The 72089-nt window shown below is 41.1% G+C and overlaps 4 protein-coding genes across 4 annotated transcripts; all 4 read right to left on the minus strand.

Moving 5' to 3' along the window:
* Window positions 1–6363: 6363 nt before the first annotated feature.
* On the minus strand, window positions 6364–7308 carry LOC117368478 (olfactory receptor 1019-like). Its single transcript, XM_033962179.1, has one exon. It carries the CDS (start codon window positions 7306–7308, stop codon window positions 6364–6366), a length of 945 nt encoding a protein of 314 aa, XP_033818070.1.
* A 17834-nt stretch (window positions 7309–25142) lies between these two features.
* Window positions 25143–26087, minus strand: LOC117368484 (olfactory receptor 1019-like). Its single transcript, XM_033962192.1, has one exon. It carries the CDS (start codon window positions 26085–26087, stop codon window positions 25143–25145), a length of 945 nt encoding a protein of 314 aa, XP_033818083.1.
* Window positions 26088–37918: 11831 nt separating this feature from the next.
* LOC117368491 (olfactory receptor 1019-like) lies at window positions 37919–38875 on the minus strand. The gene has a single exon (XM_033962206.1). The coding sequence runs from the start codon at window positions 38873–38875 to the stop codon at window positions 37919–37921; it is 957 nt and encodes a 318-aa protein (XP_033818097.1).
* An 18179-nt stretch (window positions 38876–57054) lies between these two features.
* Window positions 57055–57999, minus strand: LOC117364720 (olfactory receptor 1361-like). The gene has a single exon (XM_033954295.1). It carries the CDS (start codon window positions 57997–57999, stop codon window positions 57055–57057), a length of 945 nt encoding a protein of 314 aa, XP_033810186.1.
* Window positions 58000–72089: the final 14090 nt, after the last annotated feature.

A 72089-nucleotide genomic window follows, 5' to 3' on the forward strand; every position in this document is an offset into this window, starting at 1 on the left:
TTGTGAAGACTGAAGAGAAGAATTTGTTTAACCTGTCGGCTACCTCTTTTTGCTCCTTTATCACTCCCTTTTTGCCTCCATCATCCAACGGTCCTACTTCCTCCCTCGCCGGTTTCTTCCCCTTAACATATCTGAAGAATGATTTGAAGTTTTTTGCCTCCCTGGCCAGCCTCTCTTCATATTCTCTTTTTGCTCTCCTAACCACTTGATGACATTCTCTTTGGCGTTTCCTGTGTTCATTCCAGTTTTCCACAGTTTGGTCCTTTTTCCATTTCCGGAATGATTTTTTCTTGTCTCCTATCGCTTTCTTCACCTCATTGTTTATCCATGTGGGGTCTTTTGTTCAGTTTTTTTTGCACCCTTTTCTAAATCTGGGGATGTACATATGTTGTGCTTCTTGCAATAGAGACCAGGCTTGCTCTACAGTTTCTGTTTTCCTTGAGCTGTTTCTAAGTTTTTTCCTTACCATTGCTCTCATAGCATCATAGTTCCCTTTCTTGAAGTTGAACGTTGTCACTGTGGTTCTCTTCCCTTTTGCTGTACCTACTCCTAATTTGTACTGGATCATGTTGTGATCGCTGTTTCCTAGTGGTCCTATTACTTCCACTTCTTTTGCAGGTCCCCCTATTCCGTTGAGGATTAGGTCAAGAGTGGCATTTCCTCTTGTTGGTTCCTTGACAAGCTGATCCATAAAGCAGTCCCTCATAGCCTCTAAGAATTCTGTTTCCCTCGCACAGTTTGAGTTTCCAATATTCCAGTTTATCCTGGGGTAGTTAAAATCTCCCATTACTGTCACGTTCCTGTTGTTACCTTCCCGCCTCAATTCTGCTGCCAGATCTTTGTCATTTGCTTCCGTTTGTCCAGGTGGACGATAGTATAGAACCAATCTTATGTCAAGGCCACTTTTTCCTGGTAATTTGACCCATAATGACTCCAATCCTTCCGCCTTTGGTTCTATATCCACTCCGGATGAGGGAATGGTATCTTTTATGTATAGTGCTATTCCTCCACCCTTCTTGTGGGTCCTGTCTCTTCTATAGAGTTTGTACCCTGGCAGCACTACTTCCCATTGGTTATCCTCGTTCCACCATGTTTCCGTGATTCCAATGATGTCTAGGTTTTCTTTTTTGGCTATGGCTTCTAATTCTCCCATTTTGGACTTTAGGCTCCTTGCATTTGCGTACAAGCAATTTAAGTCCTGGTCTTTTCTTTTCTCTGCTGGTTTTACATGTGTTTTGCTCCTCTTACCATCCCCTATTTGGGCTGCCAGTCCCTCATTTCTGTTCCTTTCTTCCTCATTTTTTGGTGTATCTTTTTCGTCTGCAACCTGATTTCCTGATCTCTCCTGTTCCTCTAATTTTATCTGTTTGCCCTTTTTGTTGGTCAACAGCTTCTGTTGTTCGTCTCTTGCTTGTTCCCAGCATTTTTCCCGCTCAGTATCTTCTTTGGATACTCTTGTCCGAACCGTCAACGTCAGGTCGACTATCGGCTTTCCCCTTCCCCTTCTTATGTTCTTATGGCAGTACACAACACAAAAAGCAAATAGAGAAAAACCACTCTGCAACAAATCCAAGGAGTTCAAAGAGGAGCAGAGTGAGACTGGTCTTCATAAGAACCACACTTTAATCGCAACCAAAATAATACATACAAAGAATCATTACAGGATAAAAACAAAACTTATCCTTGCAAACTATTCTGATGGGAACCTATTTCACGAACGGCTTCATCAGGGAATCAAAAAGGGCTGGATTCTGTAACTGGCACCTAAAAAAGCTGCCAGAGACTATGTGAAGCATGTAAGCATTATGAAACAAGATTTCCCCATCCTGATGAAGTGATAGCGAAACGTGTCGGCTAAGGGGACAGAAATCATATAAATAAAAGCTAAGTTGGCTTTATATACATAAAGTACAATATAAATTATTTATTTATTGAATACTACATAGAAGAAATAAGTACAAAGAGAAAAAAAAAGTCGTTAAAACATCACAAATGCTAGGCTGGAGTAATGAGGATTCTACCACCATGAGTTATGCTACTTGGGTAGCTGTCTGAAAATCCCTGGATACCTGAGCATTGGCGTATATATAGTTAAGTACATTAAAGGACTGGTTCTTTATCTCCTGTGGAAGTTATATATTACCTAAAAAAGGTAGGCACCTAGAACCTGATTCTGGAAATGGCACCTGCAAAATAGATGTCTATCGTGTGTCAATCACTAGTAGGCGCAGTTTCCAGATTGTGTCTATTTTCATCTACAGATACCTTAAATGTAGTCCAGCATTTTACAAGCCTACATTTAAGGCATCTGACTTGAACCTACAAGAAGCACCTGGGCACAATTACGGATGCCTAAGGCCACTTCCGGCGTAAACCACACCTACACCAGCCTTAGGCATCCATAGGTGTGCCTAGATATCTCTGTGCATGCATAAATAGCGCCTACATTATAGGCATCCTTTGCCCCATCAATTCTTTCATAAAAATGTGTATCCAATTGGTCCATTAGATGGCGGTAGGATGCTTACCACCGTCTATAATCAGGATGCCACTTATAGAATTAGGACCATTTTGCATTTTAATCACACTTAGGCACCCATTACAGAAACATGCTTAGTGGCGCCTAATTTAAAACTTAGACACTTTTAATATAAGCCAGGGTTTTAAAGGCCTATATTATAGGTGCATAAGTCTTTCTAATCATTATAGGTGCAGCTCCAAAGTCTTTCTCTACCCCTAAACATGCCTAATTTGGTGTTATGTGCTGCTAAGCATCATGCAATATACCCTAACTGGCACCCATGTTGGCAGCCGCCTTTAAATTGGTGTCAATCATGCAACAGTACCAGTTAGAGAATCGAGCCTGATTCAAGCAAAGATAGGCAGCTGAAATGTAAGCTGGAAAACCTGACCTACATTTCAGCCATCTATCTTTGCTGGGGGATCCAAAAACTAGACCGCAGCTTGAAATCAGCTGACATCACCCATTCAACTGACATCACCCATTCAACTGAGTCGGCAGGACTCGTCAAAACTACAGCTTTGGGAAGTCCTGCCAGTTCAGCTGATCAGGGGAAATTCCCCTGCCATGATGAGCTTAGCCATCTGTGATAGGCAGAAGACCCCCCCCCCCAATCAGCAGGAGGGTTACCCCCTCCCTTCTGCCTGAAGATAACCCTGACAACCTTTGAAAATTTGTCCCCTATTGCTTTCACAGTTATAGTCATTTTGAAAAAGGGGTGTAACCTGAGCAGAGTTATGATATCACATCATGAAACATCATGAAAAAGGCAGGGGTTGGGATGGGGCTATGATGTCAATTTTGGTGATATCATCAAAATGTATGGGGCTCATAATCAAAACAAAAAAATGTCTAAAAAGTGGCCTAAATCGATACTTGGACGATCAAAAAGCCAGATCGTCCAAGTACCGATAATCAAAACTGGTTTTAGACGTTTCTAAAACCAGCTTAGGCCTTTCCCCTGCCTCTAAACGCATAGAGTGAAAAGAGGCATTTTTAGAGGAGGGGAAAGGGCGGGAGGTGGGCGGGAGGTAGACCGACCTACACTTAGTCGTACAGCAAGTATAACCAAAACTTTTGACAGGTTGCCTAGTCGGCACTTATACTTTTTGACTTATACCAAGTCAAAAAGGGTATAAGTGCCGAAAAGGGGCCGCTGATCTGATCGCGGCTGTCATGATTAGCTCAGCGGCCCCAGCAACCTAACCCCCCTGCAATGATCGCGGCAGGAGAGATGCTTCATCTCCCTTTCTGCGATAGCGATCCCCTGAAGTGCTGCCAACTGCGGCACTTCGGGATGAGGATTGCAGCAGCAGAGATGAGGCATCTCCCATGTTGCGATTCTCACCCCTAAGTGCTGCGGTTCCTGGCACTTCAGCGGATCGCTATTGCTGCAGGAGAGATTGCCAATCTCTCCTGCCACAATCCCCCCCATCGATCCGATTTGGGCAGGAGGGAGCCTAACCACTCCTGCCTCGGCGATCCCCCTACGCCCCTCAGATACAAGCAGGAGGGAACCCAACCCCTCCTGTCCCTGCAATCCCCCACCCCCGATCCAAAACAGGCTGGAAGGAGCCCAACCCCTCCTGCCCCTGTGACCCTTCCACCCCCCAATATGAAACAGATAGGAGGGAGCCCAACCCCTCCTGCCCCGGTGACCCCCCTGCCCCCACCCTCACTAAGATATGGACACCTCCCACAACTGCACCCAAACCCCAATCGGCCCCCCGGCCCCTGCGACACCACCCCAACCAGTGACCCTCTGACACCCCCTTACCTAAATTCAGTTGGCCGGATGGAGGGGTCCCAAGCCCATCCACCTGGCAAGCCTGACATCCGCCAAATGGTGGGCCTTAGGGCCTGATTGAGCCAGGTGCCTAAGGCCTTGCCCACAGGAGGGGCCTTAGGCACCTGGGCCAACCAGAATTGGCCCAGTTTCTTTAGGCCCTAAGGCCCGCTATTCGGCGGATGGTGGGCCTACTGGGTGGACAGGCTTGGGACCTGTCCATCCGGCCAACTGAATTTAGGTAAGGGGGGTGTCAGGGGTGGGGGGTGGGGTGTCGGAGGTCATAGGTTGGGGGTGTCACAGGGTTTGAGGGGGGCCAATCAGGGTTTAGGAGGTGCGGTCGTGGGGGGTACGTTGTGGGCAGGAGGGTCAGGGATCTCTCCTGCCCGTATCTTAGTGGGGGTGGGGGGTAGGGGGTCACCGGGTCAGAAGGAATTTGGCTCCCTCCTATCCATATTGGGTTCAGTGGGGGGTGGGGCAGGTGGATCATAGCAAGAGAGATTGGGCATCTCTCCTGCCATGATGGCGATCACTCCTCCCTCCGAACTGCCATGAAAAGTGGCTGGAGAGATTGGGCATCTCTCCTGTCGCAGCAGTTCAGGGGGAAGGGGGGTTGATTGCAGCAGTTCGGAGGGGGGGTCGATTGCAGCAGGGGAAATGAGTCATCTCTCCTGCCATGATCATTGCGGGGGGGAGGGGGGAGGGTTGGTGGTTGGATTCTTTAACCGGTGTTGTTTTTGACAGACACCGGTTACAGAATCCAGCTTTTAGGTGAAGGACTGGCCCCTCCTTCGCCTAAAAGCTCTTGTTTTAGGCGTTTTGGACTTATGCATTTTTTTGGTTGATTATGTGTTGTAAGTTTAGACGTAGTGGTGGTCTGGGAATTTAAACAGCTGAACGTAGCATGGAGGGTGCTGGGAATGCACCCTGCATTTACCACAAAGCTTTAACACTTACCACATTTAAGTTTTCTATTTAAGAACAATACGAGCAAAAACCTATAGTACTTTAGTAAACAGCTTTTAATGTTATTTATAATGTAATACATGACATGGTTTAATACCACAACCCTTTGTGTCTTTACCAGAGCTTCAGAACGCTCCTCTAATGCTGAGTTTCTTAAAGAATTTTCTGAATTGTTTGAGTAGACTACATTGACACTTTTCTTCCAATATATATGTGATTCTGATTAATATTAAAGTATAAAGTTAGACATCTTGTACTGTTTCCTTTAAAGAGTTAAAGAGAACTTAAATGTTGAGCTGATAAAACAGTATGGATCTCAGGAATTTTCTAACATTCAGCTGGAATGAGAAGGAAGACATTAAAATGTTCTGTGGGTTAAAAGTTTTTATTTGAATGAATATAAAACAAACCATAACAAGTGCTGATGTAGTAAAATCTATTAACAATAACCAAGAAATGAACCAATCCCCCCCCCCAAAAAAATCCAAAAACAAAACAGAGCTTATCTGGATAAATAAATATGCAACAACATGCCGTACCCCCACCCAGTTCTAATATCCCTTTTTAAAACACATCCAGGCATTTTTAAACCTTTCTGTGCTACTTGCTATAACTTTACATTAATAAACATTATAGAACCAGTTTCTATAATTTAACTACCCATTTGTCTTGAAATTGCTATGACTCTTCATTCTAGTAGTATTTGACAGAGAAAATATGGAATTTAAGTACCCTTCATTTCTTTGTTATTCTGAGGAAGGAGGGGCCACTGAAAAGTTCTCAGCTCAACCAGTTTCTGGGAGAACAGGATAGAAATCGAAATAAATAAATAAATAAACCAAGAAGAGACTGATGTGAAACCATGAAACTTACAAGTTGTTCCATACTTTTCTTGACACTTTTCATTTCATTTCATATCATTGAAACATAAAGTGTCAAGTAAAGCATGGAACATCTTGTAAGTTTCATGGCTCCATATCATTGTTTCTTGGCTGGGCTGAGAACTTTTCAGTGGCTCCTCGTAGAAGTTAGTCAAGATGAAAAAAAAAATCTGTTTAGTCCATTTTAGTTTTTCTACCTTAGCTAATGATTACTCTTTGGAGCAAGTTCCTTTTTTCTGTAGAACTCTCCTCAGCGCCATCTTAACATCCCTGTTCCTCAGGCTGTAGATGAACGGATTGAGCATAGGGGAGAGCACATTATACATCACACTGGCAATCTTGTCATTTTGCAATGAATAGCTGGAAGAAGGTCTTAAATACATGAAAAATATTGACCCATAGAAGAGTATTACCACAGTAAGGTGGGAGGAGCAGGTAGAAAAAGTCTTGTGCCTTCTACCAGATGATTGCATTTTCAGGATGGTTTTGATGATATAGATGTAGGAGATCAGGATGATCAGTAAGGGTACCATTAATAGCACTGAGGACTCTGTGAAAAGTAATAGCACATTGATAGAAGTATCTGTACAGGAGAGCTGTAGCAGTGGTGTGAGATCACAGAAAAAGTGCTTGATCTTGTGAGACTTACAGAAGGAGAGATGGTATACTAACAGTATGTGCAGCATAGAATGCATAATGCTAATGATTAAAGAAACAAACAACATACTAAGACATACCTTTTTGTTCATGATTGTGATATAATGCAGAGGATTGCATATGGCAACATAACGATCATATGCCATAATTGAAAGAAGAAAACATTCTTCTGAAGTAAAAGTCATAAAGAAATAGAGTTGGGTAAAACACTGGGAGAAGGAGATGGTCTTCTTGTCAGAGATCAGGTTGTGTAACATTTTTGGGACAGTGACAGAAGTTATACACATATCCACAGAAGACAAGAAACAGAGAAATAAATACATGGGGGTATGGAATTGGGAGTTCCCACTAATAACTGAGATCATGGTTCCGTTTCCCAGCAGGTTGATCAGGTACATTGCCAGGAACACTACAAAGAATACATTGTTTAATTCTTCATGATCTGTGGGTCCCTCAAGAAAAAATTCTATAACTGTTGTCTCATTCTTTTTTTCCATTTCTATCTCCTTAGTTTAGAGCTCTAAGAAAACATTCACCTAAGGGAAATGTGTCACAATATCAGTGATAAGAAGAGACCTCGTTCCAAGCTCACTGTTGATAAAATACTCCACTGGACAAAGAAGAAAATTAGGGGAAAGTATGAAAATATCTGAAAAAGAGGAGAAAGAAAACCAATCTTTTTACTTTTTGTTTTACTTGCTAAAAGGAATACAACTAGGTATACCAATTCAGACTATGGAAAGTTAGCTATGAGATCAAACTGTCTCAAAATTTTCCCATCAGAGCAGCTAAATAATGTACTGTAGAGTGATTTCACTAGACAGATATATTTCAGCCAATCATAAAGTGGACATTTCAGAGAGAAGATTTGGATTGGGGGGAAATTTGAGGTTTCAAATTTATTCAAGTAATTTCTCCCATTTTCTCTTATCCATAGATATAACAAGGGCATAATTAGTAGTCAGTTTTGTACTCATATTAGGGATAATTCTCAAAAGGTTACTTAAAGTTAGGTACAACAAAAAATACCAAATTAGAAACACAAGTGGAATTCAGAAAATCAATAAACGTTAATTAATATCTAGTGTACCCAGAAAGAATATAATAATTTTTCTTTTTTGTCTTATTATCTTTTCCCCCTTGACTATCTGGAGGGAGAAAGACCTCAGACTAATTACTTGTTGTTACAAGCCAGACAAATGGCTGTTCAGCTAGGTTAGACAGTGTTGTAATCATTGGTCTCCTTCCACCCCCATAACTCTTTAAACATGCTTATTATGGATATGCTCTTACAATTTATAAATAATTAACAGCAAATCCTTATGCATCCGATTGTTCAATCAACTTATCTTATGGTTGGAGGATCATTGATTCTAAGTGTTGATTCTAACGGCCCCGTTTCGCCCACTGCTTCATCAGAGAATCAGTCCAAAAAGCAGGGACTGGAAATACTCCAGTATGCCCGCTTGATTTCAATCATCACCATAAGTGCTGTTGTAAAAAAAATGGTCAGTACTTCGACCTCAAGGAACACTTTAACTTAAACAGCTCTTACCAGCAACTGCCACATATAATGATTCTCTGATGAAGCAGTGGGCGAAATGGGAACGGCCTTACAGAAAGGACCAGAATTGAACCTTGCCACATCATCTTCCGAAGAAAACTGAAAACCCATCTGTTTGATACTTAATCTCCTATACCCTCTCCTCTCTCCCTTTCCCCTTCCTCCTCTCTCCCTTCTTTATTCTCTCCCCTTCCTATCCCTCCTACCTATCCACCTCCTCTCTCTCCCTCCTCTTTCTCTCCCCTCTTACCTCTCTTTACAATCACCTTGAGCCTGTATAGGTATGAGCGATGCACAAATGGAAGATTAGATTAGATTTATAGGGGTGGAAGGAGACCAATGATTACTGCACTGTCTAACCTAGCTGAACAGCCATTTGGCTGGCTTGTAACGACAATCAATTAGTCTGAGATCTTTCTCCCTCCAGATAGTGAAGGGGGAAAAGAGAAAATAAGAAAAAAAGGATAATAAGACAAAAAAAGAAAAATTATGATATTCTTTCTGGGTACACTAGAAGATATGAATTAACGTTTATTGATTTTCTGAATTCCACTTCAATTTCTAATTTACTTAAAGTTAGGTGCCAGGATGATACACTGTATTCATAAATTATATAATGGTAGTTCCACATGGAACAGATTACTAGCCTATGTCCACAGCTTTGTGCCTTAATTTTGATGAGAACACTTAAGCTATCTCAAAACCTGGTTTAAGTGGTTGCATCAAACATTAGGTAAATAACTCCTAGGTAGGCACAGGAAATGTAGGTGCCTACCTTTCACAAGAAACATGCATATGGAGGTGCCTTATGATGCCTAATGCCACTTCTGGGGTTAACCAAGCCTACAGTGGTGTTAGGCATTATAAGGCACCTTCATAGGCAGGATAATGGTGGCCTTTTAGGCAACTCAATTTTTTTTATAATGATATTTTAAGTTCAATCATCTTTATTAATATTTTAAATGGAATTTAATTGGCGCAGCCAACTAATGTGCGAATTAAACCTAAAACCAATTAAATTAACCTAACTTTGGGCACCATTTATAGAATTGGGCACTTAGGGGCAAATTCTATAAAGGACACCTAAAATTAGGTGTTCATAATGTAGACATCCACAAACTTAGGCATCAAAATAGATTGAATAATAAGCACAATTAACAACTTTAACAAGCAATAATTAGAAGTTAGACGTCCAAAGGCTGCACATGATTCACAGAATAGGTGTCTACAAATTCATAGACACACATCAGAAAAAGCCGAGCCTAATGGGATAGGCATGGGCGTGGTATTTTTTTTTTTTTTTAATCTTTATTCATTTTATTTCTTTCAACAAGTGTACAATATTATTACAAATGATTCACATAACTCACTTGACATTCTTAAACAACGTTATTATACATATTTTAAATCCATTTACAGTATCGCATGGTGTTCAGCATTCTTAAGCATTCTAAGACATCTATATTTTCATTTAAAATGTAGACATTGCAAAACCAGGTCTACTTTTGGGCGTGTGTTGGGCATGAGTTAGGTGTGAGTTAGGCGTGCGGGAGGAATCCACATATTGGTCTTCTGTTTTTTGGGGTAAAGAGAACTCCTGTTTGATAATAATGGAAAAAGAGGTTTAATAATGCATTACTCAATCAGCGCATAGGAAAAATATATATATATTGCATACTAAACCTCATTCCCAAAGTTTAAGAAAATAAGAAGAGAAACCCTACTCACAGTGACTGTGGCTCAGAGCAAGTGGACATGTTTTACGCACAATCTTGACATCATCACTATGTACCTAGATGGCAAATTTTCACTGAAAAAATAGGAATATGTGCTGAGGTAGCTGACCATCCTGGGGGATTTGAACTCACATCCTTAGGAAGGTAGATAAAGTGCCTTTAATCATTGAGCCACATCTGATATCTGCTCTGTAAGTCTCCTGATGCTACAACATCCCATCTTTAGGCCATCCCAAACCACAACATAAATGTTCAGAAAGAGCCTTGGTGGTTTCAAATCCACTGCAAACCCTCCTGGTACTTTCACACCCTCTTTTTGGTCTCATAAGAGAGGACTTTGGCATTTACATTTGCACTCTGTCACTTCTAGGGTCCAGAGTTGATGTGGCTCAGTGGTTAAAGGCACTTCTTCTAACTTCCCTTGGTGGTGGGTTCAAACCCCTAGGATGGTCAGGTACACCAGCATATGTTCATATTGTTTTTAGTGGCAATCTGCCATCTAGGTGCATATTGATGATGTCACAATGTTGTCAAGATTGTGCATCAAACATTTCCACTTGCTCTGAGCGACAGCTACTTCACCTGCAATTTGTGAGAGTGATCAAGGAGCTAAAAGGCCAAAAGGAAAGGCATTTAGGTCACAGATTGTGTTGGGGTGAGAGGTTTTTGGGGAAAACAGCAGAGGAACTGGATAAATGTTGAAGGCACGTGTTTGATATTTATTCTAGAGAAAAGATTGCTTGTGAATCAAGAGGATATAAGCTTGGCTTTTGAATTGACATGTGGTTTAATGCCTGAGGTGGAGGTGGATCAGCAGCCCAAGGTTCAGGGAAGGCAGGCAGCAGAACACATTTTTCTTTTATGTTTAGGAGAGTTCATTGTAATATGTTCCCATTACAGACCAATTGTTAAGAGATAACTGGCACCTAGCTCCTCACATATTTATATGTTTCATCTACTTTATCAGGAAGAAAGAGGGAGTGAGAGCAAGCAGCTGAGGAATGACTCAGTGTAAGAGCTGGAGGGAAGGAGATATGGCTGTTGTATCTTTGAATTAGTCTCTCTCAAGCCCTCCTGTAATGTAAGTACATTCTTCTCTGGATGAGGAGTGTGTGGTGCAGTGGTTAAAGCAACCATCTCAGCCCCCCTGAGGTTGTGGGTTCAAATCCCTCTCTGCTCCTTATGACCCTGGGCAAGTCACTTAATCCCCTCATTACACTAGGTAGGAGTTAGAGCCCACTGGGACAGATAGGGAAATATGATAAAGTAGCTGAATGTAAAAACCATTTAGGATATAAGTGGTATATAAATAATTACAGAATAAATAAACATATAAAAGTGATGCTGGAGTCCTCCTCTGTAAAATTGGGCTGTCTCATGCATGCCATTTTACTGCATACAATTTTAATGTAAAAAGCAGCATAAAATTGCTGTTCTAATGACATCATAATGCTTAAATGAGATAACTTCATAGACGCTGTCAGGATGTCTATGCAACACCTAAAAGGTGATTCTACAAAGCACCACTCAATTCTATAAAGGACGTCTAACAATATAGAGGCACTTAAGCTCGTTGAGTGCTGCTGAGCGTGATTTTCTATTGTGTGTCTTTACATAATAGAATCGTACTGAGCACTGGAGTGTCGGGCGTCTAAATGACGCCTAACTTTTAGGCATCATTTATGGAATGGGTGCCAGTAAAAGCTCATGCAGTAATATTTTTAATGGCCACATGCTAATTGCGCAATTAGCGTGTGGCCTTTAATTCCAGAAATAGGGAAATTGGCCTATTTATTGGCATATCACAAGTGGCCTTAGCACACAGGAAGCAACCTTGCTACCTTACTTCCTTGGGAGCAATGGCATTACAGAGGGCTCGAGCTACACCACTGCCACTATCTATGAATTCTTCTGTGAGAAAAGAATTAGGATGAAGATTATTTACGAGGGAGTGCTGAAAAGTTCTCAGTTCAACCAAGAAGAGAATGACGTGGATATGGTTCTATCATTTATCTGAAACAATATCAAAACATAGAATTTTGTTTCTGCAGATTGGCACTTAATGAAATAAGATACTATTTTCAACTATAGTAGCAAAATAACACTCAGAATTTAGGAAGTTGGTTGGCTGGGCTGAGAACTTTTCAGCTCCTCCAGTCTTGGACGCAGGGAAGAGTGTGTACTGTAAATTTACATTCACTGCAAACATGAGATCCATGGCTCTCATAGTAGGATTATACTTGTTATGCTGTATAACTTTCTGCTAAGACTAAAATACATCTTCCCTTACTTTGTCTGAAATCTGTTTGATGGATTCCAGAATTTTCTCACTTCCCATCTATAGTTTGAGAAGAAAAAAGAATTGGAAAATGCTCTGACATTCCAGTAGAGATATGGCTGCTTTCCAAAATACAGTGATGCCTTGGAATCTGAACTTAATTTTTTCCAGAACCCCATTCACGTTCCAAAATATTCGAGTTCCAAGACAATTTTTCCCGTTGAAAATAATGGAAACTGGATTAATCCGTTCCTGGGTCCCACAAACTCAAATTTTGATAGTAAATACACTGGATTTTAGGGGCAGAAACACACACATACAATGTGCAGGGTGTTTGGATTCCAAAGTAGAGTTCGGATTCTGGGGCAAAATTTACTACAAAAAAAGGTTCGGATTTCAAAACGATTGAGTTTTGAGGCATTCGGATTCCGAGGTACCACTGTATAACGTATTTAGTTTTTTTTTTTTAAACATTATTCTCACTGAAGATCTAGGGCATCTCCAGATTCACTTAATGAATACCACATATAAATGTATTAATGAATCTGATTTCCATTTCACTAATAATGCATCTTTATCCTGTTCTGCAGTACCTCCTGTTATTCCAATACCAAAGCCTCTTACCTTTCTCTTCAGATTTAAAGGTTAACCAGAATTGATCTTTATCAAAGACCTCTGCTTCCTAACTCCTGAATGATCACTCTGTGTCTCCTGGAAACACTTCCAAAACTGTGATTCAAGATTTTCCTGCATTACCGTACTTAAAATATCCTGTGCCGAATAATACTCGTCCTTTCCTGGATTCTGAGTGCTTAAGAAGCTGCTGGTTGACCTTCAATAGTTCTCTAATCTCCCCTCTAGAGTAAGTAGATCATTCTTGGGAGTCTCTAAAATTCCCACTCAGAGAAGGAAGATAATCCCCGGAGTTTTCTTTACAATCACCGGAGCCTTTCTCAAAGTTAGTTAATTCCTTAGTACTATTACTGTTCCTAGTAATTATCATTTTCATCTGGATGTTGTAGTGTCCTTTGTCTTCTTTATATTTTCTTTGTATATTCATCTCAATCATAATCAGGGTTGGTTTCCGGCAACATAAAGATTTATTTGAAATTATCTGATGTTTCTGCTTGGAGGAATCGCTTAATAGTTAGTGTGGTGGCCTAAGAACCAGGAAAACTGGCTTCAATTCCTACTGTAGCTTCTCGTGACTCTGGGCAAATCACTAAACCCTGCACTGTCTCAGGTACAAAATAAATACCTATATATAATATGTAAACATCCCTGAGTTTAGAGAAGAATCTTTTGTTATTTAAAAGGAAGCTGAAAACATTTCGGTCCCCCAATAATTTGACTTTTGCAGTGTCAGATTGGAGTGGATTGATCATAGTTGGCTGTTTTATTATTTTGTTTTTATTATTGCTTTTCTGTAACTTTTATATTTTATTTCTAGATGTTATTGTTTTATAAGCTACTGAATTGTTTTGAATGATTTATTTTAATCAGAAAAATGATAGATAAGGGTAAATTAAAAATAAATAAATCCCCTTCCCCCTTTTGGCCCTCTTTCATATCTCTCCCAATACACCACATCTGAGCTTGGGAGTCACACATCAGAGTCATTTCCAGGAGCCTGGAATTCTGGGCCCTGAATCTGGCCACTAAGAGGCAAATTCTATAAGAAGTGCCCAAAAGTTAGGCATCGAGATAGGTGCTGCTCAGCGCGATTCACAAAAAAATGAGCACTCTTTAGTGAATCGAGCTGAGTGGCTCTGAGCAGCACTCAGCTAATTGCATAGTGCCTAAGGGAAATAAGCATGCTCAAGCGGCTATATCCAAGGCGCTCTGATTAGGAGCATGCTTTATAGATTTACCTAAATAGGTGCTCTAGGGAGCACCTAGTGACGTCAGTGCGCATGACGTTATGAGGCAGAAGCTGCAACATGATGTTGGGCTGAAGACAACCTAATTTTTCTCTTGCTGATGCCACACTCCTGGTCAGCCTCTTTATTGAGAAAGAGTACCACTATTTTGTGGTCCCAGGCCACATAAGGAGCTATCTCCAATATAGGTAAGAGTCTATAGATGAATGTGAAAGAGGGTGGGGGTAGGGGCAAAACAGGAATTGGAAGTGGGAGAGGAAGGTACTTGGGACCTGGGTTGGGCACAGAGGAGGGAAATGTGCATAGAGTAGGATTACCAGATGTCCCTGAGATGCCTCATGGACTTTGTCTGCATTTTCACATGGGTTATGTCAACAAACATGTGGAACTCTTAACTGCAAACCTATTCCTAAACTACTGAAGGATACGTGTTTGGTACTGTCTGCATCACTTCTATATGGGTGCACAGTAGCCATGTCCTCAGAGTGTAGCCACAGTCTAGCCTCTTGCTGTTTCAACATGCACCTCTTCCATGCAGCAGCATCTTCTCATCTCTCTACTTCCATCTCTCCACTTCCATCCAGCATCTGCCTCCATCTCGCTCCCTTCACTCCAGTACCCTGCCTACTCACCTCCCCACTACTGCTGTATGCTTCTTAAAGCAGCAGCAGTGGCAGCTGTAAACTTACATGAAGCCATCGTGGGACCTTTCTGAACTTCCTTGTGGCTGCCGGCTCTGCTGTGGAACAAGAAAATGACATCAGAGAGGGGTGGATCAGCAGACATAGGGACATGCAGGAAGGTCCACGATGGCTGCTTTGATTTGAGAAAGCAGCAGAGTAGAGTTGTCCTGGATGAAGAGACTCATGTGCATTTATACCATGTAGGTATCACATCTCCCCTCTCCCATCTTTTCTCCAAAGTATACATATTGAGATCTTTTAAATTTTAAATGGTTGCAGCTGAAGCAAGCTATTCAGGTAGGGTTCCCTGAATGGAAAAATCTGAATAATCAATATAGTCTGCAGTTCCTTTGTTTTCAAGCGGATTTCCTGGGACATCAAACCGCTTTGTGGTATAAATTATTATCTGGATATGTGAATAAAAAACCCAAAAATGGTCTTAGAGACATTTGGAGTATTGAGATAAGGCAGCAAATTTCTGCATCTCAATGGCCACGAATTTGGTCTTGGAGAATGAGATGTACAATGTCAGCATCTATGAGGCAAACTTGGTTCTTTTTGTTGCATAGAGCTTTTTGGACCCCAGTTCGTTTGCAAAAGTTAGATAGATCTAAGTCTAATAAATGCTGGCATTGTAATCTGGAAGTAGAGACATTGGATCATTTACTTTTTTACTGTCCCTGTATTAAATTATTTTGGAATTAAATTGGACGCAGGTTAACCGTTTACTTGAAAATCATGTTGCTTTGTCTTATGATACTATTCTGTTCGGTATGGCTATGAGGAAAAAAGTCAACTTTCATCTTATAATAACAAACTTTTATTAATAATGACAGGGGTGGCAATTCAGCACATTACGGCTAATTGGAAAAATTATACAAATCTTAATTATTCTTCTTGGTGGAAGTCACTTTGTCATATTTTTAAAATGGAAAGAGCAATTGCTGTACAGAAAGGTAATTATAACAACTTTATAAAGATCTGGGGGCCATTAGAGAATTATTGTAATGAATGAACATCGTTTTCCTTTCTGATGGATACATGTGTTTTATTGGGGGGAGGGGGGGGAAATTGGATGATTCATATTTTTATTTAATGATTGGATTTCTGTTGAAGAATTGTTGGGTGGGGGAAGGGTTATCATTTCTACTTTAATGGATTATATGTATAAGAATGCCAAGTGCTGTATATTTTATTAGTAATGTAATGTTTTAATATTAATCACTTGTTTGTCAGTTTTAAAATGAATAAAGAATTTAAGAAAAAAAAAAAAGAGATCTTTGAGTATGTCTCCATATGCCTTAGTTTTATAGCATCCTTCTAGCTTTTGCTGTCATCCCACCCTCCCCCCTTGGTACACCAGTGCAGCTTGCACTGCACCTCTCATTGAAGTAGTTGGGCTAGATAAAACCTGTGCAGGGTATTAACCAAACTCAGTGGATATGCAGCCACACTTCTTGCTCCACTGTGCAAAATCAAGAGATGATGTAGTGTTAGGGATTCAAACTTGCACTATTACTCTTTGACTCCTGGCCAGAGGCATGGTTGAAGCAGGGCTGGTTTTAGACATGCTGGGGCCCAGGGCAGAAATTAAGGAGGAGGCCCCTCTCCCAATTTCCATACCCACCATTACTACCATATATGTATAAAACAATTTTAAATGACTTCTTCACACATATGTGATACCCGGGGCCCATCATTTTTGCCCCCCCCCCCCATCTGTATGAAAAACATGATTTTTAGTAACAATCCACACGTCACGCAAGAGTGTACCTAGGAAAAGGCAGCATCTTACATACTGCAGTGAGCAATACAACATCAATACACCCATTGTAAAACTAAACAAGCCAGACTAGTACAGATCAATCCTGCACAGTCAATCCTAACAGAAAACCATGTCTTTCGAACACAGAAAACACCTTTGCCTAGTATGGAATATGTAATCACAAACTAACCCCTTATCCTTTTACAAAATTGTAGTGTGATTTTTAGCCTCGGTGGTAACAGCTCAGATGCTCATAGAATTCTGAGCATCAGAGCTATTACCAACACAGCTGGCGCTAAAAAATGCTCTACAGTTTTGTAAAAGAGGGGGATAAAATAGAAATACGTAGACAAAGGTTAAATTGAACCACCAAGAAGCTGGATTCTGCATATAATGCAACAGCACAGAAACAATGATGCATGTCCCCTAAAGCAAAAAAATAAATAGAAACATTTTTTCTACCTTTGTCTTCTCTGGTTTCTGCTTTCCTCATCTTCTTGCCACTCTCTTCCTTTCATCCACTGTTTACCCTCTCTCTGCCCCTTCTATATGGCATCTTCTCTCCTTCTATGCCCCTTCCAGAAACGGTATGCCTCCCCCTTCCATCTCTCCCTTCACCCCCAATGGGCTGGCATCCATCTTCTTCCCTTCCCTCCTTCAATGGTCTGGCATCTCTCACCTCTCCTCTCCCACACCCCCATGGTCTGGCATTTCACTCTCTCCTCTCCTTTCCCCCCTTCCATCAGCATCTTCCCCCTTTCTTTCCCTCCAACCCAATTCTATCCAATATCCTTCCCCCTTATGTCTCTCTCTCCTTTCCCTGCACACCAATTCCATCAGCATATGCACCCTTTCTCTCCCTCCAGCACCCTTCCATATCACCCTGCCCCCTTTCTCTTCTTCCACCACCATTCTAAGCTCCTTTCTCTCTCCCTCCAAACCAATGCCGTGCAGCAAGGTCTCACGATGACTGCATCTGCTGGCTCTGTTCTGGAAGAAGTAAGTGACATCGGAGGGGGTGGACTGGCAGACGCAGGGAATTGTGGCAAGGTCCCGTGATGACTGCAGCTGCCAGTCCACCTCCTCCGACGTCACTTACTTTTTCCAGATCAGAGCCGGCAGACACTGTTATTGCGGGACCTTCCTGCACTTCAGCGAGGCTGACGACTCTGCTCCCAAATAAGTACATCAGAAGGGGTGGGCCGACAGCCATACTGAGGAGCAGGTCCTTCAAGAGGGAGAATATGCCAGCTCATGGGGGCCTCCTAGAGCTGTGCAGCCTGGGGCAGTTGTCCTATTTGCTCCTCGCTAATGTTGGCCCTGGGTTGAAGCCTGATGGAAGCTGGGTAGGTGAAGCCTAGTAGTCATCTTTGAGGACACATCTAAAATGTATTGGCCAGCCATGTTTCACACCAGCTCAAGCTAGATTACTCAGAATTGTATATCCAAAGACCCGTTATTCCAAAAAGTTATATATATGGTCTCTGTAAATGTATGTTCATAATACTTAAGAGGTTTCACAAACCTCAATAGTGCCTACTGCATGAAAACAGACTTTCTTTCATACAGACCAATGGCACTCAGAGATAAATAGTGTAATTTCTTTATTAACTCATGCAGAATACATATTCACTACTCATTGCATTGGTGCAGCGTGCATGTTTCTTGCCTTGTTAACATTTATTGTACTTAATATACCAAACTCAATAAAATTTCTTGAACTTAAAAAAAAAAAAAATAAAAAAATAAAAAAAATAAAAAAATAATGCTATATTTTATTTCCCCTCCCCTCCCAAAAAATATCTTGTTTAAGGCCAAAAATTTAGTGATTCTCTAATAATTCAAAATTTCTAGATATAGGTATATGTTTTTCACAACTTTTTTCTATAAGGAGTTTTCCATACCTGCAGGTTTTTCTACTGTTCTGTCCCCTAGAGCACATGTTGGATTGTAGATGGAGACTTCAGCTTTGGCTCAAGGTTATAAATACAGCAAATTAAGTGTGAATAATCTATTGCATGATACACTCCATTTCCAACTCTCAGGAAAAGAGTACCCAAGGGAACACTCACGTTTGCTGTTCAGCAGAAAAAATGGCACTGCCCTGACATCATCATGACATCAACAATATGCACCCAGGTGGGACAGGCACAGCAAAAATTGGCTTTGTTAAGCTTATGGTGTATGCAGGAATATTTGACCATATACTTTACATGTTTGATATAGTTTTGAACTCTCTACCAGAGGAGTAGAAGGCAACATCTATAAGTATTGAGCCACAGCAGCTTACGTCTAGATTTGCTTACTGACATGTAGAATGCTGGAGACTATAGCCATCTGTGTTAAAATACGTTCAAAAAGTATCAGAGTTTAATTTTTATTGCGTAAATAAATAAAGCTAGGGAAGCATGGTTTGGTGCATGTAAGTAGACGACCCTAATGCGCATACTTACCAATACAAAAAGTTTCTAGATAGAATGTTATCATTCCAGGCAGCTAGGCTAAACACATGTCTTGGAAAGCCCATACTTGAGGCCACTACATATGCAGACTTTAGAAAATCCCTGTTTAACAAATTCTAAATTCCCATACCCAACTCTTCCTCACCATGACCCTTCCACCTCGCCCCCTAATTCCAAGGCACAAAATTAATTATATTTTCCACCTTGAATCTCATGTACTGACATAATGTATCTTTATTGTAACCCACCTGCACCCCATGTACTGACAAAATGTACTGTAACTCACTTGTATCCCATGTACTGACAAAATGAATCTTTAATGTAAACCACTTGCATCCCATGTACTGAGTAAACGTATCTTTATTGTAAACCGTTTCTATCCCATGTACTGTCAAATGTATCTTTATTGTAAACCGCTTCGAACTTCACGGTATAGCGGTATATAAGAAATAAATTATTATTATTATTATTATACTTGAATTTTTTTCCCGCCTACAGAAGCTGTCAGTTGCCGGCAGGCCACCAATGAGTGAGAAACTGTAAGTGAGCGCCGTCCAGTTTTCATTTTTGACAAAATGAAAGAAAAAAGTTGAACAACGCTACTGCATTAAATTTTGCGTAAAGCTTAGCGATTCCCAAGTGGAAACGATCCACAAGATTCAACAGGCCTTTGGGGATGAAGCAACGGGTACCACATGGATAAAGGAGTGGTCCAACCACTTCAGAGATGGCGGCACATCAGTGGAGAGTGAAGCACGTTCTGGTAGGCCCTTAACATACAGAAATGAGATCGTCATTGACCAAGCGAGGACCCTGGTGATGCAGGATCATCGAATCACGATCAGAGAATCTGCAGACGAGGTGAGCATCATTGTTGTATCTGCTCATTCCATTTTGACTGAGGATTTGGGCTTCAGGAGAATTTCAGCAAAGTTCGTGCCAAAGCTGCTAATGATCGAGCAGAAGCAACTCCATTTGGAGATCGCACAGGACATGCTGGAGACTGTGAACAGTGATTCCAACTTCTTCAGCACGGTGATCACTGGCAAAGAGTCCTGGGTTTATAGGTACGACCCAGAAACCGAGTTGATATCATCATAATGGAAGAATCCAATATCCCCAAGGCCATAAAAAGTAAGGCAAGTCCGCAGCAATGTTAAAGTCATGCTGACCATCTTCTTTGACTCCAGTGGCGTGGTTCATCATGAGTACGCACCACACGGCACAACCATCATCAAGGGGAACTACCATGAGATTCTGTGTCACTTTTGTAACGCTGTGAGATGCAAATGTCCAGACCTGTGGGCAGCGGGCAATTGGCAGCTCCATCACAATAATGCAACTGCCCATTCTTCACATTTGATACAGAGTTTCCTGGCCAAACACAACACACCTGTGATTCCTCAGGCTCCCTACTCTCCCGACATGGCTCCGTGCAACTTCTGGCTTTTCCCTAAGCTGAAAATGCCCCTGAAAGGGACCAGGTTTCAGTCAAAAGAATACATCATGCAGAATGCGACGGACCAATTGCAATCAATCTCAAAAGAGGCGTTTCAGCACTGCTTCCAACAGTGGCAGAACCATTGGAAGAAGTGTATGGCAGCCCAAAGGGACTACTTTGAAGGAGATTAGTATAAGATTGTGTATATGAATAGGAATATTTTTTATGACTAAAGGTTTGATAGTTTTTGAACAGCCCTTGTATAATCTCCAACTTTAGTAAATAGATACAGCTCAGTGCAGATGCAAATGACAAAGTCCTCTTGGCAATTGTTAGATACATTTTTTTTAAAAAATAAGGCTCGCAAGAACTGACGGCAGCCATTCAGGGAGCGGTGCGAGACCAGACAGAAGTGCGAAAAGCCTGCGCTTGTTTTGTGCACCGCTCTGCCACAAGAGGAGGAAGCAGCCATCCGGCAAAGGAGGAGCAGGAGCGCAGAAAGCTCCTGCTCATACAGCGCTGGACCACTGGAATTTTAAAAAAGGGAGGGGGGCTATCTGCCTGCCACTGTCTTGTACCCTATCCCGGCCTACCACTAGACCATAACCAGTGCATAAATGTTAGCTAAATCATTAGAAAGCCTCCTGGTAATTCATATGCATGTGTGTGGGGGGTGGGGATGAGGGGAGTTGTAAAGGGGTTGGTATATGGAGGTAGGGCTTCCCCTTGGAATGGTGAATGTGTGCAGGGAGTGGGGCTGAGCTATAAAGGATTGCAGTGTGAGAGGGATAATCTTTGTGCTTTATTAATGGGGTAGCTTGTTCATGGGGGGTTATATGATAGAAGGCAATTTTTTGAGAGGAGGGTGTTATATGTTCTTGATCATGGAAGATAATGATTAGGGGGTGGGGTTGACAGGAAGTTCAGATCAGGTATACTGTAAAGGGTGATTCTTTGGGGGGTGAGATAGCATTGCCATGGCACCTTCTGTGTTTACATTTGCTCCATGTCTCACATCATTTGCCCAGGGCAGAATGTGCAGGTACACCTATTATCTACTAGGACATACTATATAACTGGGTGTGTGTTATAGGTGCCAGTTCTTGATGGTGCATCTACGTTAGATGCATTTACCATATAACCAGTGGCATAGTAAGGGGGGAAGCAGTCCACCCTGGGCACTGTGTTGGTAGGGGCATGACACTCGTCCTCCAATCTTCCCTGCCCTCCCCCCACACGCACTGCTACGCACGTGCACTGCTGCCCTTCTCCCATACCTCTGTAACATTTCTGACATCAGCAGCAACCTCCAACCTGCTGTTGTGCCTGTATCAGCTCTTCTTCTGACATCACTTCCTGGACCTGCGACTAGGAAGTGACATCAGAGGGAGAGCCCACGCAGGCACGACAGCAGGTTGGGGGTTATTGCTCATGCCAGGAACATTACAGAGGTACAGGAGAAGGGAAGCAGGCAGTTGGAGATGGGGGAGGAGCATGTAGGGGAGAGGGGCCGAGAAGATGGTGGGGGAGGGGCACCACTGCCTCAGGCACCTCTCTCCCTTGCTATGCTACTGCATAGTTTTCTATTTAAGAGCAATAGGAGCAAAATCCTACAGCACTTTAGGAAATAGAACCCAAAGTTACTTATAATGTAATGACAGGACAATACATGGCAGATTTATGGGTTACTATCACAAACCTTTGTCTTTCTCTAGGGCTTCAGAACACTCATCATATGCTGAGTTTTTAATGGATTTCCAGAATTATGTGAATAGATTATATTGACACTTTTCAATCAATATGCGAGACATTTGGTTTCAATTAGCATTAAAATTTGAAGTAGATGTCTTGTATGCTTTCCTTGCAAGAGTCAATGAAATCTAACACTGTGAGTAGAGAATGACACGGTGAAAAAATTGGTCCCCGTCACCGCCCCGTCCCCGTCTCACCATCCCCGTCACCGCCCCGTCCCCATCTCACCATCCCCGTCACCGCCCCGTCCCCGTCTCACCATCCTCTTCACCGCCCCGTCACCGCCACTGCCACCCCATTCACCGCCCCGTCACCGCCACTGCAATCCCATTCACTTTTCTTTATTTACGTATAAAGGAAACATTCTTTAAAACTTTAAAACTTAGTTAAATATTAGTTAATAACTATACAAAAACAAAACACGCAGAGAAAAAATTAATTAATATAAATTCTCAAAACTGACACATTTTGATCACTAAATTTAAAATAGTTATTTTTCATACAGTTTTTCAATCACTAATCTTCCACCACCCCTGGGGCTAGCAATGCAAAAACAAACACGACATGTACTTTAAATGCTTACAATGTTAGCCTATATGGTAATTAGACGCGGCCGCTGTACCTAATCGCGGCAAAGATCTCCCTGCCGTGATTAGCATAGTGATCGCGGCTACGGCTGCAAGTCTCCCCTCCCCCCAGCGATCACGGCAGGAGGGCACCCAACCCCTCCTGTAGACCCCCCCAACGGCCCTCCCGACAATCGCAGCAGAAGGGTACCCAACCCCTCCTGCCGGTCCTCCCAATGGCCTCCCCTAAGATCGCCGGCAGGAGGGTACCCAACCCCTCCTGCTGGACCCCCCCCCCAACGAACCCTCCCACCCCGGAACCCCCTTAGTCTTACTTTCCAAGTTGGACCGGACGGCTCCTCACACGTATGGCCAGCAGGCTTGCCTCCGTCCAAATGAGGCGGGCCCGCCCCTACCCTGCCCAACCCACAGGATCCTAGGGCCTGATTGGTCTAGGCACCTAAAGCCACTCCCGCTATAGGAGGGGCCTTAGGTGCTTGGGCCAATCAGGCCCTAGGATCCTGTGGGTTAGGCAGGGGAGGGGAGGGGCGGGCCCGCCTCATTTGGACGGAGGCAGGCCTGCTGGCCAGACGAGCGAGGAGCTGTCCGGTCCAACTTGGAAAGTAAGACTAAGGGGGTTCCGGGGTGGGAGGGTTCGTTGGGGGGGGGTCCAGCAGGAGGGATTGGGTACCCTCCTGCCGGCGATCTTAGGGGAGGCCATTGGGAGGACCGGCAGGAGGGGTTGGGTACCCTTCTGCTGCGATTGTCGGGAGGGCCGTTGGGGGGGTCTACAGGAGGGGTTGGGTGCCCTCCTGCCGTGATCGCTGGGGGGAGGGGAGACTTGCAGCCGTAGCCGCGGTCACTATGCTAATCACGGCAGGGAGATCTTTGCCGCGATTAGGTACAGCGGCCGCGTCTAATTACCATATAGGCTAACATTGTAAGCATTTAAAGTACATGTCGTGTTTGTTTTTGCATCTGACAAATGAGGAGCACGGTGAAACACAGGTAAATAGCGGTTCCTAGAAGGGGGTACATTGGCCCGCGGGGACAAACCTGTTCACCGTTTCCGCGGTCGGTGAATGGCCTTGTCCCCGTCACCGCAGCGACTGCTAGTTTTCTTCCCCGTTTTCGGCGGTGACCCGCGGCTTAAATGCGGTGGCCGCGGGTAAACCGTCACCGTGTCATTCTCTAACTGTGAGCTAAGATAAAGATAGAGGGTGGAAATGAAGAGCCTTCCAACATTCAGCTGGAATGAGAAGGAAGATGTTAAAAGGTTTTAATGTTTACATATATAAATGTGTGAATCCAACCAGAAAAATATGCAAAAGTAGAAAAAGGTACAGCAGATTCTCAGTTAACCGGTACCCATGGGGTTTGATAACTGCCGGATGCTGGTTGCTTGAGAGTTACATTTAAAAATAGGCCTAACTAACTCCCTTTTACAAAACTATAGTGTGGTTTTTAGTGCTGGTTGCGGCGGTATCAGCTCCGATGTTCATAGAATTCCTATACCCCATTTTATTCCATACCATAAACTGTTCCAGACAAATTACCAGACATGAGGTAGACAAAGCATGGGCGTATTCAGGGATGGTGTGCCGAGTTTACATTTAAATTTCCACCAGAAATTGATTTTATTTTCATTTTTATTTAAAATATTATAGTATTTCTTAGATTTTTTTTTTTTTTTTTTTTTTGCTGGTTGCTTGAGAGTTCTGGTTACTTGAGTTCCAGTTAACAGAGAGTCTACTGTATTAACAATGACCAAAAAGTAAGCCAAATATGTCTGTACATATGAGAGACCTAAGCCAGAGATCATCTATGTACTCTTACCCCCCTTCTACGAAACTGTGCTAGCAGTTTCTAGCGCGGGGAGCCACAATGAATGTCCTGTGCTGCTCCCAACGCTCATAGGAACTCTATGAGTGTCGGGAGCAGCGCAGGACATTCAGCGCAGTTCTCTGCGCTTAGCATTTTATTATAGTAGATAACCAGATTCACAATTTAACTATCCATTTGTCTTACCATTGTGTGACCCTTTATTATAGTATTTTTGAGAGGAAAAAGATGGAATTTAATTGCTCTCCATTTTTCTATTATTCTTTTTTTATAACATTATTTTTATTCCATTCTGAAGTAGAAGCTCATCAAGATGAAAAAATCTTTCATTTAATACATTTCAATTTTTCTTTGGTGAATGTTTACTCTTTGGAACAAGTTACCTTGCTCTGTAGAGCTTTCCTCAGAGAAATCTTAACATCCCTGTTCCTCAGGCTGTAGATGAATGGGTTGAGCATGGGGGACAGGACATTGTACACCACACTGGCAATCTTGTCCTTTTCCATGGAATAGCTGGAAGAAGGCCTGAAATACATGAACAATATTGACCCATAGAAGAGTGTTACCACAGTGAAGTGGGAAGAACAGGTAGAAAATGTCTTCTGCCTTCCACCAGGTGATTGGATCTTTAAAATAGTTTTGATGATGTTGATGTACGAGATTAGGATGATCAAGAAGGGCACCATTACTAGCATTGCAGTCTCCGTGAAGAGCATCAACTCATTGATAGACGTGTCTGTGCATGAAATCTGTAGCAGTGGTGTATAGTCACAGAAAAAGTGTTCAATCTTGTGAGATTTACAAAAGGACAGACGATATATCAAGAGTGTGTGCAGCAAAGAATGCATAAAGCTGATGATCAAAGATGCAAACAACATGCTAAGACATAACTTCCTGTTCATGATTGTGATGTAATGGAGAGGATTACATACGGCAACATAACGATCATATGCCATAATTGATAGGAGTATACATTCTTCTACAGTAAAACCTACGAAGAAATAGAGTTGGGCAAGACAGTTGGTGAAAGATATGGTCTTCTTGTTAGAGGCCAGGTTGCTTAGCATTTTGGGTACAGTGACTGAAGTGAGAGACATATCGACAAAAGACAAGAAACAGAGAAATAAATACATGGGGGTATGTAGCTTGGAGTTCCCACTAATAACTGTGATCATGGTTCCATTCCCCAGCAGGTTGATCAGGTACATGGCCAGGAACACTACAAAGAGTAAATTGTTTAGCTCTTCATGGTCTGTGGGTCCTTCAAGAATAAATTCTATAACTTCCGTCTGATTCCTCCACTCCATTTCCAGCCCCTTATTATAGGAATCTAAGAAAACATTTGCCTAAGAGAAATGTGTCCATATGACAATGAGATGAAGAGACCTCTTTCCAATTTCACATGTTATTGATGTTCCAACAGTTGAAAAACTAAAATAAGGGAAAATATGAAAATGTTTGGAAAAAAAGGAGACCCCCAAAATTTTAATCTTTTGTTACCTGCTAAAGAGAATACAATTAAGCATACCATATCATACATTCTCAATAGTGATATTTTTTCATACGTATTTTCCAGAATAAATTAGCTAGATCAAAGTATCTGAAAATTATTCCATGGGAATGGCTAAGTAGAGTGGTTTCACCTGGCAGATATATTTCAGCTATTCAAAAATGGGACATTTCAAGGAGCAGACTTGGATTGGGGGAGTTTGAAGTATCAAATGTATGCAGGTAGTGTTTTTTCACCATTTAATCTCAGCCACAGATAAAGCAAGTGCATAATTAGCAGGCAGTTTTATACCCCTATTGGGGGTAATTCTCTATAGGATACCTAATGATAGTCACCAGAATGATGCTAAGTGCAATTTCTATAATAACAATTGCACACATAACTGTTATAGAATACTAGCTTAAATCCACAGTTGCGTGCCTAATATTAGGTGTGGGCACCTCCACCAAGTCAAAGACTAGTTCAAATGTTTGTGCCTATCTGTAGGCAGGTAGGCATGTGACTGCTAGTATTCTAAAGGGGTTCACCCCTTGTTTTTGCCTCTATGTCTCAGCATATTTTTGACTATATATGAAGATATTCCTAGCACTTTAGGGAGTTTGAATGTTTTATAGGAGAGTGATTTTTTCGCAGTTTCCAGTATTCTAAAACCTGCTTGCATATGTTCTAGGCCCACATCTGACAACATATACCCATCACAGGATCATGCTCCCTTGTAGCTGTGCGTGATGAATTTTGCATGCACAAAAACACAACTAAGAGCAGTTGTATAACTGCTAATCAGTGTCAATTAATACTGATTATAGTCAATGCCAATTAGCAGCTAATTATAGCCAGTTCTGAATGCAACTGAAGCTATTCAATAACTTGTGAGAACAATTTTGCATTTTTGCAGGACAAATTCTGTATATACCGGCTACGAAATTGGCATAAAAAAGGATTGTGCTTAGCACAATTCTGTAAATTCTATAAATCAGCTCTGGAGTTAGGCACAGTTTATAGAATCACACGTAATGCCTGTCTGCGTAACTAACGTTTAGGCACAGCCATTTATGCTGAGGAAAACCATGCCTAAATGCCTGCACCTACATTGTGCACAGATCAGGCGCATTCTATAATAATGCGCTTAACTTTTAGTAATGCTCACAATCTGCCTATGCTCCTCCCCTGGTCACGCCCTCTTTTGAGATCCACGGACTAGAATATATGCGTACCACTTTATAGAATATGATTAGAAAGTTGTACACAATTAGTGCCAATTGTTACTTGTTAACTGACAATTATCCGTGCTGATTGGCTTGTTAATTAAATTACGCGTACAAGTCATCGATGTGCATAGATTTGTGCGTGCAACTTTGGTCCCACTGTACAAAATCAGGTCCTGAATGCATAATTGTGCATGCAACTTTATAGAATAGAGGACCTATTTTGAGTGAATTTTCAAAGGGGGAACACATTTTCAAAGTCAGATGTTTGTCCATCTAAGTTCCAAATTAACTTTGGGAAAATTTGAGGCCAAATATTTAAATACAGCAGCAAGCATGATTTTATATATAAAAAATAAAATAATAAAATAAAACAAAGCACCTACCATGTTGGAAAAAAAATATATTCAGCACTGCTATATGGGATAAGTGACAGCACTACATAGAAAAGGAGAATGCTTACTGCCAGAGGTATGATGATATTCGCATGTTATGGAAGTGATTTTATAGAGTCGTTTTTGTATGTACAGTGTACTGTATGCCTATGCATGTAAATGGACTCTTACGAAATACTGACTGACATAAAAGTACACATCATAATATGATGGCATGTACTTTGCCATTAGGCATCTACAGGAGTGCAGTTTGAGTGGAGGAAGGTTGGATCTTGCAAAAATGCACACAGATTATAAAATACATTATAAAATACACTGAACAATCTACTGTAGTTCTAGACAATTACACTTGCTCATCTGAGGAACTGAGAGCAGATGCAAATAAATGTTTGCAAAGTAGACACGGTTTCTGAAAGCTTTGGACAAACAACAAATAATTCTCTGCTATACAAAATCTCTTAATATCAGTGGCAGAAACCTTTCACTGCAACGATTTTTGAATGTATGTCAGATCTTTGGAAGGTGGGTCTGGCTTCAGCAGTTGGCACAGATCATTTCACCATACTTCCTCATTAATCCATTCCAATTTCCATTTCTAGTTTTTGTTTTTTTTTCTATTTATTGACTTTTCGAAATCTATATTTCTCATAATAACAAAGGAAGCAACCAGATAATGTTTCCATATCAAAGATACTCAAAAATTATAGAAGGGCTCCTTTTACTAAGGTGCGCTAGAGTTTTTAGCACACGCACAAAATTACCACCTGCTAAACCACGCGGTACGCTTCTAGAATAACACCAGCTCAATGCTGGCATTAAGGTCCAGCGTGCGTGGCAATTTAGTACGCACTATTCCACGCGTTAAGGCCCTAACGCACCTTTGTAAAAGGAACCCTAAGTTCTACAGTGTATTAGCCCACATCAAGGGTGAAAGAAATTATCTGCTAGAAATGTTGAAGGAAATATACAAAATACATAAAAAAAAAATAACTGACTAAATAATCTTCTTGACTCTTATCAAACTAATCCCTCAACTTAATCAACAGTCCAATCCTTCAAGAAAATTTTCTAATTGCAGTGGTTCAAAAAATATATATAGTTTCCCCTGAAATGTTATCAAACAAGGACAAAGGGAAACATAGAAAGAAAGTAGTGTCATTTATCACTACTCGATTCTTCAGAACCATAAAAGCTTTCGTCTGTAATTGAGTAGCATGGCACACATCAGGAAAAATTTGAATCTCTTTACCACAAAATTTCTCCGATATCTTGAAATATGCTCTTAATACCGATGATTTTTCTTTTTCATTCATAAATGTAACCGATAGGGTAGATTATTCAAAATAGCATCTGAGGAGTCCTCCAAAAAGGCAGTCAAAGCAATGCTGTCTATTGGTTGCCCCTCTACTAACACATCCTGCCGAGTTCCCACTGCTAAATAATTAGTTGGGTATAGTAACATTTAACTAACAAAATAGATTCTGCATCAATTACTTCTACTATCTCTTTAAAGTATTTTCTAACAAACATTTCTACAGGTGAGTTATAAGAAAATTAAGGAACCAAAAGTTCCTAATCTGAAGAGTATTTTCTAAAGATTTCAGCTTATGATGCATAAACAAACTCTCCTTGACTGCAGAAATGTTAGATTGCATAGACTGCATAGAATGTCTTTATGATACCTCTTCAGTGTTAAGTGTAGCCGTGCTGTTGGAAGTCATGATAGCTAGTGCACAGTACTGACCCCTGCACTAACTGTCATAGCAGGCCACTACTCTGTATCAATCTTGTCATGCCCAAACTTAGACTGTGAGCCCCCTAGGAACAGAGATAATACTTGTATATAATGCACTTTGTTTGCCTAGTAGAGCTGTAGAAATGATGATTAGCAGTAGAAGCAATAAATACTGCCCTTAACAAAGTTAAACAGCTAGCATTGGGTTTTTTCCTCACTGGCTGGTTTAAATATAAGTTATCTGTTATTTGGGGCCATGTTAACATCTAACATGCAGCAAAAGCCATTCTAGCTGCTTATTATAGTTCTAGTTTTTTAGCCTGTTACATTAACGGGTGCTAGAATAGATGTGTAGACTTAGACATTTCTTTCTTTCTTTCTCTCTGCCCCATGTCTTTCTTCCCTTCTCCCTTACTTTTACCTCCCTCATGTCCAGCAGCACCCCTTCTTTGCTCCCCCTGTCCAGCAGTAGCCCTTCTCTGTTCCTTTTACCCCTTCCCTGCTCCCCCTGTCCAGCAGTAGCCCTTCTCTGTTCCTTTTACCCCTTCCCTGCTCCCCCTGTCCAGCAGTAGCCCTTCTCTGTTCCTTTTACCCCTTCCCTGCTCCCCCTGTCCAGCAGTAGCCCTTCTCCGTTCCTTTTACCTCCCCCCTTTCCAGTAGTAGCCCTTCTCCCTTACCTGCTCACTGTCCAGCATCCGCTAGGCCAGGCAGCCTCCGGGCTTTAGCTAGGCCAGCCCGCTTCGCATTATCGAAGTGGGCCAGCCTAGCAAATGCCCCACGGCTGCTGCCGCTGCTGGTCTGGAGGTGAGAAGGAGAGGTATCGTCAGAAGTCAGCCGGCATCAGAGATTGGGGCAAGAATGTTGCTGGGGAAACCGCCGCACGCGTCGCAAACCGCCGAAGGCTCCTAATGCGCATGCGGTGACATAGAGCCACGGATCAGGGATTATGGCCACATGAAGTTTCAACTGCGCATGCATGCTATGGATTTTATTATAGCGGATTGTAGGCGAGTCCCTTAGTTTCTTTTGGATAATTTTCACAAGGATCAGGTATCGGTAAATGGTTTCTAAAAAATTCCAAATAAATAAAGCGATACTCAACAAATGTGATTACCTATCCCTGAAAATAGTTGTTCCTCCTTTTCCAAATGACAATAATGTGTGTTCTAACAATTTTGAGCACATGAAAAGTGGGAAGAAGCCACCCATATCTAATCTCCTTATGTCATCAAATGCCAGGCAGTTGCAGAGAAAGTGGTTTCCTGTTCCATATTATTCTGGTCATTATCTACTTATCTGTCAATTCTACACGAACTCTGATTTATTTCTGAATCACTATAAATATCAAATATTTGTACAGAGCAACAAAAATATATAAAAGATCGTTCCTATCATGCAGCAATTACAGCAAGACATGTTAACTGTCTCTTAAGTGTTAAAATGGAAACAACGTGTATTAAATGCAGATTAATTTATTTCAGGAGAAAAAGTAATTAGATGCAAAACTTGAAAATGCATGCAGAACTTGTCATTACTGTGTAAATGGCATAACACAGCTTGTGGTAAACACAATCAGCTAATTTGTTCCTGGAAAAATCCTTATAATGCAGCTTCACTCCTAGTGATACCTACCAATAGAATACCACTGGGTTTCACTAGCAGCATTTTGCTCTGGAGCCAAAAAATAAATTTGCACTTATATTATTCACAAAGTTCCAGTCACTAATAATAAAACCCTAAGCGCGCATGTGCACTCCTATCTGCGTGATCCGTGCTCTGTAGCTCCGTGGCTTCGCATGCGGAGTAGAAGGAGTCAGCGGTGGTTTCTTCTGTGCATGCGGAGGCACCTTAAGCAGGGACGCACGGAGGCGACTCCCCCCTCCCGCCCTCAATCCATCTAACACAGCGCGGCCCGTGGTCTGGCCGGCTCCCTTACGTCACGTCAGAGAAAAGGCTTCCGACGCAGGTGCGGATCGTGAGAGGAGTCACGGCGGCAGCTTTAAACTCAAAAATAACTTTGGCAAGGGATTGTAAGGGAGCCGGCCAGATACAAACAGAAATGCTGCTGCATAGGGAAGTGGAGGGGGAGGGAATGCTGCTGCACAGGGAAATGGGGTGGGGGGAGAGAAATGCTGTTGCTGCACAGGGAAGTGGAGGGGGAGGAAATGCTGCTGCTGCACAGGGAAGTGGACGGGGAGGGAAATGCTGCTCCTGCACAGGGAAGGGTGGGAGGGAAATGCTGCTGCTACACAGGGAAGTTGGGGGGGAGAGGGAAAGGGGGTCAGGGAGCGAACTTGCTTTGCTTTGGTTGGAGAGGTGTGCTGGGGGGCAGGGAGCAATCTTGGTTTGCTTTGGGGGGAAACAGAAGGGGGCCACGGAGAAAGACAAAGAAAGGCAGGCAGGCAGGGGGCCACGGAGAGAGACAGGCAGAAAGAAAGACAGACAGACAGCAGGAGGGAGAGAGACAGAAAGAAAGGAAGAAAGAGACAAGGGCAGGGAGAGAGACAGAAATAAAGAAAGACAGACAGATATAAATTCTAGCACCCTTTAATGTAACGAGCTTAAACACTAGTAAAGTAAATAAAAGGAGAATATCATGATATATGATTGCCTGATCTTAGGATATCATGTTCAATGGTGTTTTTAATGGTTATATCTTATAAATTTGATGACATCATATGCTAAATAATTATTGTGCAGCAATCAGAGTTTTAAACCATATTGTGAAATAAAACCTTGCAGCATCTTTCTTGAAACAGTTTCTCGCACTGAGGAAGACCTCTTAGTAGAGTAAAACATGGAACATGGAGTAATTGTTCAGAGAAGAAAGATTTATTTTGTACTATTTGGGGTAGCAAAATTTGGATTTCTTGGACATTCACTACAGATACATGTCATTATTTTATTCTTTGAATTATAACATTTGAACAGATTTTGCTGCAACATTTAATCTTTTGGCGTGTTTTCGATGCTGCAGTGATTGGATACAGAGCAGATTTGATTCACAGATATGTTCTGGATTAATATCCATCTGAGTGTATGGCTTTCTCCTTTTATTTACTTTGTTGAAAGTTTGTGAATAATATGTGTGACTCGTATTTCAGGCTTCTGAACATTTTGGAACAATATTTGATCATTTTTTGGATTTAATATTTTTATTATTTTTAATTTTTTCCTGTTTTCTTTTTTATATATATTTTGCTCTACAAAATATAACATATTTTGTTTTTTTAAACATTTTTCTCATTGCATGTCTGCGACCCCTCTAGTTCCACTAATGAAACCTCACATATACATCTATTAATGTGTCCGAGTTCCTTTCCACTGCTACTATAATACTAAAAAAAACCCCTCATACATACACATTTATTACACCAGGGCACCTTTATCCTGCCCTACAGTGACTTCTGCTATTTTAATATCAGACAATCTCTCTTACCTCTCTCTTCAGTTGTAGATAAGTATCAAAGTGCCCTGTTTCATAAATCCTGAATGATTGCTCAGTGACTCCAGAAACATTTCTAAAACTGCGCTTGATGATGTTCACACATTATTCAAAATATTCTATAGCTTCCTCTGCATAATAATACCCTTCCATTTCCAGGTTCTGAGCACTTAAGAAGCTGCTGATTGACTTATACTATTCTAATCTCCCCTGTAGAGTGAACATCATTCTTGGGAGTCCCTCAGGCTCTCACTAAAAGAAGGGAGAGAATCCCCAGAACTTTTGTATGAAATCACTGGAGCCTTCCACACACTTACTTTTTGCCTTACTACTATTAATCAGCATTTTATTTTTGATTCTGAAGTTTCCTCCTGCTCCTTTGTGCTTCCATCTGGATCAGTACCAGGGTTGGTTTCCAGCACCATAAACATTAATTTGCAACTACCATGTTTTGCCCCTCTTTCATATTCCTCTGAACACCCCACATCAGCTCATTGCAGTGAAAGTCCTGGGCTTGGAGGCAACTGATGAAGGACCTTTCCAAAAGCCTGCAATAAAGGGTCCTTAATCAGCCCTGCAGACTCAGTGAGCTGGGGATTGTGTACGGGAACCTTTGTATGACCGTGAATATCACATATCACCTGAACCATCAGATTGGTCTTACTTATTTCTATTGCCCTACTGGACATCTCAGTGGTAATTTTATAACAAATTGTTAATGAAAATTATTTAAAAAATGGACCTTTATCCGTTGAAGGGCAAATTCTATAAAGTACACCTAAAATTAGACACCTACATCGGCATGCCTAGCCAAAGTAGGTGCCTAACTTAATTAATAGACTTTTAATCATTGCCAATAATTGTCACTTAATGCCTCATAATTGGTGCTAATTGGAATTAATTGACAGATACGTAACACGGTAGGAGTGATTTTATAATAGTTAGGCACCTTGTCCAAAGTGCCTATCTAAGGGCTCCTTTTACTAAACCACAGAAGAGCTCTTTACCATGGGCCAGTGAGATAAATGCTCTGACACTCATTCAATTCCGTGAAGCATTTACTATACTGGCCTGAAGTAAGAAGCTCTACCATAGTTTAGTATAAGCCAGCGTAAAAGGGGGATATGGTTAAGGGTGAATCGTGGGTATTTGAGTTATGCACATAATTATAGAATATGGACCGATGTGTGCCTAAATTAGGCACAGACATTTAGGTTAAGAAAACCCTGGCATAAATATGGTATGCCTAGAAGTTAGGATGTCTAGTGATACTGCTTAGGCAATGCTAAGCGTGATTCTATACAGTACATCTAATATGTACAGAATCAAGCTTATTACTGCACTTGGCACCAGTTTTATAGGTAACATATAGAATCAGCCCCTAAGTGAAATTTAGAAGATCCAATCATGGAATAGATTTTTAAATGAAGTTGTTGTAAAACTTAATGGCTTTGGAGCAAACACTGTTGAATTGAAATGCGTATTTAAATTGGAACAGATTTAAATATGATTATAAAGAATTAGGGAAGAGCATAGACTTGTGTATTCTTCTCTATTTGTTGGTCCCATTTAAGAGTTTAAAAATTATTTTGTGCAATATACATACCAGGAAAGGCAGTGTTTTATTGGGCCACTTCAGGCCAGTCAGATCTTTTTTGGCTCCCAGAAGTTATATGAGTACCATTGATATTTAGGTCATGTACCCGGATAACGCACACTCCCTCCTGCCAGAACCCCCAAAACAACTCCAGGATGCCCAATCCCTCTTGCTGCCACCCCTAAAACAACCCCCGGCAGGAGGGATGCCTACCTCCTCCTGCCAGCATCCATCTTAACATCCCCAATAGGAGGGATGTCCACCCTTTCTTGCAGGCACCCCCAAACACAAGACCCCCCCAAATACCCCACCCCCTGAAACCCACCCGGGCCCCCCCCCGTACCATATTCATGATGTCTCAGGTCCTGTAATCCACTAGATTCCAGAAATGTTACTATTCATTTTTAATAAAGCGTTTTCATTAATTTACTTACCACAGACTTACTAACCTATTGTTCTCTACGTTTTTTGAGAAATTAACCTGCCTTTATGATCATATTTATTTGTTCATCTGTAGTTTTGGGTTGACCTAAGAGTTCCCAAGACTGACAACTGTTCAGCTTTCCAATTTCATCTGACTGTTGCTATGACAGTTGAATGAGCAACTTTCATTTTCTTTCCAATTGCTCATATTGGTATTTTTTTCTTTGTACTGAATGGCAATCTTTACAGATTTCCCTTGTACCATACTGTTGTACCATGCAAGTGAAAACCTGAAGCAAATCAAACCAAAGACAGCAGGTATGAACAATATCTTATAAGTAGCCATTTTATAGATGCCTTGGAATTTTATTTTATTGCACCTTGTATACAAAATGATGTATATTCAGCTTTTTTCTTTAACACAATACATTTTTTTTAACTCAACTCAAAATCAAATTTTAATGGATCTGATCTTTGTTACAGTCAAGTTTATAAAATAATATTAATACAATGGCCTAAGAGATCATTAAACCTCTGTTATTTCTATCAGCTATGACTGTGACCAATTCTTACACTGACAAACAAAACATTGATTATACAAAAAATATACAAATAGAAACATTATAATGTGACACATGCTTTTCATGCAGGAATGCAAAATCCAACATATAATTATGAACCCCTCCTCAAATTCATACTTTCTAAGTGAGACTGATTTTTAAAAAAGATGCCTGAAAAAATAAATAATTAGTCCCAAACAATATTAGTAATTAGGAACCCAATATGGTACAGTTAAAAACTATTTTGTCATAAACTTGGTTCAAGGAGGGTGGGGTGGGGCTGAGCTTTGAAGAGCTTCTGTACTGGAGGGGGAAAAAGGGTGATATTTGGAGGGTTTCATTGTGAGGATGGAAAACTATTACAGTGAATAGAAAATAAACTAAGCATATTGTCTGTGCAGATTGTTACAAGAAATCTAAGACAATGATCACACTATGTAACAAAATTTTATTTTATTTTTGTTTCTGGGTAATAAATATTCTTTCTTAATTGCCTATGGCACAAAATGTATAGAAAATGGCTATCATTCCCCTCAGACTTTGCTTTTGTGACCAGGACATTGATATTTTGAAATTTACCATTTTTGGAGAACATTCCAGATTGATTTCAACTTAAGGGTCTGTTTACTAAGGCACGATAGGGTATTGTTGCAAGGCAAACAATACTGCAGATGTGCCACACTTGCCACAGCAGTAAAAAAAAGATTTACTGTGTGGCAATTCAGGTGGTAAGGCTTATCATGGTTGTGGGTGGAGATAGGCAGAAGAAGAGGTGTGTTGTGGATGTGCATACCCACAGTGCACTGCTATACTGCTGGGTTAATGCGGGAGCCTTTACAGCCTGCAAAAAGGCACGTGGTAACAGCTTTTCAGATCTATGAGCCACACTTTTTGACCTATGGTAATTTCTGAATTGCCATGGGCGAAAATCAGCTATAGGTGCCTGCTGTGCTAATTATAATAATAGGCCTTATTAAACGGGCACAGAGAAGTAGGCTTGCGATGCCTAACTTCAAAAAAATTCTAGAACTTTCCATCAATATAAACTAATCAAGTATGACTATAGATATCTTAAGCCCATTAGCTCAGTTCAGTTCCAACTGCCTAAGTGGAAGGAGAAAGCTGCTTTGAACAGCTTTGTCACAGTGGTTTGGGGCTTCCTGGGCAATCACAAGGCCAAAAACTACAAAGAGGTGCTTAAGAATCTGGTGAAGAATTACAGTAAGATGGGCTGTAGAATGTCTCTCAAAGTCCATGTCCTTGATGCTCATCTTGACACATTCAAGGAGAACATGAGAGCATATTCAGAGGAGCAAGGTAAGTGCTTCCACCAGAATATGCTGGACTTCGAATGCCACTACCAAGGATAATAGAATGAGAACATGAAGGGTGACTACATCTGGGGGCTGATTCATGAAAGTGACTTACAATATAATCAAAAATATCAAAAAAACTAGTCACTTCTAAATCTTCTGTGGTTATCTTTGCATAACATCAATATAAATGCATGTTAATTTTGATTCATATGTTTTTAAAAAATTTTTTATAAGAATGAAAATCTGACTTTTTCACGTTTAAAATAAGTAAATTGCAGAATTTGACTATCCTGGTCACAAAAGCAAAGTTGTATGGAAATAACAGAGTTCTTCTATACTTTTCAGGCATGAGCAACTAGGAAATTACACTTAAACTGCCCAGGAACAAAAACTGTGTTAAATAGTGTCATCTGTGTGCTCCTAGTAGATATATGTAAATATGCAGCTACCTGTCTCCCACCAGGATTCTAATATCTATTTATTTTATTGTATTTTCAGAACATATTCAGGCATTTTTGAACCTTTCTATGCTATTTGCTATGATTCATATCCCTTAGAACCAGGTGCCACAATGTTATTATCCATTTATCTTGAAATTGCTAACATTCAGTTTCATTAGATCAGTGGTTCCCAACCCTGTCCTGGAGGAACACCAGGCCAATTGGGTTTTCAGGCTAGCCCTAATGAATATGCATGAAGCAAATTTGCATGCCTATCACTTCCATCATATGCAAATCTCTCTCATGCATATTCATTAGGGCTAGCCTGAAAACCCGATTGGCCTGGTGTTCCTCCAGGACAGGGTTGGGAATCACTGCATTAGATGACCCTTCTTCCTAATAGTATATGACAGGGAAAATGGTATTAAGTGCCTTCCATTTCTCTATTATTTTCAGGTAGAAGTGAAATAAAGAAAAAATCTCTTTCATTTTGCAGAGTTCATATTCCTTTCTTAGTGAATGTTTACCCTTTGGAAGAAGTTACCTTTTCGCTGTAGAGCTCTCTTCAGAGCCATCTTAACATCTTTGTTCCTAAGGCTGTAAATGAAAGGGTTGAGCATGGGGGAAAGCACAGTGTACACCACACTGGCAATCTTGTCCTTTTTTAGGGAATAGCTGGAAGAAGGCCTGAAATACATGAACAATATTGACCCATAGAAGAGTGTTACCACAATGAAGTGGGAAGAGCAGGTGGAGAAGGTCTTCTGCCTTCCACCAGTCGATTGCATTCTCAGGATGCTTCTGATGATATGGATGTAAGAGATCAGAATAATCAGGAAAGGCCCAATTATTAGCAACGAGGCCTCTGTGAATATCACCAGCTCATTGATGGAGGTGTTTGTGCAAGAGAGTTGTAGCAGCGGTGTGAGGTCACAAAAGAAATGTTGAATCTTGTTGGACTTACAGAAGGGGAGACGGAGTGCCATCAATGTGTGTAACAAAGCATGCATAATGCTGAGGATCACAGAAGCAAAGAACATACTAAGACAGGCCTTCTTGTTCATTACTGTCACATAATGAAGAGGATTACATACAGCAACATAACGGTCATATGCCATAATAGACAAGAGCATACATTCTTCTATAACAAAATCTATGAAGAAATACAGTTGGGTAAAACAGTTGGAGAAAGAGATGGTTTTCTTTTTAGAAATGAGCATGCTTAACATTTGGGGGACAGTGACTGAAGTGAGAGACATATCCACAAAAGACAAGATACATAGAAATAAATACATGGGGGTATGGAGCTGGGAGTTCCCACTAATAATCGAGATCATGACTCCATTCCCCGTCAAGTTGACCAGGTACATGGCCAGGAACACTACAAAGAGTAAAGTGTTTAACTCTTCATGGTCTGTGGGTCCCTCGAGAATAAATTCTGTTACTGTAGTCTGATTCCTCCATTCCATTTTTGTCCTCTTACTAAGAAAATAATCACCTAAGAGAGATGTGTCAGGATGAGAATGACTTGAGAAAACTTATTTCCAAGGTCTCAGTTGACATAATACTCCACCAGCTGAAGAATAAAGTTAGAAGAAAGGATGAAAATGTCAGGAAAAGGAAGATGAAAGACCACAATTTTTACCCTTTTTTACATGCCAAAGAAAATACAACTAGGCATACTATATCACATACTTCCAGTAATCATATCGTTCATTAGAATTTTCCTGAATGAACTAGTCAATTTAACAAAGTGTCTCAGTATCTCAATATTGCCCCAACAGAACAGCTAAATAGTGCAGAGTGGTTTCACTAGCCAGATATATTTCAGCCAAACAGCAAATGACATTTTATAGGGAGAGCTTTGAGGCTTCACATTTGTGCAAGTAATTTCTCCCATTCACAGATAGAACAAGAGTATAATTAGCAGGCATTTTTGTATCAAAGTAGAGCACAATTCTATAAAGGGCACTAAAATTGAGGCAACAAAATTCTGAGAAGTAAGTTAGTATTCTATGTTGGGCCGCTGAAAAGGTCTCAACCCAACCAAGAAGAGAATGATGCGGAGCCATGAAACTTAAAAGCTATTCCATATTTTTCTTGACATTTTTTCATTTCATTTCATATCATTGAAATGAAAAGTATCGAGAAAAGCATGGAATAACTTTTTAGTTTCATGGCTCGCATTATTCTCTTCTTGCCTGGGCTGAGAACTTTTCAAGGGCCCCTTGAATAATGCCAAATTTGTACACCAAATCCTTTATAAAATGCTAACAGAAGTTGGCAGTTATGCACCAACATTTAGATGTGCCCAGACCATCTCAAGAGCAGGCTTTAATATGAACATCCAAATGTGGCAATATTCTACAAGCTGTCCATGTTGCTTGGTGACACACCCATTATTGACCCATTCTTTGCCAATATGAACACCAAGTAAATAAGAATACTGCTTTCTGTTTAAACGGTGAGTATTTCTCTACACCAAGGGTCTGGTTCTATAAATAGCAGTGTTTAAAGAATCACATCTATCAGGGCCTAACTCAACTTGGGCACTGGCAGGGGTCATGATGTTAGGCGCTTGCATATTAGCACACTGTTAGCCCATGAGCCCTTAAGGCCAGATTCTATAAACAGCACCTGGTGGTACATACCTCCTAGATGCTGTTTGGCACAGTTGTCAATCAATCTACCGCTAGGTGTGATGTATACAATTGTGCTTAGCTGTGTCTAACTAAACTTAGGCACTGGTAGGCATCCAAGGTTTTCCTGGCTGAATTTACCAGTAACTAGCATACTAATGCCTAAGTCATATCACACCTATTCTCTGCCCCTAACCACATCTACTTTGAGGGTAGGCGCCTCAACTTAGGTGCCTTTAGGAACTGTGCTAAATTCCACGCACAACTTTAATTAATATTTTTATTTAATTTTTAATGGTGTTTTTAGGTTCAAACAATTTTTATTTATGCAAACAACATCAAACACATCATAAGGGCACCCCAAGGTACATAATACAACAATAATGCATCAAATAAAATAAAATAAGAAGCATGTATATCTAAAACATAACAGCAAATTAACACAGAATCTTATTAATTTAAAATAAGAAAATAATTTTTTTTTTTTTTTTAAATCATTCAACCTTCCCTCCCCACCAAATCCCCACTTATTCTATACATGATAATATGTTTGAACCTATTCAATACCTATTCAATACCCCCACCTCCCCTCTCCAACCCCCTCCTACCCAATGGTACTCTCTTTTTCACCTCACTAGAACACACCAATACAATCTAGGACACCCATCTTAACACCGCACTACGACCTTTGGGATGTAAGGTTTGCAGATAAGGCTCCCATATATGCATGAACAACATCTTTCGCTTGTTCGGCCTTCCAGCATCTCTCGTCTCCCAGATGGCCAACTGATGTAACTGATTCTGCCAATGCCAAAATTTTGGGGGATTAGGGACAATGTTCCCTATAAGGATTGATGAGGTGTGTGCAAAAAAAATATGCATGAGCGACAAATTACATACTCCACAAATTTATGAGCAGGCGTGGAGGACGCATTTTTAAACAAATGTAGTTTATCCTTGTACTCCTTATGTAATTTTAATCATCTATGGATATGTTTGTATGTTTATTGTTCAAATGGTTTTATTTATTTCCCCAAATTTATTTTTGTTATACGCATTGAAAATATTTGATATTGCGTTTAAATCAAAATCTCAATAAACTTGAAACTTGAAACGAGTGCCCGTGAGATTGTGGGAGGGTTAAATACTCAAAACTTAGAAGAATAACAATATACTTAAAGTTTTTGCTTCGCCAGCTTTCTGGTATCTTTACATACAGTGGCATACCTAGCATATGTAACACCCGGGGCCCATCATTTTTTTGCACCCCCTCCCCATCTGTACGAAAACATGATTTTAGGAACAAGCCACGTCACACATGAGTACCTAGGAAAAGGCAGCATCTTACATATTGCAGTGAGCAGTACATCAATACACCCATTGTAAAACTAAACAAGCCAGACCAGCACAGATTAATCCTACACCGTCAATCCTAACAGAAAACCATGTCTTTCGAACACACAGAACACAGAAAACACCTTCGCCTAGTATGGAATATGTCATCACAAACTAACCCCTCCCCCTTTTACAAAACTGTAGTGTGAATTTTAGCTACGGAGGTAACAGCGCTGACGCTCATAGAATTCTGAGCATCAGAGCTGCTACCACCACGGCTGGCGCTAAAAAACGCTGCACAGTTTTGTAAAAGGGGGGATAAAATAGAAATACACAGCTTCAACGTTCTAGCTCAGGGGTGCCTAAACTTTTTGGGCTTGCGAGCTACTTTAAAATGACCAAGTCAAAATGATCTACCAACAATAAAATTAAAAAACACAAAGCACACTATACGCTGAGAAAATGTTAATTATCATTCCTATTCTGAGTTTTTTTCAAAGAGGTCAAAGCAGATGACTCTATGCATTGTCACCTCAGTAACAACCATACAAAAATAGACAAATATACCCCCCTTCCTTTTTATTAAACCACAATAGCAGTTTTTAGCGCAGGGAACTGCGCTAAATGCCCAGCGCTGCTCTCGATGCTCATAGGCTCCCTGTGCTAAAAAACACTATTGTGGTTTAGTAAAAGGGGGCCATAGTGCAAAATATAGACAGCATATATAAATTCAGCCACATTTTGATTACTAAATTTAAAATAAAATCATTTTTCCTACCTTGTCTGGTGATTTCATGAGTCTCTGGTTGCACTTCCATCTTCTGACTGTGCATCCAATCTGTCTTCCCTTTTTCAGCCTGTATGCTTCCTCTCCTCCAGACCTCATTCCCTCCCCCAACTTTTTCTTCCTCTCTCCTTGCCCTTTCTTTCTTTTTTTTCCTCTTGATGCCCCCTTTCTTTTTTTCTGTTTCCCTTCTGCCTCCCTGCCTGCCCCCTTTCTTGCTCCCTACCCTCCACAAAGCCACTGCTGCCACCATCGGGGGAAACAGGCCCCAAAGCCACCGCCGCAACCATCGGGGGGAAACAGGCCCCAAAGCCACCGCCGCAACCATCGGGGGAAACAGGCCCCAAAACCACTGCCGCAACCATCGGGGGGAAACAGGCCCCAAAGCCACCGCCGCGGCTGCCCCAAGCTCTCTCTGCTTCCCCCGACGTCAATTCTTCCGTCGGAGAGGAAGTCCCGCCTAGCAAGGCAGCGATTGGCTGGCCCGAACTTCCTCTCCGACTGTAGCCTTAGGAGATATGCACAGCCGGGGCGGACCACCCCCTCCCCCCCCTTGGTAGCCACTGAAGATGTGGCAGCGGCTCCTCTCACGAAGTCCGATGCAGTCGGGGATCTTGAGATGAGCTGCCGCTGCCGCTGCATCTTTCAACTTTGGAAAATACAGGCCGCTGCCGCCACTTCCTCTCACCTCCCTCGAGTGAGCGACAGGGGAAAGCGTATGAGCGATGCCACTGAAAATAGTGAGCGATCGCTCATGCACTCACCTTAAAGGGAACACTGATTAGGGACTGTCCAATATTGAAGAATACATTTCTTGGTCAATAAACTCATCTTCCTACAAAGCACCCGATGCCCCCTAGGCAGATGACTAAAAGCCTTTGGCAAATCCAAAATAAAATGGGTCGAAAAACTACATAATGATCTTCCAATTATTTTTAACATATAAGATATTATTCGTTTCCAAAAATTTTGGATAATGAGACAAGTCCAAAATGTCCCAAACAGGATGCTTGGCATCATAAAGAAGGGCATAACAACCAGAACGCGGGAAGTCATCATGCCATTGTATCGAGCGATGGTGCGTCCACATCTGGAATACTGCGTTCAGTATTGGTCGCCGCACCTCAAGAAGGACATGGCGGTACTTGAGAGAGTCCAAAGGAGAGCAACGAAAATGGTAAAAGGGCTAGAACACTGCCCATACGCCGAGAGGTTGGATAGGCTGGGGCTCTTCTCTCTGGAAAAAAGGAGGCTCAGGGGAGATATGATAGAGACCTTCAAGATCATGAGGGGCATAGAGAGGGTGGATAGGGACAGATTCTTCAGACTGAAGGGGACAGCAAATACGAGGGGGCATTCGGAGAAACTGAGGGGAGATAGGTTCAAAACAAACGCAAGGAAGTTTTTTTTCACCCAAAGGGTCGTGGACACTTGGAATGTGCTACCGGAGGAAGTAATCAGGCAGAGTACGGTACAGGGATTCAAACAGGGATTGGACGGATTCCTGAAGGATAAAGGGATCATGGGATACTGAGGGAGGAGCTGGGATGTAACACAAGTATAGAAAGCTAACCAGGTAATGAGTAGAAACCAAACCAGGTCGTGCAGGTGCAAGACCGGAGGGTTAGGACTTCGATAGGAAGACAGGACTTAAATGAGAAACCAAGGTGGCAAGGGAGCCCCTTCTGATGATACAGACAGGTCGTGACCTGTTTGGGCCGCCGCGGGAGCGGACTGCTGGGCAGGATGGACCTGTGGTCTGACCCGGCGGAGGCACTGCTTATGTTCTTATGTTCTTATGATCCCCTATCCCACATTTGTTTCTAATGGTGCAGAATACTTGCTAAAGACCTGCTCATTCTTAATTTGTGAGTCCCGTGAGAACTGACAGCAAAGCCATACAGGAAGCAACATGGGGCCAGCCTGCAGACGCAAAGATCGCTCCTGCTCTACAATGCTGGCGGTGCAATTTGAGGAGGCCGCCGCTAGCAAGGGAGGTAAGGGGAGGGAGGGTGGGGGGATGATTTTAAAATGCTGTATAGGCCTCCCAGTTACTGGTAGATAAGCCACAGCTACTAAAATGGGGCGGCTTATCTACCAGTTTTTAAACTCGTATAGGCATTTTTTTTGCGGCTTATATATGGGGGCGGCCTATAAAGGGGGGTGGCCTATATGTGGAGAAATACGGTAATTTACAAAGGTACTCACAAAATGAATGTATGGCCATTTATGCTGGCTCTAGGGTTTGTGTAGGTGATCACACCTTAAAGTAAGACTCACTTTCAGCCACTTGCACAGGTGTTTAATTAACAAAAAGAAGAGACCTACTTCTCTATAAAATGAGTGGTATTCCTTATTCAGATTGGGAATATAAAGTTTCTGCTTATGCAGATGATATATTGCTTCATTTGAGAAATCCAGAAACAACCATTCCTAGTTTACTAGAATTGATTGAAAAATTTGGAAAATTTTCAGGGTACAAGATAAATTGGAGTAAATCAGAAGTTCTTCCACTTAATGTCTATTGTACAAAAGGTTTATTTGAAACATTCCCCATTTTATGGAAAGAGGACGGAATAAAATATTTAGGCATTTGGATAAAAAGCATGTTGGAAGAAACAATGAAAGTAAACAAAAATTTTTTATTACAGAAGGTAACAGAAATGTGTGAGCAATGGAATCCTTTACATCTTTCTTGGTGGGGGAGAGTTCAAACTATTAAAATGATGATTTTGCCTGTGGTGTGTTATCAAATGGGTATGTTACTGGGTTTTTTTCAGGGGTCCTTTTATAAAAAGTTAAATTTTATTCTTACAAAATTTATTTGGCTGGGCAAAAAGGCAAGAATTGCTTTAGTATCTCTACAAAAATCGATTACAGAGGGTGGGGTAAATTTTCCAAACTTTTATAGGTATCACCAAGCCTATATTATGCACCAGGGTATGTATTGGATCCTCCCAGAGCCTGTTGATAATATCCCGGATTGATTATGGTTGGAATGGTGCCTCATGTTTCCTCTGCGATTATGCCATGTATGCCATCAAAATGCCTAGATTATATAAAGAAAATAGATTATTTGTAGACACATGGAAAACAATAAGATATGTGAGTAATTTATCACCTATTCCAATTCACAAATCAACAAACCAAACTATATGGCTGAACTCCAAGATTCAAATTGGCGGACTTAAGGTCATCTGGAAGCATTGGATGATTGCAGGAATACGTGCATTAGAAGATGTTATTTCTAAAGGTAACCTACTTGAGTTTTCACAGTTGCAACATAAATATGGCCGTAATAAATCACAAAGTTTTAGATGGATGCAACTGAAGCAGGCCATTCAGGTGGGGTTCCCTGAATGGAAAAATCTTAATAATCAACATAGTCTAGAATTCTTATGCTTTCAAGTGGACTTCCTGGGACATCAGTCCGCTCAGTGGTACAAATTAATATCTGGATTTATGAATAAAAAACCAAAGACTGGTCTTAGAGACATTTGGAGCATTGAGATTAAGCATCAAATTACTGCGTCTCAATGGCCACGAATGGTCTTGGAGGATGAGATGCACAATGTCTGCATCTATGAGACAAACATGGTTTTTCCTGTTGCATAGAGCATTCTGGACCCCTGTTCATTTACAAAAATTAGACTGCTCTAGATCTGATAGATGTTGGCATTGTCATTTTGAAACATGGACTTTAGATCATTTATTGTTCTATTGTCCATTTATTATGGATTTTTGGAAATCAATTTGGGGTCAAATTAATAGTTTATTAGAAAATCATGTGGCATTATCATATGATACAGTATTATTTGGCATGTCTATGAGAGTTAAGAGCCAAATATCTTCCAAAAATAATAAACTCTTACTTATTTTAACAGGAGTCACCATACAACAAATAACATATAATTGGAAAAATTGGAACAGATTAAACTACAGTTTTTGGTGGAATTCAGTGTGTCATATTTATAAAATGGAAAGAACATTAGCTATTCAGAAAGGGAATTTTAATCAATTTAAAGATGTGTGGGGGCCATTAATAAATTATTGCAATGAATAAGTATTATTTTCCCTGATTTGTACAAATGAAAGAATGGGGCGGGGGGAGGGGGGTGGTATTGAAGGAATGGAAGGGAAAGGGATAATTCTATGTAATATGAAGAATTGTAGAATCTCAAGTGTTGTATTTAAGTTAAAATGGTGTTACTTTTGATGCACTTGATGTAAGTTATAAAAATGAATAAAGAATTTTTTAAAAAAAGAGAGTGGTTTTGGCTTCCTTGTATACTGGCTGTATTCTTATGACTATGATTTATGGTTTATGGTTTATTTAGTTATATACTCCCTTTAACAAGGTGGGTTACAATACCACATTCACAATAAACATTACAAACAGCCATAAGACACACATATATAAATTTCATCAACAATACAATTTACCCAATGAAATTGCTCAACACCCATGTTTCATTTCGCAAAAGAGATATCTCTTCAAGAACCTCTTAAAAACAATCACATCTTTTTGCTTTCTAATATACAATAGAATGGCATTCCGCGCATCTGGACCAGCACAAGTAAAAGCTCCCATTCTTGTGACTTTCAACCTTTAGTAGGAACATATAACTCTCCATCTTGAGTGGAACATAAACTATGTGATGGTACATACTCAGATATATAGTTGATTAAATATCTTGGAGCCATTCCATGAAGGCAAAGGTAAGTTAGCAACAGCAGTTTATATCGTATTCTAAAATCAACCTTCAACCAGTAAAGTTTCACATAAAATTCAGACACATGGCCAACTTTCCAAATACCAAACAAAATGTGAATAATTGAGTTTTATGTAACTTGTGCATTAATCGCACTCTTGGGAACACCTAGCAGTACCAAATTACAATAGTCCTGACTGGACAACACTACAGATTGTAGAGCGCACTTAAAATTGGCACCAGACAAATAAGATTCAATAAGTAACCCATGGTTTCCCACAAGCTAAGCTGTGTAACTTTATGCTGATCATAAAATGCATTTCCCTTTTCTGCCACTGGAAAGTTCTCAGCCCAACCAACAAAGCTGGGGGGTGACAGGTCAAAAGCGCGCATCGACAACCCAGCGCAGACAACTGAGCATAACTGAGCACAAGGCGGAAGTGCACCGAAGAAAAACAGTATTTTAAAGGGCTCCGACGGGGGGTGTGGGGGGGGAGAACCCCCCACTTTACTTAACAGAGATCGCGCCAGCATTGTGGGGGGTTTGGGGGGTTGTAACCCCACACATTATACTGAAAACTTCACTTTTTCCCTAAAAAAGAGGGAAAAAGTTAAGTTTCCAGTAAATGAGGGGGGTTACAACCCCTCAAACCCCCCACAAAGCCGACGCGATCTCTGTTAAGTAAAGTGTGAGGGGTTCCCCACCAACACCCTCCGTCAGAGCCCTTTAAAATACTGATTTTCTTCGGCACGCTTCTGCCTTGCGCTCAGTTGTCTGCGCTGGGTTGGTGTCGCGCCTTTGTCGTCGCGTGCTTTTGTCTATGAACCAAGCTGGGGCAGTCGCCATCGAGGGCTTTACACTTGGGGCTCCTTTTACTAACGTGCGCTAGCATTTTTAGCACGCGCTCAAGATTAGTGCGCACAAACCACACGCTAAACGAAAAATACTTATGCAAGCTCTTTGGAGGCGTTAGCATTTAGCACGCGCTGCATTGTAGCGTGCGCTCAGCGCACGTTAAAACTACTAGCGCACCTTAGTAAAAGGAGCCCTTAGTCCAGTGATTTTCTACTTTTTTCATTCCGTCTTTTTTAGACGGAATGAAAAAAGTGGAAAATTGCTGGACTAAGTGTGTAGCCCTTGATGGAGACTGTCCGGCTTTGTTGGTTGGGCTGAAAACTTTTCTGCCCTCTTATACCATTTGTATTGTATACATGAAACAAAATATTTGTTCAGCCTTCTCTCACTCTGTACTAACCCTTTCTAAAATTTTCTCACTTTCCAGCTTCTGTTTGAGAAGAGAATTGCAAAATGCTCTGACATTACAGAAAAGACACAGCTGCTCTCCAAAATATGACAAAGCTTCTTTGTTTCTCAAACTTCATTGGCTCCCTGTGAAAGCTCGAAAATGATTCACACTTTGTGTTTTGATGTTCAAACTTTTATATGGAATTGCCCCATCATATATGCTGACTTTTATTAACATTATTCTCATAATCAGATGCAGCTTCATTTTCCAACTGTTAAAAAGTCAAGTTACATAAGCAACTGAACTTTTCTATTTATATCAAGCCCTCTTTGTGTGGAATGCCTTGACTATTTCAATTAGATATAGAGAAATTATCTGCAATTTAGGAAATTCTTTAAAATTTTCCTTTTTTTGGGAGGGGAGTATCTAAATTTTCACTGATGAGTTGATGTCTTTTAATGGTTCCATGTATTTTTTAATTTTGTTATTTTACTGGGAATGGTCATAGTCATTAGTTTTGTAATCCACATTGAACTGTGCAGTTAAATGTAGGATATAAGTCTTTAATGTAACATAATATAACATATTTAACTTTTATAATAATAATCTCATTGCTTGTCTGTGACCTCTTTGGTTTCATTAATGAAAGCCCACACATACATCTGTTAACGTGTCCTGAGTTCTTTCCCACTGCTATTCTAGTACTAAAAATCTCATAGCTACAGAAATATTCCAGGGCATCCTGTCCTGCAGTGACCCCTGCTATTCTAAATACAGACAATATCTCTTACCTCTCGCTTCAGTTATAAAGATTAACCAGAATAAATCTGTATCAAAGAACTCGATTTCAGAAATCCTGAATGATCACTGTGACTCTAGAACCATTTCCAAAACTGTGCTTGAAGATTTTCACACAGTCCTCAAAATATCCTACAGATGCCTTCTGCCAAATAATACCATTCCTTTCCCAGATTCTGAGCGTTTAAATAGCTGAGTGATTTATCTTCAGTTATTCTCTGATCTCCCCTGTAGAGTGAAGGCCATTTTGGGGAGTCTCGGAAGCTCTCTCTCTGAGAAACAAGTAAATCCCCAAAGCACTCTGAAAAATCACTGGAGCCTTCCACACAGAGTATTCTCCTTGTTACTTTATTGATCTAAGTAATCATCATTTTCTTTTTGATCCTGCAGTTTCCACCAGCAACTTTTTTTTTAGCATAATAAGCATTCATATTCAACTACCTGGTGTTTTTGATCCTCTTTCATATTCCTTCCAATACACCTTATCTGGTAAGGTCAGTGAAAGTCCAGGACTTGGAAGCCTTTTCCAGAATCTGGCCACCAATTGTGAATGACCATGACTCTCCCCCTCTGGGGCACTGAACATTTTCTTCAAGTATCCCGGGCCCAGCAGACCCATTGAGTGGAAACCCTGAGCTAGGGATTGAGTATAGGATCTTTTGCGTGGCAGTGCAAAGCACATATCACCAAGACAGCAGACCGGCCATAATTGTTTTAATCCCATATGGACATCTGGGCAGTAATTTTATGATGGATTGTCTATACAAAGTCTAAAATATACCTACATTGTTTTTGAAGCAAAGTATACAAAGCCTGCTTTCTGCATAACTCTGTCAAAATTTGATCAATTGCAATAAAAATGTGGGATACGTCATCCTGAATAAGTTTTTAAAATAAGCCTGCAGAAGATGTTCAAAATGGCCCTTATTGGGATACATACATGCTGGAAGTTGTTTTTTTCACTAATCAATCTCAGCATCAATGATCCCCTGACTCAAATTGGCCCCCACCTCAACCAGTCACTGCTTGAACATAACATAAGAACATAAGCATTGCCATACTGGGATAGACTGAATATCCATTAAGCCCAGTACCCTGTTCTAACAGTGGCTAATCCAGTTCACAAGTACCTTACAGATTTTATGTGCTTATTCTAGAAATAAGCAGTGGATTTTCCCAAATCCATCTTAATAATGGTTTATGGACTTTACTTTTAGAAAACTATTCAAAGTGTTCTTAAACCCTGCTAAGCTAGGTGGTCTCCATTGAGGGCTATATACTTAGGGCCTGATTCTGAATAGGATGCCTAGTCTCAGCAGCCACCTAAGCGGCTTTTGAGAATCGTACACAGACATCCCTCCTGCTGGCACCGCCCCCCCCCCCCCCAACATCCCTGGCAGGAGGGTTTCTCATTCTCTCCTGCCAGCCCCCTGACCCCCCAGCCCCTAAAGCACATCTGGACACTACCCCCCAGACCTTTATAAGCAAGGCCAGCTGGAGGGATGCCTACTCCGTCTGGCCACCAGGCCCTCCTCTTCATAATTATGGGCCTTCCCTTTCTCGGTGCATCATGGGATGTATCATGGAGGGGCCCAAGGCCCTGATTGACCCAGGCGCCTAAGGCAAACTAGAGCCTTAGGCCTCCTTCCCAGTACATCCCAGGGGATTCAGTGTGGTCCTTTCATCATGGGATAAGTTCAGCACCCTCCCCCCAATCACGGGATGAGGCCCACCCCTTATCAGCACTCCACCTTGATCCAGCATATGGCACGCTGAACTTATCCTATGATGAAAGGGCTGCACTGAATAATCTCGGGATGAAAGGGCCGCAAAGAAATGGTGGCAATGAAAGAGCCATGCTGAACTGGCGGTTCATACGTGTTGCGATGAATTGTCCCATTACATGATTTAAGTGTCTAGCACTGAATAGTTCTGCAATTAAAAGGCTGCACTGAACTGGCGGCTCTTAAATGGCTGTGAAGAATCATCCTAGAACCCTTAAATCATTCTGAATATTGGCCCCAAAGTTGTTTTCAGTGAGTAAAATATCTTTATAAGCTGACAGGGGAGGGGCAAACCCTCTTTGAAAATGCAAATGCAGCCAGATCTTCAGCTGGTGACCTGTACGGGATGGAGTTGGTTAGCAGTGTGGTGTGTCCAAGATGGCGGCAGAACATCACATTTCTAAAGTAGCTTTCACCCTCTCAAAGAACTATCTTTTCATCATTGGTATTCTGGAGAGAGGTATCCGGGATGAAATGATGTCCAGTTGTTCCTGCCCAGTGTGGCACATCTGTAAAATGGACCCCTTAGCGGTAATGTTTTTTTCCTACTGTGATTTTATGACTTGGGGTATATCACCACAAGTTGTGCTAAGGTTTTGCTTAGTAATAAAACTTGCAGGGACTTAAATATCACTGCAGGAAATTAAGTCAAGTGTTATGGGGCTCTTTAAATCATATTAAGGAGTAAATAACAGTGCTTGATAACTTCCCTATTTAATGCTGGTTTGTAAATCATACATTGCTAATTTCACCCATATGCTTTTTTATTGCTCCAATTGAAAAGGTAAATTGAATGGATTCTGGGGGTCCTTTAACTAAGCTGTGGTAAAAAGCAGCCTAAGTGCACATTTGGGGCAAATTCTGTAAAGGACATCTGAAAGTTAGGTGTCACTTAGACGTCCAGTGGGAAAATGCTGAGCACAATTCTATAACGCATAGACGTACTATAGAGAATCATGCTGAGCGCCGCTCAGTGAGTCTAGATGCGTCTAAATAGTTAGACGCCCTTTACAGCCTCATCTTTTAAGTGTCACATAGATGTCTTCACAACCTCTATAACGTTAAGGTGTCTCATTATTATGACGATGTCATTAGAATGGTAATTTTATGTTGTTCTTCATTAAAATTGTATGCAATGAAAAGCTGGCACCACTATTTTATTTATCTTTTAACCCTATTTTTATATTTTGCTTCTGTCACAGTAAGTAGAGTGGGATTTCAACTATCATCAGGCTGCAGCTCTAACCACTGCACCACACACTCAGCTATTAAATCGTATGTCAATTCCAAACTAGGTCTCTTGGGCTTTATCTGGGTGCTAGTTAGATGGACCCGAGCTAGGCATCACATAGGTGTGCTGGAGGCGTCGCATATAGGTGAACAGGGCTTTATTTGGGAGGGGTATAGAGTACTCCAGGTTGATATTAAGATTGATATTAAGGTTAAAAAATAAACATATCCAGGTTAATATTAAGGCCAAAATATGTTTAATAATGCATCACTTAGTCCGTCAGCTGCTGAGCAAACACTATCTCCCTCGGGGAGAGGAGGGGTGACTGCTTTTACCCTGCAGCCACACCCGGAGATGGCATTCAGGGTGCCGGTGGCGACAGCTTCCTCTCTCAGTGCCATTGTGGAAAGCCGGCTGCTGGCAGGAAGTGAGCTACAATGGCGACCGGCTCCGCAATGCCTCTATGACAGAAAGATGGAGAACCTGGAACTGTCCATCAAAGGAGGAGCGCGTTCGCATCCGGAGGGCCCAGCAGGGTTTGAAGAATACTAATAGACCTTCATCATGCTGCAGAAATACCAGCCACCCGTGTAGCACAGTGGTTAAAGCTACAGCCTCAGCACCCTGGGGTTGTGGGTTCAAACCCATGCTGTACCTTGTGACCTGGGTAAGTCACTTAATCCCCCCATTGCCCCAGGTACACTAGATAGATTGTGAGCCCACTGGGACAGACAGGGAAAAATGCTTGAGTACCTGAATAAATTCATGTTAACTGTTCTTAGTTCTCCTGGGAGAACGGTATAGAAAACTGAATAAATAAATATGAAAGAAGGTTTCCCATTTCCTATGTTTGTGGTCAGTGACATTGTGAATGAATTCAAGGATGAGGCTGTTCACAATTTTTTTTAAATACCCCTCTTTATCGAATTAGGGGGAATGTGTTCTCTACTGAGGTTCAGAAACAATCATCAGAATGTGGAATAATTGGAACTTTGAAGTAATACAAGCTTTAAATAATTATTGATTAGTGTTACTTAGAGAAATAGAAGATAAACTGGATGGTTGTAAGGCCAAGTTGGAAAATTTTGTTTGATTCCTTACAGCAGGGGATAAGTGGTGAGTTATTCAGAGTTTGATAGACTGGATTACAGTCACATTGTTCTTGCATGCTTTTTTTAAAATTAAGTAATGTAGTTTAATTGTTTTATTGTAACTCACCTTGAGCTAATGAATAAAATCAAATTTTTTTAAAGTGAAGTAAGGAGATACCTGTCTTGTCTGGTTGGTGATGATGAGGATGAAGATGAAACTACCACTATGATAAATACAAGTTTATTGACTGGACATAAACCCAATATGGCAATGTTTTGACAGTTACTTGCATCAGGGATATTGTTTCTAAGAATGAAGTAGTCAACTACCGAAATGTAACTGTGCTGGGTTTATGCTCAATCAATAAAACTTTATTCACCATACTGGTATTTTATTATCATCGTTCTTCTCCATTGATTACCAGTCGGTTTTCCTTTGCCTGCCTTCTTTTGGATCCCTTATCAAGTTTGTAGCCTATAATTGGGAATTGATGATTTGAGATAGTAGATTTCAGTCCTATTTGATTTATGATATAGGGATATAAAGTCTTGGGTTGTATTTAAAGAGTGAGAATGTGTTAAATATTTTGAGTTAAGTTGGTAAAATATGTCATATGATGAAAAGTAAATAAAGTAATTATTGGCCAATGATTGGAGCAGGAGTGTTACAACTACGCGGATCATCTCAGCTTGTGATTTAACTGCTGTGCGTAGGCTCCGATTCTGAGGCCTATAATAAGCCTATAATTTTTAAGGGCTAACAACACTGATGTGTATTGTTTTGAATAAGTGGTATTATTTTTGTGAAAAGTAAATAAAGCCATATAGCCGATATATATGCCTAAGTTCCTGTGATATACAAGTAGCTTATATAATTGTGTATCTTGCACAGATGTCATCCAAGTTTGTACTCACTTGCAAACTACAGTACACATTAACATACAGTATATGTTCATAATTACAAAAAGACTAATTCTATAAACAGTTCCTAACAGTGCCTTACCTAACCTAAGGGCTGTTTATTAGAATGAAACCCAAAATGCATTTAGGTGTCATATGGGTATATACTGTATACTTATATCTGTACTGTTATCTAATATAATAAAGCCCTAAGCGTGCATGCGCACTCCCACTTGCGTGCTCCCATTTTCCGTGAGCTGTAGGGACCCGCATGCGTGCGGCGGCACGGAGCCTGTCGGACGCGGCGGCTCTTGCAGTCTGAATGATGTGAACTGGCCAGGGCAATGTCAGCGGGGGCCGGAACGGACTTTAATTGCTGCCTCCCAGGCTTCTCCTCCTGCTCCAGCTGGGCCTGCGTTTAAAAAAAAAAAATCCAGAGCTCGCTTTGGGTCCGGCAAGGGCTGCGGGTCCTGAAACCTTCTGATTCCATCAGCGTCTGCAGCACTGTACACACACTGCTGGAATCGGAAGGTTAGTCGGGACTATAGGAAGGGAAGGGGGGGCAGTAAGGGACTAAGGGAGCCAGCCAGACCGCGGGAAGGGAAAGGGGGGTAGGCAAAACGCTGCTGCTGCACAGGGAAGTGGTGTGGGGGGAGGGAAATGGAGGGGGAGGGAATCCTGCTGTGGCTGCTGCACAGGGAAGTGGTGGAAGAGAAATGCTGCTGCATAGGAGGCAGGGAGAGAGACAGATAGAAAGAAAAGAAGAAAGACACAGGGGCAGGGAGAGACACAGAAAGACAGACAGACAAAGGGGGCCAGGGAGAGAGACAGACAGCAGGAGGGAGAGAGAGAAAGAAATAAAGACACACAGACATATATTCTAGCACCCGTTAATGTAACGGGCTAAAATACTAGTTTTAAATATTTGCCTACTTAACTGGCATGTAAGTATTAGTGCATACTTTATAGAATTACACCACCCAAAATTACTAGGAAAACCCCTGGGTGAGGGGGGCATGTGTGCTGAGGGTTGGCATATGGAAGCTGAGCGTCACCTTGAGGTGATTCATGTGGATGGGAGGAAGGACTGAGTTGTAGAGGACTGGTATTGGAGGGGCTTGATTATGGGAGAGCTTGATCATAGGGGATTGAGAATGGGGGGAACTTGTTTTGAGGGTCTTGCTCAAGTTCATCGAGGGTGGTTTGCTGACCAGCAGATGGAGCTTGATGGAGGGATCAGACCAGGGTATACTCTCAAGGGTGTTGCAGGTTGGGTTGGGCTGCCAAGGCACTTTCTGTGTTCAAGGATTGACTTGTGGTCCATATTACGTGTCATTGCAGAAAGCACAGATACACTCATTTTATCTGTTGGTGCATATAATGTGAGTCCACACATGAAATTAGTATAAGGAAAGTGTAGAGATAACTCTAAATATAAATAAAGTCCACTCTCTTCTGGAATCTGAGAGGTAATGGAAGACCAAAACAAAGGAAACATGCCAGCTGGAGAAAAAAGCCTCAGTTAAAGCCCCGAAAAACTAGGGAACACTATAACACAAGTACACACGTACAAGCATAATAAGTGATTCCATAACAGTTATAGGTCATAAAAAAACTCCACCTGCTATTTTTTTAAATAGCTGTTAAATGTTGGCTGTATGTATGGGACTTATTTTCTATACATATATATAGAAGGTGGAGTTTTTTAAGACCTATGATTGTTATGGGATCACATATTGTGCTTGTACCAATGTATGTACAGTACTTGTGTTGTGTTCCCTAGTCTTTTTAACTGAGGTCTTTTAAACTTAACAACACCAGATTAATTAGAAGCTGGCAAATTCTATGTGTGAAATCAGAAGAGGGCACAGTTCTGCTGTAAACTATATGATCTCTGACAAAATTGATTCTGAGGTAGAGAGAAGGGCAGGTTATAGTCACAGGCTGCAGCAAAGCCCCCTGGGAGCTTGAGTCCATTATACACTCTGTTTACATGTCTAAGAGAAGTCCTATGCACTGCAGCTTTGTACATCAAGAGACAGGAGCTCCATTTATTAAGCCCTCAACAAGGTACATTATCTTCTGTATGGAAGGGTGGATCTCCTGAAAAGCTTTCCACCTCATCATAACAGTATTCTGTTCACATGAATATGGGAACATAGCAGTCTGCCTTGTGTGATAAATTCTTGGCATACTCCTTTATTTACCACATGAATGTTATCATACCATAAGTTTTGCATTTAAGGTGAAGTAAAAGGAAAAGAAACCTACATCATTTTAGTAAACAGTGTTAATTATGATGTAATGGCAGGACAATACATGGGCAAATTTATGTGTTGATATCACAAACTTCTGTGCCTTTACCATGGCCTCAGAATACTCTAATAATACTAACAAACCTATTTAAATCTCTATGGGTTTTGGGGCAGTTACCATAGCGGCAGCCACTTGTGCGACTTAGTAAAAAAAAAGGGGGGGAGGGGTAAGTTTTTAAATAAATTTCCTGAATTGGGTGAGTAGAATACACTGAAACTTTTCTTTCAAAACAAATTAGATTCAAACAGCATTAAAAGACGAAGACAGAAATTTTATAGGCTTTCTTTGTAAGAGCAAATAAATCTGATATTTGAATTGAGAAAATGATACAGGGTGGATCTCTAGACCATTCCGATGTTCAGCTAGAATGAAATGGAAAATATTAACAAGTTTATATGAGAGTTATTTTTCTTTATTATTATTTACATGAGTGTTGGTATCAACCCATTAAAAAAGTCAAAATTTGGGAAATCTATTCACATCGACTTGAAAAAGAACAAAAAATGTCTTCTGTGCACATTCCTACAAGAAATCTAAACCAGAGCTCATCTTTGAATTCTACAGAGATATGTAAGTGTGCCCCCCACCCTGGATTCTAACAAATGTTTATATATTTGTATTTTTGGAACGCGTTTGGATACCTCTGAATCTTTCTATTTGCATATTATGACTATATCTCATTGAACCAAGTTCCATTTCTTTTGAAACTGCTAACATGATCTATCCTAGTATTTTATAGGTAGAAGTTAATCAATAGTAAAAAAAAAAAAAATCCTTCCTGTTGTAAATGTTCCCATTTGTTAATTAATATTTACTCTTTGGAAAAAGTAAATTTTCGCTGTAGAGCTTTCTTCAGAGCCATCTTAACATCCTTGTTCCTCAAGCTATAAATGAATGGGTTAAGCATGGGGGACAGCACATTGTACATCACACTGGCAATCTTGTCCTTTTGGAATGAATAGCTGGAAGAGGGCCTGAAATACATGAATGCTATTGTCCCATAGAAGAGTATAACTACAGTGAGATGGGAAGAGCAGGTGGAGAAGGTCTTGTGCCTTCCACCAGTTGATTGGATCTTCAGAATGGTTTTGATGATATAGACATAGGAGACTAGGATGATCACGAAGGGCCCCAATACTAGCAGTGAGGCCTCTGTAAAGACCATCAGTTCATTGATGGAGGTGTCTGTACAAGAGAGCTTTAACAGTGGTCCGAGGTCACAGAAGAAATGCGGGATCTTGTTGGACTTACAGAAGGAAAGACGTAATAACAACAGTATGTGCAACAAAGCATGATTAATGCTGATAATGAAAGTAGCAAACAACATGGTAAGACATACCTTCTTGTTCATGATTGTGATATAATGCAGAGGATTACATATGGCAACATAACGGTCATATGCCATAATAGACAGAAGCATACATTCTTCTATAGTAAAAACAGTGAAGAAATAGAGTTGGGTAAAACAATTGGAGAAAGAGATGGTTTTCTTGCCAGAACTGAGGCTGCGTAACATTTTGGGGACAGTAACTGTAGTGAGACACATGTCCGTAAAAGACAAGATGCAGAGAAATAAATACATGGGCGTATGGAACTGGGAGTTCACACTAATAATTGAGATCATGGTCCCATTCCCCAACAGATTGCACAAGTACATGGCCAGGAACACAAAAAAAAGAAAATCATTTAGCTCTTCATGATCAGTTGGTCCCTGGAGAAGAAATTCAGTAACAGATGTCTCATTCCTCCATTCCATTTTCAGTTCCTTACAATAGGAATCTATGAAAACATTCAACAAAGTGAAATGTGTCAGGATGGCAATGACATGGAGAGGCCTCTTTTCAAGGGGGTCACAGGTGAAATATTACTCCAACAGATGAAGAACAAAATTAGGGAAAGACATGGAAATTTCTGGATAAAAGGAGAAAGTATTTATTTTATTACATTTTTTAATCCTAAAAGAGAATAAAATTAAACATACCCTATCACACATGCCCAATGATCATACTTAGGGCTCCTTTTACAAATGTGTGCTAGCGTTTTTAACGCATGCACCGGATTAGCGTGCGCTAGCTGAAAAACTACCACCTGCTCAAGAGGAGGCGGTAGCGGCTAGCACGGGCAGCATTTTAGCGTGTGTTATTCCATGCATTAAGGCGTTAGCATGCCTTTGTAAAAGGAGCCCTTAATGTGTAGTTTTCAGAAGGAAGTAGCCAGTCTAACAAAAGCTAGATAGGTCAAAGTATGTAAAAACTGCCCTATCAGAACAGATAAATATATTAGGCTTATTTCACTGCGTAGATATTTCATCCAATCAAAAAGTAGACACTTCAGGGTGCAGACATAAATGGAGGAGTTTGAGGTTTCAGATTTATATAGGTAGCTTCTCCCATTTACCTCCATCCATAGGTAAAAGAAGGGCATAATGAGCAGACCATTTTGAACCAGTGTGAAGGGCAATTCTATAACGGGTCACTGGCATTTATACACCGCTTGCACAAAAGTGTATACAAGTCTGTCACTTATAAGTGTAACATATAAGTGTAACATATCATAACATAACATAAAAATTTATTTCTATATTGCAAATACCTTACAGTTCTATGTAGTGTAACCAAAAATAAAACTGAATATTATCAATGAATTACATTTACAATATCTTTCAAAATCTATAAATATTTAGAAAATAGATAAGTTCTTAAAAGCTTTCTAAAATACCCCTTTGTCCTCCCCCATTCCAACTCCTATAGCCATTAAATCTCAAACCCTTATTTAAAAGAAAGAGCTCCTGCTAAGCGGCCTCGGGACCAGCACTTAGGTAACTGGCAGCTACAAGCGCATAGTGATGCCAAAGCCTGAAAGTGGGTATACTTAGGGGTGCCTCTGACTTTGGTGTCCCTATGCACCACTGGTGCAGTGGTTAAAGCTGTGGAGGGGCATAATTTTTTTTAAAAGTCTAAGTCCCCTTTTGGCCTAAGCCCCTAAACTCTGAAAGTAGCAGCAGGGAAAATGTCCATTCTCAAAAAAAAGTCAAAAATGAGGTGTTTTTATTTTTAATAGCCTACCTCTACGTTAAGCAGTTTAATCGTCCAGACCACCACAATGTTTAAAATTAAATCACATTCCCAAGCCAAAAATGACTCAAGTCTCAAACGCCCAAAACAAGACCTTTTAGGTGAAGGAGGAGCAAGTCCTTTGTCTAAAAGCTGGATTCTATAACCGGCGTCTGTCAAAAACAATACCGGTTACAGAATTCCCCCCCCCCCCCTCCTCCTAACGATCACGGCAGGAGAGATGCCTCTTCCAGAATCAGCCCCTTTGTCCTAAAGTTATGCATGGTTACCCCATATTCAATAATTGCATACATAAATGTAATGTTAAATGAAAATCAATACAATGATTGGTTTGTTTGAAATTGGGGCATGCTATACAGTATTTTGATGTCTTTGGGTTTGCAAAGTTAAAGTTGAATTTTTGAAGAAATATTTTCTGATATAACAATTGTGAATGAAAGTTGAATTTATGAATAAATACCTCCTGATGCAGCGATTGTGAAACAAGTGCCCTCATCAAGGTTACAGTCGAGAAGCACAGCAGAGAAAATTTGGGAGGCTTCGGGCAGATGAAATGTGCAGATTTACAGAAGTCTGCCTTTTGAGAAGCTATCGTAAGTGTGATTTTTATCAGTATTTTTTCTGTGATTTTTAAAATATTATGGACATTGTTTGAAGAACTGATTTTTTTATTTGAAACTGTTTTGGGAAGCTATTTGTAGTATTATATGTGAACCAGTGTTTTTGAGACACAGATGTTTTTCTCCTGCATGATTTTGGAATTATTTTTCCTCTGTGGGGTTTTTTTTTCCTCTAAATATGGATACCAATGATAAGAGCTGTTCCCATTTTAAGGGTAGAAATCATTTGCTGGTATGCAATCACATATCTGTGGAACTTTGAGGTTTCAGTTTCTTTATATAAATTACTGTATTTTTTGCTCTATGACATGTACTTTTTTATTCCCCCCAAAGTGGGTGGAAATGTCGGTGTGTTTTATGGAGCGAATGTAACCCCCCCCCCGTACCTTCCAAAATGAGTCTACCACAACAGTGACATTTTCAGCGGGGTTGCGCACAGTAGCAGCATGCTGGCCTCCCTCATGGACCGAGGCTCCATTGTGGTTAAAGGGCGTGTGGAGACATGCAGTTATGAATCAGCTGGGAGAAGCATGCAGCTGGGGAGTGATATCAATACGCCATGAGCCTGGGTCCTGATGCGGCCCAAGAATGGTGGCTTCCACCTTCCTACAACAGCCAGTCGAGGACACTCTGGGCTTTGAGGAGCATTGGGGGCGGCCATACTTTGGCCAGGATGCCTTCACTTTCCGTTCGCATTCTTTTCTGTCAGGTCCTGCATCTTCCTGGGTGTTGGGCGCCAGGAATTTCTGGGCAGTGGCAATAGGGCTCTATCGAGTTCATCCCGGGGCTGAAAGAGGGGAGTCTGCTCAAGCACCTGAGGAGGAGCGAGAAGCCCGTGAACCGTGATCACCGCTTCTCAGAGATGGTATGAAGGAGGTATGGCGACCAATGCTCCAGGAGCTACTGACTTTGCTTAGTAGCAGGTTATATCGCTTAGAGCTGGGCTTTAATTGGTATCCAGGTCTAAAATAATCAAGAAGTATTGTCAGAAAGCAGGGCTACTTTAAGGTTCTTCTCCAGACATGGGATTGTGTCCCTCCACTAAAGACTAGTTTGGCCAAACTTGGGAAGAGGCACAGTAACTGCTTTATATTACAAAAAGTGTGGGCACCACTGCATTAGGGTTTGATTAGCTGCATCTCCTGTTGGTCCAGATAGCTTGGTAGGGCAGGGAGGGAAGGGTGCTGGGTGCAGAGCCTGGCAATTTGGTTCTGAATGTTTTGTTTCTTGTTTTCCTCCTCTAAATCTAGGGTGCATCTTATGGTCAGGTGCATCTTATGGAGCGAAAAATACGGTACTATGCAATAGCAATGTGTGGGGGAGTGTGTGCTGCAGTGGTTAAAGCTACAGCTTTGGAGAATTTAGTGCTCTGGGTTATGATAGAAACTTTTACCGCAGATTAGTTAAAAAAAAAAGGGGGGGGGAGGGGGTAACTACCTTAATAAACATAAACATAAATTATCAGTTCTAATTGGCTTGTTATTCATTTAAGTTGCACCCAGAACTCAAAACACCATATATAGAATTTGGGGGTTAGTATGCATCATCCCAGTACTTTATTTTAGACAATCTATAGAGAATTACCCCCATTTGGGGGAATACTGCATATGGTGCCAAATGTTAGGCGCTACTTTAATGCCAAAGTTTTGGCACCTAAATGCATTCTAATGGATGCAAGGTGCGAAACAGGATAGAAATGGCAGATCCATGCGAAAACACCCTTATGCACCCATTTATAGAATAGCGCCTGTTTCCATGTGGATATGCAAAGTGACACGGCCATGGGGATTACATGGGTGGGTCTGGGGTGTTCCTTTAAAGTACACAGTGTTATAGTGTGGATCTGCAACCAACTTCCAGGATGGGATTTACAACTGGTTTCAGTTGGTGTAATTCCTTGCACTTACATGTGTGAATATAACACTCATGCACATGAGTGCAATGTGCAATCTCGGCAGTATTCTAGAATGTGAACAAATAGGTCATGTAGCACATAAACTCAAATATGGGGGTATTTACAGAGGGAAGTGCATGAGCAGGTTCCCCACTTACTTGTGCAATTTATACATGGAAGGAGTGGCCTAGAGGTTAGAGCTACAGCCTCAATATCCTGAGGTTGTCGGTTCAAGCTCCTTGTAGCCCAGGCAAGTCACTTAATCCTCTGTTGCCCAGGTACCATAGTGAGATTGTCAGCCCACCACAACAGATAGGGAAAAATACTTGAGTACTTGAATGTAAAACCGCTTAGACATTGATTGGCAATATATAAATTGCTTAAATAGATAAAATACACTTGCTTTTTATATATCATAACTGATAGTGCCTAAATGGCAATTTACTCTCCATTCTATAATGGAATCTGGGTGCCTAGCTGCTGCTTTTGAATCGGTGCATGGCATACTGCATATTACCACCCAAATTTGGCCAACTTTTATAGAACTGGCCCAATTGTTAAGGTGACCATAACATCCCGTTTTGAATGGGACAGTCCCTTTTTAAGATCCCCTGTCCCGTTGTCCCCACTCATAGCTTCGGGATGACAAAATGTCCCGTTTTCAGATAGGGCATCCCGAAGCTGTGAATGGGGACAACTGGACCGGGGATCACAGCATGGATTCAGCAGCAGCAGCAGCATCGCTTGGGCCTCGCTGACCCTCCTATCTCTCCCTCCCTTGCAAACCCTGCCGACTAAGCAATAAACCTCCCTCCAGCAGCATTGGCAGCCGCAGCACGCTAAACAGGCTGCTTCGCGGCTTTCTCCTGCCAGTGAATCCCTCTGCCGCATCACTGATGACGTCAGAAGGAGGAAAGGGATCAGAGGGGGAGAGAATTGGGGAGAGTGTTGCTGTATCCAACTGGAGGGAGAAGGAAGATGAGGGAGGGAATGAAAGGAGATGCCAGGGCTTTGAGGGAAGAAGAGATGCCAGGGCATGGAGGGAAGGAAGAAGGTATGCCAGTCCAAGGGAAAAGGAAGGGGGAAAGGAAGAAGGAGATGTCAGAGCATGGAGGGGGAGGGAGAGATGGAAGAAAAGGAAAGGAGAGAAATGGCAGGGAATCAGGAAAGGAATGATGCCAGACCATGGGGTGGGAAGGAAAAAAAAGGAGAATAGAGAGATGCTGGAGCATAGGGGAGAGGGTGGTGACAGTGAGAGAAAAATGAAGAGGTTACAGAGCTGAAATCAATCATGTACAAAGGAGAGAAGGGGCACAGGATAGATAGTTTATGGAAGGAGCATAGAAAGAGGGAAGATGCCATATGGAAGAGAGAGAGAGAGGGCGGACACTGGATGGAAAGAGCAGAGAGGGCAGTGAATGGAAGGGGCGAGACAGAGGGCGAACAGTAGATGGAAGGGGTAGAGAGAGGGAAACAGACACTGAATGGAAGTGTGGGGGAGAGGAGGGACAGCCGCTGAATGAAAGTGTGAGGGACAGGGGGAGCAGACGCTGGAAGGAAGTGGGAAGGAGAAAGAAAAAAGGGCACATGTAGGATTTAGGGAAGAGGATAGAGTTAATTACTGGAAGGGGTGAGGGAAAGAAGTGGCAAGCTATAGGGAAAGAGGGAAATTGAGGGCTGAATAATAAATAAGAATTTAAACAGAGGCAGAAAATAAATTGAGAAGGAAGACCAGGGAAGAACAGGAGGAAGGGAGTGGAGAGAGAGATGCCAGAGCAGGGAGGAAGGAGAAGAGACAGATACCAGACCTGGGAGGAGGAAAAGAAAAAGGAGACAGATACTAGATCTGAGGGGGAAAAAGGAGGAGAGAGATATGCTAAAATCTGCTGGGAGGGAAGGAGGGAGGAAGGAAAGAAGTAGAGAAAGAGGCAGAGAAAGGAGGGGAGGGGGTTGTAAGCATCTATTCTAGCACCCGTTAATGTACCCGGCTTAAACACTAGTTTTATTCTATAAGTTAATGTCTATATGCTTAAAGAGTGAGTCAAAAATAATAAGAGGTGAGGAAAAAGCTCTCAAAAATATGCAAAAGTGAGAGGTCAAAATCAATGACAAAAATATAACTAGAACCATGACTTCTCAATGAATGAATCAAATAGTGAAACTTAAATATGAATGTTGAAAATGTAAAATAAACCAATTTTTCACATACACTCAGATTTGTGTAATCCGACCAAGAGCCATGGCTCCTAAAGCCGAACCCACCGTCCCATCACTGTGTATGACTTTGTTATACAAACAAGTGAGTGAGGTTACGTGCTCTATTGATTATTAACTTTGTTCTCAATGGCAATAAGAGGAAAAACCACTCCACTTAGCTTTAAGATGTATTAGCAGGTCCCGACTGTTTCAAATTATGAACACAAGTTGTTGTCCGAATTTGAAACAGTCTCTTCTAATTGAACAATTAGAAGAGACTGTTTCAAATTATGAACACAAGTTGTTGTCCGAATCACATAGCAGCTATTTCTCTGGCATTTGAAGTTTTGCATTTCTCCTTTGGGTTCCTTGAAACAGACCCTCGAAACATGGTCCCTGTCGGGACCTGCTAATACATCTTAAAGCTAAGTGGAGTGGTTTTTCCTCTTATTGCCATTGAGAACAAAGGTAATAATCAATAGAGCACGTAGCCTCACTCACTTGTTTGTATAGCAAAGACATACACAGTGATGGGACGATGGGTTCAGCTATAGGAGCCACGGCTCTTGGTCGGATTACACAAATCTGAGTGTATGTGAAAAATTGGTTTGATTACATTTTCAACATTCATATTTAAGTTTCACTATTTGATTCATTCATTGAGAAGTCTTGGTTCTAGTTATATATGCTTAAAGAGAACACATCCGTACCAGAATAAACCATGGGATAACTAGAGGAACAACAGTTATGGCAATAAAACAGGCCTGAAATATAATCTGAGCAGGAGCAATACCTACCACCAACAGAACCTGGAATTTTACTATTACAATTATTATTTTATAAATTATTTCTTTCTGTACCACTAGCTCTTATCTTTATGCTCATATTCAGTGGTTCCATTCATTTAAATTGCTACACTCAGTATACATGATTAAAGTACTGTGATTGCCTGTTAGTCTATTTTAAAACATGGAAATAAATGATAAAAAATAATAAAGTGATACCTTTTTTATTGAATTAACTAAGCTGTGGCAGAGGTTTCTACCAAGGCCCAGAGTTCTAAATGCTACGTGGCTGCTCCGATGTTCATAGAATTACAATGAAAAAAAAATCAAAAACCCCAAACTAAAGAATAATTCAATACAATTCAATACTAAATTCTTCATGAACTGCCAGGTATATTAGGAGATCTGCACAAATCCCCAAATAAGGGTAAAATCTTTAACTATAACACAATTAAATAAATTTGGTGTGTGTGCAAAGTTCTCAGTAAACACAGCTCAATTTCAGGGCGAGCCCTACGTTATTGAGTTGAAGCTATACAAACCCACAGGGTTACATCCCCGGACCTTTGTGCATAAATGTGTTTTCATAAAGTGCAAAATTACACAAAATTAAGTGTGCTGAAATCTCTCCAATATACTCGAGGTGCAATAATAATTGCTACTTGTGACTTAATGTGAGGTTCAACTTCCACCCCTGAATTCTTCCCTTCAATTGTCCATTGCTTGTCAATGAAATCAACTATGAGCAAGCTTAGAACTGAAAAGCACACACCAAATTTATTTAATTGTGTTATAGTTAAAGATATTACCCTTATTTTGGGTTTGGTACAGATCTCCCAATATACCTGGCGGTTCATGAAGAATTTAGTATTGAAGAGCATAGAATTACAATGAACATTGGAGCATTTAGCGCTCTGGGCCACAGTAGAAACCTCTACTGCAGCTTAGTAAAAAGAGGGGTTAATCCATGTAAACAGTAATTTTGTCACTATTTATGTATATAAAGTAGATCTTTTATTTAGTTGGCTTAAGTTATATTCAGAACAGATTAATTTCATGCTCTACCTTTAACCTATGCTGCCCCCAAGTCTGTCCTTAACTTTACCTCCAACTCTATGCATATGCTTTATGCATGAAATGATGTGTAGAAACCAGGCTGAATAAAATAAATAAATAAATAAAGACTACTTAAGCATCAGTATCGGGATGGATCTTATAAATCCAGGTGCATTATTTAACACTTACCACTTTGGTGAAAAAACGTGGTTATCAGGCATTGTGCAGCAAGTTGGTCTACTTGCAGTAATACCAAGTATGTTTTTTTAAATCTGCCCCATTACCATGGTAACTGCAATGTTACTGCAGTAATGGTTGCCATGTGACTCTTTACTCAGGACTGCCTCCCTGATTCCCAAATACAATTACACACAAATGAAACATTTCTATAAACTAGTTGCAAACATTTGTGAACGTATTACAAAGTGTGAATATATTACATACATACACTTTTAGAATACTAGTATATTTGCACTTCTGTGTACATTTCTTCCTATATATGTCAGCATGCTGCCTAAGCACTAATCTGCAAATATCCATTTAACTTCTACAGTGCATATTGCCAAGGGTGTAGCTCCCTGTTTAATCTATGGGCATGCTTCTGAAAATTTACCTCTTAGCATTTATTCTTTGGATAAACTAGTGTGGTTAACCAATACAAAAAACAGTTGTATCTAAAAGGACAGATAAGGCCGGACCCGACACTCCTTCCTCAGGGCTCCTATAATGTGTCAATACAAAAAAACTGGAATCAGCAGAGGATAGCTGTGCACCACATAGGAGCTTATACATCTGAACAACCTGGGAGACTACTTTGAAGGATGTTAAGAGTTAAATAGTGTGTACTTATACTTTGTTGTTCATGTTGTACACTGTATGCCATAATAAAAAAATGATTTCAAATTCTTTCTTTTTTTTTGCTTCTTGCCTACCAGAGTGGCATGCACTCATCTCTTACCTGGTGACAACATTAAGAAGTACATGTCGGGGGGTGCTGTGGAGCCCGACTAGGATGGTCGTGGGTTAGATCAGCTCCAGCAGCCCTACCTACTATTTTCCTCTTCTGAGCTATATTACTGCTTTTTCAATTATTATTTTCAGCAGAATTTATTCTTTATATGATGGCTTCAGCAAAGGTTGGAAAACGTCACAAGCCTGAGCCCTTGTCACCTGCCAAATCTACCCAGGACAAATCTGACAAGCCGGAGGCTCCCTCCATGCTTGACTTATGGAAGGCAATTCGCTCACTACAAGATATTATGAATGACACGAAAGATGCCTTAACTGAGATGAAAGACGAACTCAGCACTATACACTCTGATATTTCAGGCTTCAAAACTAAGCTTGCTGATTTGGAAATCAAGTCTGCCACTGCCGATGCCAATATCAAGGCCCTGCAGACACATGTAAAGTGCTCTCTCCTCATCGAGCGGGAACTTGAAGACGCGAGCAACCGCTCACGCCGGAACAATGTGCGGCTGCTTGGAGTGCCGGAAAATCGGGAGGGCACTAATATACTGGCTTTCCTTGAAACATTCATCCCTTCTCTCCTAAACATTAATTTTACCAAAGACTTTGAGATCAAGAGAGCCCACTGCACACCTTCAACTCGGCAACAGCGTGATCAGCGCCCTCGACCGATTATACTCAAAATTCTCCGATACCAGCAGGTGCTGGAGATCATGCAAAAAGCCCGCACACTCGCTCCTATTACCTTCGAGGGACACAAGATACTATTCCTGCCCGACCTTCACAAGAACACAGTGAAATCAAGACAACAACTTCTGGCTCTTCGTCCTCAACTAAAGAAGATGGGTGCTCGTTTTGGAATTTACTACCCCGCCAGAATGAGAGTCACATACCTTAATCAAACACGCGACTTCACCGATCCGGAACTACTGGCGTCTTTCATTGAAGAAAAATCTCCAACCTCAATAGATGCAGTGTGACTGTGACCGCTCTAAATCATTCATGCACTGACTTACCAGCCTCGCCAGATCGTTCCTCGTGGGCTCCCCGGACTCCATTTTGCTTCCGTTGGACATTTCGGCCTGTACTTCCTGCTTACTTGCTTGCCTTCATGAAATGTTTGCTGTGACTCATATAATTCTGTTCTCTGTTCTCTCCGATACACCCGATCTGTCTTTCTACTTTAATCCCTTTCTCTCTCCGTATTTCCTCCCTTCTCCCACCCCCTTTATCTCTCTTCCTCGCCACCATTTTGCCTTCCGTGCTCCTCTTTCTTCTGCACTCGTGGAACCCAGTTGCACAACTTGTTTCCTAGCCGGTTCCTCTGACTTTTCTTTCAGACGCATTACCGCTGCTTTCCTCTCCTTGCTAGATGACTCACTGCATTATATAACTGATCTTTCCTTGCTACTGGCCTTTAACTGCTACTGGCCTTTTACTCAGCTTATCTCTCCCTTCACGGTCCACCGAGCTTCAATTAGGCTCTCATGTGCTTTGCTTCATATGTTTCCTTTATTGATTGCCTCTTCAGTATCAATTAATCTCCATGACTCATAGCCCTCTCTCTTTCAAATTCTTATTTCCAATTGCCTCTTTCTAGTCCTTTTCTTGGCTAAATGAATTTTATTATGACTACCCATATAATATCTCTCCCTTCTCTTTTTCTGCTGAGAATTTTTTTTTTACATATGCTTATTCATACTCTTACAATGCTAATTTGATTCATTACTCTTTTTCCTGTTCTCAGATGATGGTTGCTAACAGTTCTGAATTAGGCTGCTGTGATTGCTATCAGTCCTCGGCCGCCTGGCTTGACTTTCTAGTTACCCCAATTTGTTGCTGCGTTTGTAGCCTATCTCATTGACATTTGTTTTAAGTGCCTCCATTTTACCTGTTTGCTGTGAATGCACTATTCACCTGATTGGTTCTTGTCCTTTTTTCTTTTATCAAGGTGTACCTTCTCAGTGTATATTGCCTTACATCCCTCACTATCTGATTATTGTTGCCTGACTGAATATGTCATGAATCCAGCTGATATTTATCCATGCCTTTAACCTTTACTTCTCTCAATGTCAAGGGTCTAAACAATTGCATTAAAAAACGCAAAATTATTTCTTATTTACAGGATGATAATTCGGACATTGTTTTTTTACAGGAAACGCATCTTTCAGAATCTGATTCCCACAAACTTACCCTGAAAGGTTATTCGCCACCATTATGCTCACCTGCACTCAATGGGAAAAATGGAGTCATAACTTTCATACGTCAAAACCCAGCCATTTCCATTGATTTTAGCTCTCATGACATGAATGGTCGTTGGGTTAGTACTCTGCTTACTATCTCGCAACAACCAGTTCGCATCATTAATATATATGCTCCTAACACGGACCAACCAGATTTCTTTACCAATTTGGCTACCCACATCCTTCAAAGCCCTAATACTCCTATTATTTTAGGGAGGGACTTTAATCTCATCCTAGATGTAGATAAGGATAGGAAGTCCCATGCAACATATAAAAAGACCCGATCCTGGTTCACTCTACATGATATCATTTCACAGTTACAACTCATTGATCCGTGGAGACTCCACCATCCTGATGCTGACCGTTATACCTTTTTCTCTGCTCCCCCACTCCACCTATTCTCGCATTGACTACTTTCTTGCTAGTTCCTCCCTGGTTGACCATCTCTCCTCCTCTACCATTGGAGATATTGTCATTTCGGACCACGCTGCCATCTCCTTGACTTGCAACCATTTTTCTCTCTCGCCCAAATCCAGACAATGGAGATTCAATTCCTCTCTACTTATGGAACCTGACTTTGTCACCACTGTCAATGATGCCATAAATGAATTCTTTGCATTCAATTTAGCTGACCAAACCTCTTGGCCTAATACATGAGACACCTTTAAGGCTTACATACAGGGAGTCATCATCCAATATTCCTCTCATCTCCACTCTGTCAGGAAAAAACGAATCAAGGATCTGGAACAACGTATTCACGTTGCAGAATCTACATATACATCTGATTTATCTAATATCACTGCCCTAACGGATCTCCGAAAACTTCGTTTCGAATATAATTCCTTACTCAGTACTGCAGCAGCTAGATCAGTATTTGTTCAAGCATCTACATATCACGCGGAAAATAACAAGACCGGCCATTTGCTTGCGAATCTTCTAAATAAATCTTCTAACCAAACTTCTATCCCTTCGATCAAAGACCCCTCCGGTGCTCTTCTTACTGGGACATCTGCTGTATCGTCTCAGTTTCTCTCATTTTACCAAACACTATATTCTTCTGACTCCTCTTATTCGGCTACCTCTACGGACTCTTTTCTAGCATTGCAACATCCGACGGTCTCCTCATCTGACTTACCTCTTCTTGATAAAACATTCACAGCACAGGAACTCTTGGAAGCAATTACTTCTCTAGCTCCCAAGAAATCCCCAGGACCGGATGGACTGACCGCCGAATTCTATAAAGCTTTTCATCAGACATTATTACCCCACATGCTTGCTTTCTTTCACCATCTCTGTGCTCATGGGACTGCTACGGGCTCCTTCACTGAAGCCACGCTGATTGTTTTCCCGAAACCGGGAAAGGACCCACAGGACGTTAAGAACTACCGTCCTATCTCCCTCATCAATGTCGATGCCAAGATTTTTGCCAAAATCCTGGCCTCTCGTATGCAATCTGTTCTTTCCTATTTAATTAGTCCGGACCAATCCGGATTCTTACACAATCGCTACTCATCTAATAACACTCGTTTATTTTCTCATATTCTTCACCATACAGACTCCAATCCAGATAGACTTCTGATTATGGCATTAGATGCTGAAAAAGCCTTCGACCGTGTTGAATGGCCCTTCCTTTTTCACATGCTTTCATGGTTCGGCTTTCCCGAAACATTCATTCGCATGATCAAAACCTTATACTCCCACCCTCAAACCAAAATTTTGATTAATGGACATTTAACTTCTTCCTTTTCGCCTTCGAGGGGTACCAGACAAGGATGCCCAATTTCACCTCTCCTTTTTAATCTCGTACTTGAACCTCTTCTTATTGCCATCCGGAATGATTCTTCTATTAAGGGATTCCATCATGACTCTTTCTCTGTTAAACTTTCTGCTTATGCAGATGATATCCTACTCTATGTCACGCCGGAATCTTTGCCCTCGGTCCTATCCCAAATCCACCGCTACTCCGCTATCTCCGGTTACAAGCTAAATATTTCTAAGTCTGAAATTATTCCACTAAACTGTAATGACGTGCAGACAGTGGTCACAGGACAGGGATTTCTTTGGTCTCCCCAAAAAATAAAATATCTCGGAATCTTCTTTGGTCCCTCCCTAGACTCCACTATACAATTTAATACCGAACATCTTATTTCAACCACCCTCACCTGTACTCGCAAGTGGTCTCCGCTCAATCTGACGTGGTTTGGTCGTCTTTCTACTATTAAGATGATGATCGTTCCTAAAATCAATTATGTTCTCAGCATGCTCCCCATACTCCTTCCTCATGCTGTTTACGCCCGCATTGAGAAACTCCTTGTAGACTTTCTCTGGCAGGGAAAACAACCTAGAATTGCGCTTAAAAAATTGAAATCCCCCCGTGAATGGGGAGGTGTTAATTTTCCCTGCTTCAGAGGTTATCACATGGCCTTCTTGATGACTCAGGGCTCTCTTTGGCAAGATTCTAATCCGATCTCAGTCAATCCTAATTGGTTACAACTCGAAATGACTTTGACGGATCCATCTTCTCTTAAGCATGCCCCTTGTATGTCTCTCACTGCTTCTATCAAAGCTAACCCCATTCTCAAGAGTACATGGTCAGCGATTTGTTATGTGGACTCCATCTCTTCTCATAAATGGGCAGAATCTTCGTTAGCTCCCGTCTGGAATAATCCTCGTATCACAATCAATAAGGAGATGGTGGTGTGGAAGAGGTGGCAACAACAGGGGATTTGGTATGTTCATCATCTCCTCCAGAATGACCACTGGCTTTCCTTTTCCGATCTTATGGTCAAATTCCACATTCCTCAATCTCAATACTTTCTCTGGATACAGCTTCATCATAGTCTCAAATCTGCCTTTCCATCTCCTATCTCCCTTGCTGTTCCTCCTGACTTACCTAGCCTATTTCTTTCCTATCCTACCATGAAAGGTCAGATATCTAAATGGTATAAATATATCCAATCTCACACCACCACACCTCCCCATGATACCATAGCGAAATGGAATGCTTCA

Source organism: Geotrypetes seraphini, chromosome 1, assembly GCF_902459505.1.
Source record: "Geotrypetes seraphini chromosome 1, aGeoSer1.1, whole genome shotgun sequence".
NCBI classification, from domain to species: Eukaryota; Metazoa; Chordata; class Amphibia; order Gymnophiona; family Dermophiidae; genus Geotrypetes; species Geotrypetes seraphini.

What these genes read in the sequence shown, in the direction of transcription:
- LOC117368478 (XM_033962179.1), bottom strand. Translation starts at nt 7,308, where the DNA reads ATGGAAAAAAAGAATGAGACAACAGTTATAGAATTTTTTCTTGAGGGA.
- LOC117368484 (XM_033962192.1), bottom strand. Translation starts at nt 26,087, where the DNA reads ATGGAGTGGAGGAATCAGACGGAAGTTATAGAATTTATTCTTGAAGGA.
- LOC117368491 (XM_033962206.1), bottom strand. Translation starts at nt 38,875, where the DNA reads ATGGAATGGAGGAATCAGACTACAGTAACAGAATTTATTCTCGAGGGA.
- LOC117364720 (XM_033954295.1), bottom strand. Translation starts at nt 57,999, where the DNA reads ATGGAATGGAGGAATGAGACATCTGTTACTGAATTTCTTCTCCAGGGA.